This window comes from Lissotriton helveticus, chromosome 10, assembly GCF_964261635.1.
Source record: "Lissotriton helveticus chromosome 10, aLisHel1.1, whole genome shotgun sequence".
Classification (NCBI taxonomy): domain Eukaryota; kingdom Metazoa; phylum Chordata; class Amphibia; order Caudata; family Salamandridae; genus Lissotriton; species Lissotriton helveticus.
The window spans coordinates 738,810,624-738,882,712 of NC_136071.1; positions in this window are offsets into that span (position 1 = coordinate 738,810,624).

Genomic DNA, 72,089 nt, shown 5'->3' on the forward strand with positions numbered 1-72,089 from the left:
GGCCTGAAATTAGTCAAAAGAATATAGCATTATCCTAGAAGTCTGTTGTAGCCCCTACTCCTGCAAATTGGATGGCTAAGATCATCAACCGGTTAAAAGATGTGAACAAGGTAATTTGATCACATGTACTAGGTCAAGGAAGAGAGGTATGTTTGGGATGTGTTGCACCTAGAATAACCTAGACATTTTGAAATATTCCATAGTTGACTCTACATGGAACAGTACTAGATTAATGGACTCTGATGGAGGTTCTGCAGGGGTTACCCAAAGACAGAAATGTGAAAGGGGGAACACACAGTCTTGAGAACTATCTTTAAAGATATTTGCCTTCTGGTGAGAGGCTGATTCATGCAGATCCCTATAATTCTCCCTCCCCTACAGGTGCATATACGTTTCAGTTATGTTTCTCCTTTGACACTGTGGAAGACCACGGACCAATATTTGTGGTGTTAGTCCTTCAATTATCCATTGGTTTATAATTTTGAAAGGGCATCCAAACTATGAGTTCTTTAACACTAAATAGCCCTTCTGCTTTAGCACCCTTAAAATGATTACATTGGTTTGCCTTCTTCTCCATTTAACTTTACTCCAATCTTTTTCCAAGTGAGTACAAAAGTGCTCTTTTTACCCATCCTGAGTAAGAAAAATTAAGTACTTCCTTTTATTGTCTGGCTCTAGATTCTCTATGCAGAAATTACTCATCGTGTGACTGGATGTAGAAAATGCACTGCTTGTATTCCAGCCCATTAAACTGTTATTCTACTTAAACCTATGACATTCCAGGATTTTGACTTGCACTGTTTTCTAATCAATCTTCTGTGTCCACATCCCTTGATATTATTTATTTGTTTATTTATTTTGCATTAGCTCAGTCAATCACACTATCCACATCGCTGCTTGAGAGTTTCCCCTGCTGTGCTGGACAGCAACGAAAACGGGTGTGGTCAGGACGAGCTCAGCCCGTCATGTGCACCTGAGAGGTATATGCCATGACGAGCTGAGCTCATCATGAGCATGGAAGGGGTTATTGTCATTCCTCTTTGTAAATATAGTGCTGCACCATTATATACCATTTGTGGAAAGCAGATCTTCACTGCTCTGCACTGCGTAATGTGAGTAAATCTGAGCTTTACTGTTGTGCAAGTGACAACAAAACATGGAATCAGATTTTGTCAGGAGATTGGTATAAACTTTGGCTGAACTATCCACCTGTGTTGAGTAGAAAAACTGCCTGAATATAGTGGGTTTGAGTCACTTACAGATTTCACAAATCGCTCACTCAAGATATTCTGAGAATTACATCATTCTGAAACTACTGGGACCCCACTATAATTTCCAGCCCATTCGTTTCATTGCAGGTGCTCTCTACCCCAATGAGGAAAGTGAGGGGGCGTGAAGAATCAGGGTTTTAAGTAGGTTGGATCCTGTCGGTGCTCATCACTGCAGTTATAAAAAGCAGGTGATGAGACGGGTTTCTATTGGACTATCCATTTTTGCCCTCCCCCTCAGGGTGAAAAAAAATCTTAACTCGCCAGCAGTACCACTCTTCACTGCCTTTCATGTAGCTTCAGAGATGCATTATAGCTTTTTCACAGTCTCATCATTTTAGATCAGAAACATTTTTAATATTATACTAACAAAACCATTGTTATTTTTTTAATCTTATGCATCTAACAACCATTGACAAAGCCAATAGTCCTGGCTTGTATTAGGTGTAATGTCAGTTGTATAACATATATGGATGCAATGACAAAAAGAAGTAACATACTATCAATTGGGCAGCATACAATTCTAAGCACATATCTCTAGCTTACGTGTTTCAAGCCATGCCCTTAACTGCATAGACCACCCCCTTTGAGAGCCCCCACCCTGGATTCTCATCCCAGTTAAAGCACTGAGAAGAATAACAAACATGAATTGGGCAACAAATTTAAATAAAACTGATCTGCGACTTATGTTCCAATGAAGAAGCAAAGATGAGGGTGGTCGCAGATTCTAAGCACTGCTCTTTAACAAACTAACTGAAAAGAAATGGCCGCCTCACGAAACATTGAAGCCATTATCGGATGCGAAAAGCTTGTATCCCTCAGCAGGGATGTCATTAATTGCTTCCCACTAGACTGATAGATTGAAAGCCTAATGCACGTAGTTTTATGTGAATCAGACATGAAATCACCAAGTGAATCTTTAATTGTATTCATTTGTATGACAAATAAATGGGCCTTTCAGAGCTGTAGACAGCATGCTGCAGAGGTAGCTCACATCCTTTCCGCCGGAGCAGAGGCAGGCCTCCATCTCAGCAAAGACAAACACTCAATCACCCTAAGTGTTTTGAAAATAAAAAAAAGAGAGTGTTGTGTTTTGAATTTGAAAACTTTACTTGATATGAAGATGAAGACCAACTGTTTGTCTAGCATTGTGAATATGAATAAGGTTAACAGAAAGTTAAGCTTGGCTCAAGCTGTAGATACTTGTTCATGGCATTGGGGGCAATTCACAAATGTAGGTTTATCCCTGAAAATGCCTCCCTTTTCACCTGCGAAGTATTCACAAAAGGAATCCTTGCCAGCATTAATTGGTTTAGTGCTGCATGTTTGTCTTACACCAGTGTGGAGCAAAACTCAGTTGTAACTCACAGACAAGGTGTGAGAAGTGGGCAGAGCTAGGTGTGGTTAGCATCATAAGTTTTTTAACTTGCAAATTTGTGGGCCGTCATAAACCTCATTCTGACACTCAACCACCTTAGAAATGGTTGAAGTATTACTCCAGTAAGAGGCTGGAGCAACTACCCTTCGAGGATGGGAAAGATAATAGATCACCTCCAAACTTGAAGGAATTGTAGTGGAAGGGGCTACTTCTCAACGAAAAATGTTTGTTGCCAAGTAGAAAAATAAATGTAAATAAATGTGCATTTTCACTCTGGGTACAATTTGCCCAGCAGCTTAGTATGGAGTTTTTTGGAAAGTAAAAGATATCCCATTGGGTGTACCAGTGGCCCTGCTAAACTCAAATCCACCAGGTCGAAAATCCCTTAATTGCCTATTCATAACTATGGCTCCCAGTTTTATAGTATTTATTTTTTTAACATTTTTGTCTGTATTTATCCATATTTATTTGTTGCTCACCTAATTGATATTTATCCATGTTTATTTTGTGTTTTGCAAATATAGGGAGCCATAAAATGGTATATTTCCACATTTATTTAACTGATAATCATGCACTCATACTGTGCTGCCTGTCGCGTTTTAGCAAATTAAGCACCCAAATATAGCAAAACACTACACCTACAGGTAAATATGAGCATCATAATACAAATATATGTTACCATACACCTGTATTTAGGGAAATCTCAACCTATGTTTAACTTCCCATCCTGCCTATCTGCTCAGCTGTTGTCCTAGAAATTACAAAAATAGAATAGAGAGACACCCACAAGAACAATTTTCTGTATTTTTCCGCTTTTAAAAATACATATAGATTGGAAACACTTTCTTTTCTGTCTGTAATTATCTCTAAAAATCAGTAAAAACAGAAAACCAGGAGCCTTATTCATAACCAATGTGTGTATTGTAGTGCCCAAATGGACATCCCAAATTGGTGCGTTGTATTCAAGCACAATTATACTTTTCTTTCACTAATTAAGTGACTAAACACAGTTATCTGTAAAAGAAAATGTAAACAGGCTGTTCATTTATGATTGAAGACCATCAGAGATGTTACAAGATAACTAACCAATTTGCTAGCACCGTGTATGCTGTTGTGGTTGCTAACCAATGATCATTAAAATGATTAAGAAGAATATTTACATGTAAGGAATGATTTTGGCTCAGGTACAGTAATATTATTTGCATCGTTATGGAAAATTATAAACTTATACATATGCCCTACAAAAAATATGTCGCTGTATCAAATGTATGTATGGATGATTTTTTTTTTTTAAACAAATCAACCAATTATCTAAAAAAATCTATTGTTTCCTGATACAGACCTTTGCCCCCATGCTTAAGTCAAACCTATGTAGTATTAAACATGCGTTAATTGGGTGCCTGGGGCATATGCGATGTGAAGTTCTCACTAATTTCCTGCAAACGTGCACCTTGTATAGTGTTGCAAGCCTAATATTATAATTGTGAATTCCAAATATAGTAAAATTCTTACATTCTCAAGAGTACTTTTACGGATGAAGATTTACAACTTTTTTGTGAACTGGACCCTGTGTCTTCCTTCAATTAAAAAAACATTGCAGATATTGGGGGTTGTCAATGCGTTCATCAAAGTGCAAAGGCCTGCTATCCCATAATCCTCCTCTGTCTCTGCTTTAGGCCCTTACATTCTGTAATGCATAATTTTACCTCCAGCCATTGTGACACAGATGGGTCACATGCCTGTCCAGCATAAAGGTTACGTCAAATAATTTTTTTTAGTGACACACAGATGGAATCTAGGGCTGAGACCAAATGTCATACTGTGCGCTATAATCCCCTTGGATCATACAGGTTTTATTTGGCATAAATGCAATCTGGTGAGACAGATAACCTGGCTTATCGGTGTGTCGGAAAGCTGTGGGTGAAGATAATGGACAAGATACGAAAAACAATTCCTGCATCACAAAAAGGAAATTGGGAGTGTTTGCTTTCCCCCGTTAATATGTACATACATGCAAACCTTGAAAAAGTGAACGTTTGACACCAGAAGACAAGAACCCACTGTGATCAGCAGGTCTCCACGCAATCATCAGTAGAACTTGACATTATGGCCAATTTATTAGCCTGAAAGTGAACTCATTAGTTGCTTCTATGGTGAAACACTTATATTAAATCTGCATATGTGAAGAAGCAGCACAGAGGCAAATTTTCATCCCACTTGTGCCAAAATAAATCCTATAAATTATTGTTCAAGGAGTAGGTCACAAATGACTAAAAAAAGAAAACAGATTTTACGCACTCAGAATTACAGGCCAATCTCTTCTTCGGGCTTGTGGGTAATTGTGTTTACCTTGATGGCGTTGCCACTCTACGTGGCTCCTTCTTCCAAGATGTGATGATCAAAAGTCACATTCTGAGCCCGGTTGTCCATGCACCTTTGGAACCATTTAGATCCCTCTGAATGTGGCATTGCATACAGTTTTTCTGTGTGTGCTTTTGGCTTGCAGTGCTTAATTTGCATACAATGAAGTGCCAGGGCACAAGGCACTTCATAGGAGTCCACTCGAGATGGCACCACCACCACTGCTACCGAATGCCAGTACCAGCATTATCAGTTTTAAATAAACACTGCACTAATAAATTCATCAGGTAAATAGATACACAGCGCCCCCATGTGGTGTAATCCCATGATAGGTGTTAGTGTTTAGAAATAAGTGCTGGTGCTGAGCACCAGAAAACACCGGCACAAATTAAGCAATGCTTTTGCATAACTACAGCGGTATGAACAAGCGTATACTACTACAAGTACACTGTGCTGATGACTTTGCTGCTGCGTGTTCGCACAGCAGCTCAGTGCCTGCGTTTGGCAGTGATTTTAAGTATTGCAGAGGGACTGTGACTAAAATACCCTCCCGCCCCCCTTGTAGAAGACGGCCAGTACATGGCACAAGATAGCCATAACTCCTAGTGTGGCCAATAACATACGGAATGTGGAATTGTGCCGACAGCATGGAAAAATGGCAGGCAGGGAATTCTGTAGGTTTTCTTCACAGCACTATGCCAATGATTGTGCCTGTTTTGTTTCATTTAAGTTTTTGCTATATCCAGTGCTTAATTTGTAGGGAACGAAGTGGCAGAACCTAAAGCTTTTCTTCAGAGCACGCTGCCACTGAATACCAGGTGTTGCCTCATAGTAAGGCTGCCTAAAATGATACCTCTTTCTTACACAACCACTCTACATTTCATGTTTCTCTTTATCCCACTCTTTCAGATGCTTATTCATTCCTGTGTTTTTCATGTGACATTATCTTTCGCTTCCTACCTTTATCTCCCCTTTCTAAAATTCTCTCTCTTCCTCTGCAGAAAACAAGTGAGACTGGGTCCCCAAAAATGAATGCTGCTGCCTACCACCTGCAACAGCTGGTGCAAATTAAGTGTCAGTACACTAAACCCGTAAAGGAGCCATACGGTGTAAAGATAAAAAAAGACAGTTTTTGTTGCCCAGATCCGTGTTGGTACCAAACACCAGCAATAGGCATTCTAGTATGTTTCACCGGCTGATGATACCAAGTTAGGTTTTGAGACGTTCTGACGTCATTTCCAAATGACACCTTAAACGTTCGCCATTTACCTTGTTTCCCGAAAACTCAAAATGGCTGATTCTGTACATTCCACTGTTTCCTGTGGCTGGATGGAAGGGCACAGCTCTGGTGTGGGAAATCATGAAGCTGGCATTGGGTGGCATCATCTTGTGAAGTTTTTGGCTCGCGCTCTCTTCTCTGAAAAGGACACACTGCTCTTCATTTGACGCTCAACTCCTGGCTCAGCTGTTTGTGCAACAATGTGTGTCCAACAGATAGCGAAAGCCCAGTAGAACATTTGCATTCACTTTTTTGCCAAAACAAAAGGCTTCATTGACTCGAGATGCAAGTCCATAGACGAGTGACGTGCATGTGTATTTTGTGGCTGTAAGCTCAGCTGGGTAATCAATATTTTTCTCTGTAAATCTAGGTATTTTTATCTCACTAAACTGAATCAATTTCGATGTCATGGTAGGAGGAACAAAGTTGCAAGAAATCTCCGCAGTAGTGTGCAATATAAAGATTCGCTCACCTTGATCAGATCACTTTCCCGCAAGGCTTTGTGTTTGGGATAAATTCAAACTCACGACGTTGGAAGGAACTTGTTAATAAATATCCATTTGAAATATTTTCCAAAAAGTCACCAACGTCCGCATTCTGAGGGAGCGCAATTGCAAATCATTAGTTCTGTGCAAATTTTGCTCAGTCCCTTGTTTTCCGTGCACGCAATTTCCACGTAATAACTGGAAAAAAACTGTGTACTTAACCCCTTCCGCGCTGATGACAGAACCGCTCCGTCATCAGCCGCGGTAGAGCTGTGCTGATGACGGAGTGGTTCCGTCATGGCCCGCTCGATGCGCCTGCGCGGCGCGTTCTATTGAGCGGGCGGGGCCATGATGGAACCTCACCGTCATGAGCACAGCTCAACCGAGGCTAGAGACGGAGCGGTTCCGTCACCAGCATGGGCGCGGCGCACGGTCCCCCCGCCCCCTTAGCGCTGCGGCGGAATAGCCGCCGCAGCGAAGGTGTTAAAACAGTATGCAAAGTGGAATACTATGCAGCAATACCAGTAACAAAGATGGTTACTGCACGTTATTCCTCACCGCACAAAGGAAAATGTGTCATAAAGTGAAATAATACATGTAATAGCATTTTCAGTTGCTGGGTTTTTGCACCCATTTAAGTAAGTAACTCAGAATGAGGGACTAACAGTAATACCTGGTATTTTCATCATATAAATACTTTATGCGGTATTGGCCAACCATAAAAGTACAAGACGGATAAACAGTTGAATATGCAATCCACATAATAAAATAAAACAAGACCATAACATAACTTTACAATCTGGCTCATCACATATGAAAGCTTCAGCCCAATAAAAATAGAAGATAAAAAGAGCCACTATCTCATAACTAGTCTAAAAAGGAGGGCCGAACTAGCAAATAGGCGAGTCATATAAAGTCACAGACCATGTTAATCCATTCTATTAAAAGTTTGGGACCTCCTTTAAAGATACAAACTGTTTAAACAATGAGCTGATATAGATCCACTGTCTTAGAGGAAAACAAGAAGGGGGGGGCAACCGATCAGATATAGAACAGTCATGTCATATCACACAACATATGAGAAGTAAAAAACCATCACTGAGAAACGCAGTCGATGTAACAGTAAACGTCGTTTACAACGCGGTGTTTACACCGCACGACCTTTACCGCGCTGCCATTACAACGCAAGTTGTTACTACGACATGCGCTGGATGGCGCTGTTGGTTAAGGAATATTGTAATTTTATATACCAACACCTTCCCTACTGTTATGTGGCTGGTGTTGGAATATAAAATTATAATATTCCTCAATCCGCGCCCTCCAACGCAAGTCGTTGTAACGACTTGCGTTGTAATACCCGCGTTGTTAAGTACCGCGATCTAAAAGATCGCGTTGTACTGACATACATCCGGTGTAACCAATAGGGTTATATAAAAGAGGCCTTGCACTGGGTATTTTAGAATGCAGCAGCATGGTGAAACTATCGACTAATTGGAATTTTGGACTCTGCCACATTCCAACTGTGCGAAATCAAGACCTCTTGTTAAATATTAACAAAAGGCTGCTGATGGGCAGGCCTCCTTCCTGTAAGGAGGTAGAAAAAGACATTGTTAAGACTTTTACTGTTGGTTATTCCCCATTCCCCCACTAATCACTAAATATGATATGGGGGTATTGGCTGGTGGAAATTGTATTAGCACCATGGTAGTGGTGCATCTACCTACAGTCTTAAATGGCCGCATTCGCCAAATGATTTCACTCTAGAACAAGCTACAGAGCAGCAGCTCGTCAAGATCTGTTTCTTTTTGATTTCCTGTCCTTGGGACTTGTTTTCCAGTTTGCGATACTAATGCGGAACAGAAAGTGATTCAGCAAATGTTTTCCTTTCCCTCTTGATAAGTGCTGACAATGTGCCCTGAAACGCCGGGGCCAGAAGCTGTGATGCTTCCGTCTGCGCGCGGGCTGAATCCATCCTCACAGGATGAGGGCTGCGGGTGACAGAAAGATATCCCAGACTTCCTCTAACAAGCCCGCTAGTGACGAGCTGGGTGAACTGCAAGAACACAAGGGCAACCGGTTTTGAGGCGGTAGCTGCTTCGAGGTGGAAAGAGCAAGCTCTGAGACTGAGGTAGTCGCTAGTTAGGCAAACATTTGCTGCCCAGCAACTGTGATAGAAAGAGACAGTACAAACTTTGCAGACGTCTGCTATAGCTCGTTAAACCACATTATTACATACACTAGCAACCAAAGTCGCCAAAGTCCCTAATATGCATTTGTTTTTAAATTCTATTTTTTTGTCTTGTGTAGTACAACTTAACATTGGTGTCATGCATATTTCACGAGGCAGAGAATTCACTTTATAATACACAATATAATGGAGAGCGTTAATGTGCAGCAGAAAAGGCCACCATGTGCAACAAAAAGGCGTGAACTCCAGTTTACCATGATCCACTCCCCAGAAGGGCATAGTTAGCGCATTCCACTTCACTTTCTGTGCCTGCTCCGCCCAAGTAAGGGTAAACTTTTAACCGGTAGTGTAATGCAAAATGGTGGGACTCCACCCTTCAGGAACGTGATGTGGGGCCTCTAGTTTCCCATGTACCATAGATATTCACTTGGTCTTGGGTACATTGGAGGTTCCCTGAATGGTTAGGGCCTCCTTAAAGGGCTTGGAGCCCCCATGCACAGCTGGGGCTGGAGAGGCCTACCTCAGGACACAGGTTAAGTGTTTGGACAAATCTCTGGCCAATGCAGAGTGGGCTGAAACGCAGAAGACTGTCAAAAGTGGTTGTATGAAGTTACAACGCATACTTTTACAACGCATGCCTTTATAACGCATTTTTCACATCGCAACATCCTTTACAGTGCATTCCAGTACATCGCATGACACGACATCGCATTTTAAGAAACTACCTGTACAGCGCATTCCATTTCATCGCATACTACCTTTACAACGCATAACATTACATTGCATTTATGGTAAGTATTGGATAGTATAGGGGTAAAAATTACTATTCTAACTCCAGGGGGTGCAACAGTAGGGTAAGTGTTGGATAGTATACGGGTAATAATGACTATTCTATCTCCAGGGGGTGCAACAGTAGGGCAAGTGTTGGATAGTGTAAGGGTACTATGCGCTGTAATGTTATGCGTTGTAATGACTGCGTTATAATGATATGCGTTGTAATGGCATGCGTAGAAGTGACATGCGATGTAATGGTTGCGCTGTAATGGCATGCGATGTAAAGGATGTTGCGATGTAATGACTGCGTTGTAATGGTAGTGCGATGTAAAAATTGTGTTGTAAAGGTTGTTTCCCGGCAAAAGTTATTGTTCTGAGACTTCCACGGGTGGGTTGGGTACTCCGCAGCAGGGGTCTGTAAGCCACTCCTGCATGTTATGGTACGTTAAATTAGCTTATAATTAGGGCTCCCTGTTTTATGGTATTTATTTTTTTAACATTTCTGTCTGTATTTATCCATAATCATTTTTAGGCCTTTTTATCCGTATTTAGCCATGTTTATTTTGTGTTTTGCGTATAAATGAAGTTGTAAAACTGTACATTTATATATTTCTTTAACTGATAGACGTGCACTCAGACCTTGATGGCTGTTGTGTTTCAGCTATTTAAGCTGTTAAATATTACACAACAATACATCCACTGGTAAATACTAGCCTTATACCATAAACGTATGTTGACAATATGCCGCTATTTACAGAAATTTCACCCTATTTTTAATTTCCCAGGCTGTCTATCTGATCAGCTGCTGGCCTATAATTCATGAAAGACAGCACGGAGAGTCACTTAAAAGAAGCACAACTTTCTGTCTTTATCCACTTTTAAAAATTGAATACAGACAAAAAAACAAGTTTTCTTTGTGTGTGTATATATATATATATATATATCTGTAAAAATCTGTAAAAGCGGAAATCAGGCAGCCTTACTTATAATCACCGTTCCCTCTAGGGCGCGCGTGCCCGCGCGCACCTCCCCTTACATGACGCGCACCGACTCGCTAGGAGCGCGCACACAGGACGTCGCGTGACAGAGTCGCACCGCCGCCCGCTTTGAAGAAGCGAGCGGCGGGAACATGACGAGTGTAGGTAAGGAGGCGGGGGGCTGGTGGCTATGTGGGAGCGCCGGGCAGACTGTGGCCTTTTGTTTAAATATTGCTGTTAATCGGAGCCCCTTCACGGGCTCCGATTAACATCAATACCTAAACAAAAAGCCACAGTCTGCCCCGCGCTTTAATAACAAAAGCGTAGAGACAGTTTCCAAACACAACATGTGCTAAAGTACACGCTGTGTTTGGAAAGTGTCTACGCTTTTGTTATTAAAGCGCGGGGCAGACTGTGGCTTTTTGTTTAAGTATTGATGTTAATCGGAGCCCGTGAAGGGGCTCCGATTAACAGCAATATTTAAACAATAGGCCACAGTGGGCAGTCAGGAGGGTGGGGACGCAGGGGGCACATCGGCTGGGTAAACGAGCAGAACAGAAGGCAAGAGGGGCATAAAACAAGAAAAAAACGAGTGGGACAGAGGGCAGAAGGGCACAAAAACGAGTGGGACAGAGGGCAGAAGGGCACAAAAACGAGTGGGACAGATGGCAGAAGGGCACAAAACGAGTGGGACAAAGGGCAGAAGGGCACAAAAACGAGTGGGACAGAAGGCAGAAGGGCACAAAAACGAGTGGGACAGATGGCAGAAAGGCACAAAAACGAGTGGGACAGAGGGCAGAAAGGCACATAAACGAGTGGGACAGATGGTAGAAGGGCACAAAAACAAGTGGGACAGAGGGCAGAAGGGCACAAAAACGAGTGGGACAGAGGGCAGAAGAGCACAAAAACGAGTGGGACAGATGGCAGAAAGGCACAAAAACGAGTGGGACAGAGGGCAGAAGGGCACAAAACGAGTGGGACAGAGGGCAGAAGGGCACAAAAATGATTGGGAAGAAGGGCACAAAAATGAGTGGGACAGAGGGCAGAAAGGCAGAAAACGAGGGGAAAGCGAAGTGGAACAGAGGGCAGAAAGGCACAAAAAACAAGGGGAAAACGAAGTGGATAAGGCAGAAGGGCACAATAACGAGTGGGACAGAGGGCAGAAGGGCACAAAAACGAGTGGGACAGAGGGCAGACGGGCACAAAAAACTAATGGCACAGAGGCAAAATACAGAATACAGAAATATAGGGGCAGCTAAGAACAGAAGGCAGAACGGGCAGAGAGGCATGGGGCAGCGAGGGGAACAGAAGGGAAAACTGGGCAGGGACACGGGCAGCGAGGGGTACAGAAGGAAAGACCGGGCAGAGAGAGCACAGGGACAGTGAGGGGAACAGAGGGAAGAAAAAGGGGCACGGACCACGTACAGGCAGCGGGGAAGACAGACAACAGAAGTCAGAGACACAACAATGAAAATACAGGCAATACAATAAATTTGCAAACTGCCTTTAAGACCCTTATTTTGGCTCTGTATGTGCGAAAATGCACCATCTTTTCACTTTTTAAAGTAAACGTTTTGAGTGCCATTTGGCGCCGCAGACACGCACGGTTTGGTTCCTGGCGCACATAGCCATGGTTGCAGCGCACAGAGACCCTCCACTGCCGCACACAGAGGAAAAAAAGTAGAGGGAACATTGCTTATAATGTACATGAATCACCTCCAAAGGGGTATCTCAGCGCAGAAGAGACCAACAAGCGGGGTAGCCATAGTATTAGAATAGTTCGGTTTTGGGAAGTTTTCTGAAAAGAAGGTGATCAGTGCCCTTTCGTTTGTGAGTAGGAAATTTGGTCCAGTAGCAAGGGGACAGGTAAGGGAACGCTTGGTCCCCAGAACGAGTTTTCCTGATTCTTGCTACAGTAAGAAGTGGCATGTTCATCAATCTTAGAGGCCTGGCTGGCAGGTAAGGGATGAGTTACTCCACTAGGTTTCTGGGTCCCATGCCATTTAGCACTTTATGCACCATACAGCAGATTTTAAAAGTAATTTATCTACGCACGGGAAGCCCCTGGATGGAATCTTGCCTCTAGCCCAGACCTCTGCTGCATGGAGCAAATCCCTTTTGCTCACCACTATTTACGACTTATACCTTGGTACGTGGATTACTCCGCTCTGGCATCTACACCATCTACAAGCTGTTTTGAGCATTTTGAAAAGGCAATTTTAGAGCATCTTGCCAAGCTTCACACATCCGCTCTCAAGAGCAACTAACCGCTGGCAATATGATAACAGCTGTAAACTCCATTGTGTTTTCGTGACTCAAAGGAGAATCCTGCATTCAGCTTTCAGTATATTCTCTTTTGCAATGTCTCGCGAGATATTGTAATTCTTAACGGAAGCTTTCAAATAGGTGGCCTCTAAATGGCATGCATGCTGGCGCGCCGCCTGTTAGTATTGTGCTCCCATAGGTACAGAACGCAAAAAGGGCTATTCTGCCTCCTTCTAAAGAAACTGTCATCTTTAATGCATTCAAACATGGTACTTACACGAGGCCTCGAGCAACATAGCAGAGGTCTGAAAGAAACCCAAATGTAGTGCGTGTGATCAAAGCTTCTAGAAGGCCTTAATCCTGAGGGGGGAAAAAGGCGCGTTTTGATCCTTCACATCAGTCACGTGTATAACATTAAACAATATGAGTAGCAATCGCGAGATTTGTAATAATATTAAACCTAATGCTGGCTCTTGAGGGGAATTCATCCTAGATGTGAAATTGGAAAGAATCTATTAAAAAAAAAATCAGGTTGAAGGTAAATAAAAAAGTAGAAGGTAATTTCGTTTTTATTGATATTCATTTGCGGTGCATTTATTCACCATATTACAAATAGTTCAATATTCTCGGGAGAATATACTGAGCGTCTTCTTTGTTGAAATAATGGTCATTGCTAATGAAAATAGAAAGGCAGAGTGAGGCGTCCCTGGAAAGAGAGCCTGGATCAGAATAGGTTGGGAGCTAGAAATAATGGAAAGGCCTCTAGGACTTGTCTGTGAGATACGGAAAATACTCACATTAAACGATGAACCCAAGAGCACGCCCTAGTAATGACGGTATGAAGCATTCTATGAATAGACTTAACAATACAGCTCCAGATTCATAAGGAAATAAGAACATTCAGTAGTCAGAAACTGTGTTAGTAAAATCATTTTTTTAAGTATTGGCAAAAGTCCCCCCTTTTTAAGCAGGAGAACTTCCAAAGATGATACATTTGCATGCTTTTGCCTAATTGTGGGGGATCCCTTGCTGGTGGAAGTAACATGGAAAGTGTCTTTTTCACATAGACAAGTTCCTTTCCTATGTTGGCCAAAAATATAGGATTGAATTCTATGCTTTTCCACACCATTTGCTTAGTCACTCCATCATGATTACCATTAAAGATAGAAACACTTTTTGGGAGTGAAAGGCACTGTTGATAATTGTGAATACAGTGACGCAAAATCCATTGGACTGAAAGCCCACCCCATCAGCTGTCACAGGTTAATGCTGGCTGTGCTGGGGATCAGCCACGGCCCGTGCAGGTAAGAGAGGTGGGGCCGGCCGGGTGGAGGGTGATTTCGACAGACGATGACAAGGGAAAATTAAATAAATACTGAATTTTTCTTCATCATCGGCCATCGAAATCCACTCCCACCCGGCCTCACCCCTCTTACCTGCACGGGCCGTGGCTGTGGGGTATGCTGGCCTGTGGCCCACTGCTTTATAAAAATTCGTTTCGTCCTAGCAAAGGCATTTACAGCTGGAGGAGTTTCCATTTTTAGTTCTCTGATTGCTTGCCATGCCACCTAATGACCTGCTCTCTGCCTCATGATTTCACTTCTATAAAAGTGACATTGGGCTAAGTGAGCAGGTGTCAAGTCAGTATGAGTGCTGTTTAACAGCCCGGAAGTCATCAGCAGGGGATACCCTGCTAAAGAACACAGAGAATAATACTCAGTCATAAAAAACAGATATGTGAAAGAAGTATTTTGGACTTCAAGGTTAAAGACTACGAAATGAAAAAAAAAGATTGGTCTATCAGTCCTTCTATGTAATGCTTTCTGTGTGGAGGTGCTAGTATTGTTACCACTGGAGATGTCTATGTGTAACCTGCAGGGCCTTTGAATCCCACAAAATGGTTTTGTTGTGCATGGTATTGTTGTTTGTATTGTACTTTAATTTCCCTTGCAAAGCATGGAGAGCTTTCTGAATGGGTCAACTGCATTATTTATATAGAGCTTCAAATCTCTGGAGAAGTTGTGATGTGCCATTCCTTGTTCTGAGTTCATGGGTGCTGTTCGGCATTCATAGTTAAAAGGTGGTAGGTAGGCCTCGATAGGACATGTTGGGTGAGGTGTGTGTGATTTGAACATGGTGGCAGTGGTGGCTACCATGTATGGAGGACATTCCAACTCGGTGTGAAGTCCTCCTTCAGTCTTTTGGTACGCTTCAATGCGGGACACAGCAGCAAACTCCCCTTACCAATCCTCGCGCTGCATTCACCAGCATGAGAGTAGCGCCAGGATTGGTTGGAGCAGCCTCACTCAGCACTCCTAAGAGCACTGGAGGCCTTCTCTTTCTCAAACCTAGCTGTCTACGACAGCTGAGTTAGAGATGTTTAAAATGACCGCCTGCCAAAGAGCCATGTGCATTTTAAAGCACACAGCTCCATGCTGCAGCCACTCGGCATGGCAGCACTGGCCCCGCCTCACCCTGTTACTTAGTTCAGGATGTGTCAGTTCCTGAAAAATAAAATGGTAATAAATAAACATTATTACCGTTTTATTTTTCAGTTCTGTCCTGGGCTTTCTTTAGGGGGTGACGCTCCTCCTCAAAAGGTGGACGTGCAGAGCACCTAAAGTCACTGCACATAAGAGTATGAGAATAGACCTGAGTGTGCATGAAGGTACTTGCACATCTTAGAGTGGGCATAATTGAATGTAGAATTAGTCATTTATATGCATCAGTAGGGTCAACTATGGTCCACCCAGTAACATCAAAAGACCCAGCCACTGGATTCACTCTTAAACTTCCAAGGAGGTGATTAGTTGTGCATGATACTGTTATATTTGTACTATGCTACACCAACTTCTTTGTTCAAATCTGTCATTTATGGGTACAATGAAATTTCCCCAAATGAGGATACATCTATTATTAAGGGTATGACATAATTCCTATGAAATATAGGTTTGAAATCACTTCTGAAAGAAAATTCTTATCGGAACTATAAAACAAAGAGATTGATTTGTACCAGTTATGGTAATCTCTGGTATCACAACATGCACTAATTCACTACAAATACAGTTAAGACCTGCCTGTGCCTGTGGAAAGTGATGGACTGGGCTCTGCAGCTTTTGTTAATCCTGACCTGTGGTTCATCATCATTTGCAAGATCAGATGCCCCAGGGTTGCAGCTTTCTGTACTTGGCAGCATTAGTTCTGCCATACCCTCCCTCTGTATGTCCTGCACAAATTTAATGTATGGCCATGCCACAGAGATCATGGAGATCTTATCTTTAAGAGTGGAGCAACACCTCTGGGTGGCCCAGGAAATAGTGGTGATTCAAAGAAATGAGTCTGACAGACAGAAAATGGAAACAGGGAAAGTAGGATGGTGTACAGAATTGGAGTATTGGTTGAGGGGGTGAGAACCCACCTCAAGGGGAAACATCCTTTACAACGTAACTTTTACCACGCAGTGCTGTTACAACGCAGGTTTTACAACGAAAACCATTACAACGCATTACACTGGGGGGCGCTCTAGGATAAGGAATAAGTTTAATTTACTATCCAACACCTTCCCTAGTGTCCACGGGGACTGGAGTTGGAATAGTAAATTAAACTATTCACTATCCAGCACCCCTAAGTGTAAAGCGTTGTAAAGGTATGCGTAGTAAAACATGCGTTGTAACAGCATGCGTGGTAAAAGCATGCGTTGTAACGTCGTACATCCACCTCAAGTAATAATCACATGCCTTGTTAGGGCAAACCACAACAGTCAGTAAATAAACCTGTGCTTAACCCTCTGGAGGTTGGCACATAAGCTGTCAAGTTGAACTTAGAGGCAATGTGCTAAGTATTTAGGCAGTACTCAAGCAGCAATTAAGTGAAAGCATAACACAAGAAAAATCCCAAACCAATTTAGAAAGTACATTTAAATCAATAAAATGAAACTGCCGTTATCTGGTCTCAGTAGACCGTTTCAAAGTCAAAAGTTAAGGCCAACCGTGATGTAGTGTGGGTTGGATAAAGGGACCAGGATTGTCTCGTGTAGCTTGCTGTGTCACTGTAGTTCAAACAAGAGGCCAGCCAAATGATACTTGGAATCACTTCTGGGGTCCTGGGTTCAAGGCAAGCAGGCCAAGTCTTTCTTCAGGTTTCAGACAGAAGGGAGTCCATCTTCTGATCCTCACAGGACCATGAGTATTCTGAGGAGGGTATAGGGGATGCCACATGTATGGCCAATACAGCCCTGTGCATGTTGAAACTCCAGGATACTCCCTAGTTAATGGGATAAAAATTTCCACGGGTTTACCTTGTCACTGGGTTTGGAGCAAGGCCTGCTGGCAAGATAAAGGGAGTCAGGCCTAGGCGTGACCTACATCTGCTGATGAAAGGCTAGGCACCCTTTGAATATATGCACAGCTGCAAGCCATCCTGCTCAGGGAGGAAAATCCGTTCTCCACACCCAAGCCCTTTATCCACTCTCTGAGAACAATACACATCTCACCACAGGGCAGCAATTAACAGTCAGGTGGCACGAAACACCGGAACAAGAAAATGCCAACTTTCTAAAAGTGTCATTTTCACAATAGTAATATAAAGTCTTACTTGATCACTAAGTTGGATTTTAAATTAATATTAAAATGATTCCTTGGAACCCCTTTCTATCTGCTCTCAAACTGAAATCAAGCATTATAAGTTATTTTAATGTAAACCCGTTGTTTTCCTATGGGAGAGCTGGTCTTGCTACAAGGGAAAATGACTTTGGGAGGTTTTACTGCCATGGACATGTAAAACATTAAATAAACCTGCCCTGCTTCTTAAATGCCATGCACCTGTCATAATGGCATTAGGGTCTACCTCATGGGGTGATTTATAAGTATTAAAAAGGATTGTTTAGGCCTGGAAAAAGGTTTATTTTGCCAGGTTGAAATGACAGTTTCAAACTTCATACCCAGGCTGCAGGGTCAGGCTTGGGGACATGTTTTATAGTGCTACTTTAATTGGTGGTACAATGAGTGCTGCAGACCACCAGAAGCATTTAATTTGCAGGCTCTGGGTACATGTAACACTCTATGCGAGGGACGTACATGGACATTAAGGGGCCGATTAGGATGGCGGTTTTTCCGCATCCTCCGGGCCGGCGGAAGTGTCCGCCGGCCTGGAGGATGCGGAAAAACCGCAGCGGAGACTCCAAAGACCCACCGCCAAATTAGGATGGCTGGTGGGTCTGGAATTCCGTCCGCCGCTTTTCCGCCGCGGTCGGCTTCCGACCGCGGCGGAAAAGCTATAACATGGCAGGCGGTGTCTATGAGACACCGTCCGCCATATTATGATGTTGGTGTAAATATGCTTTTCCACGGCGGCTTTTCCGCCATGGAAAAGCATACGGACATTCACTTTGGGGGCCCGTTGCGGGCCCCCTGGGTGAATGGGGGGTGGGGGGTGCACATGGGGGGTACCTATGGTACCCCCCTGCATTTGCATACACAAAGCAGCAGGCACCGTGCGGTGCCTGCCGCTTTGTGCATGTAAATGCAACACATGCATTTTTAACATTGCGGCAGGTGCAGCTTGAAGCTGCACCCGCCGCAATGTTAAAAATAGAGGATGTGACCGCCACCCTGGCGGTCACATCCTAATTGCCATGGAGGGACCGCCGCTGCCCATGCGGACGGTCCCTCCTACTCAGGGGTGGCGGACGGACGCAAGTCCGTCCGCCTTCCTAATCGGCCCCTAAATGTGGCAATTAAAAGAAAGCAAAATTCGTGGGAATGCCACGCAGAAGATGATCATTTCCAACAAGAAAATAGCCAGAGAAGGAGCTAGATGAAGAACTAGGGGGGTGGCTATATGAGCTGCAGAAAAGATGTCTCTAAGCCATTGTAGGACTTGTCTCTCACAAGGGTAGCAAGCAAGGGAGTAGCTAGAAAGATAAGATACCCACCACTTGAAACATAGCTCTCATCACACCAAGAGTGCGAAGCAAGCAAACGCCGCCCTGCTTAAAAGAGCTTCTTCCAACTGTTCACTATCCAGTTATCCACCCATTCACCATCTATCCATCCTTTCAGTCACATCCATTCTTTCTCCCTTTCATTCTTCCTTTCACTTTTTTTCTTCTATCCTTTCATGCTTTCTTCCTTCCTGTCACCCTTCCTTCCTCCTCCCCCTTTTTTCCCCTCTCTGTCAACTCATTTTTTTCTCAATCCTTACTTTTTATTTCTTATATTTCTCTCTCATACTAATTGCTTTACTATGTGCTCCTCTATTTGTATTTACCCTATTTGAATTATTTCTCTTTCTGTTTTTCCTTCCTAGGCACTCCCGCCCTCAACCCTCTTTCATGATATTTACTCTGGTGCTATGTATAAGCATTTTATCTGTAGACCTGCTGGCAGAAGAAACCCACAAAAAACCCATTAAGGTTTAAGTGGGACCCAGTTCACCAGTCCCTGGGCCCAGTGGCAGCCATAGTTCCTCAAAGCATTTGTAAACAACAAATAACACTCAAAAAAATCCATTGGAGTCAGTACTTTTTCTTACAATAAGGAAAAATCCTTTATTACACATACGCTACTGAAGGCCACACCACAATTTAGAAATGTGTAGATTTAGGTAGATGGAAATACTTTTATTGATACCCTCAGAAGATTTCACACCACCAGGGAACTCTGAATCCTATAAACACAATACCCCCTTACTAGAATCAATATCAGTGGGTGTTATTATGAAAACGACAGGTCTACTGGCTTTGTTAGGGTGTCACCACATTCTAAAAACAAGAAAAGATCACACAAAACGTATGTAACATCATTGAAATCACTAGGGATGGTATTTCCTCTCAACAATATGTATTACAACATATAACATTTCACTAGCAATATGGCAAAAGTATCCTTTTGCAGCTGAATTCCTACTAATTATAACCCCTGCAATCTCACCCGTCTATGTCTCACCTAACATCATGAAGTGATAGTCACACAAGGCATTATGGGAGATGAGCAGTTTTATGTTCTGCATGGCATGAAGCGTGATGTGAAGGAAGGTGCATCTCCCTGGACTACTGCTCCCTTTTCTCACCTTCTGTTAGAGAGAAGTGGTCACAGCCCAGCTTGACATGTGACATGGCATGTCTCAGCTTATCAAACTATTCTTATCTGTGTCTTTTCCAGAAACCTTTATCGAGGTATGTTTTTGTTTTGCTGTCTGCAATGCAAGTGTCACATTTTGGTAACAAATAGTGTTCATGCATACGAAAGCATGACTGGCCCAGCATCTCCACTGTGCCATAGATAACAACCCTCTACCTTTTTTCACGCAGCATCTTGTGGCCATATGTGTTTTCCAAAATACGCCTATGTAAAGTGGACAACAAAATGTACCTTTATGGTTTTTTTTGCTGTGTGATTACCACAAAAAAACTGATATCTGTCATGTGTGAACTGGGTATACAGTTGGTAGGTTTAAAAGAGAAGTCTAGATAGGCCTCTGAAACTGCATGTTACCACAGTTCTGTGTAGATTAGTGTTATTAGTGTAACCCTGTTCTATTACTGCCATGTTGCAGTCCTTCTTCAATGTATGTAGCCTTTCCCGCATTTTGGTTTTAAAACTCTGGTTGTCCTAGCCTGCAGCTCAATTTAAGATGACCAATCACATCAAGGCATAGGCCAGTCTCAGGTTGCCATATAAGAGATATGGACACCTATCACAAATATATCCAGATTCACAAAAAGCCATCTACATAAGAACAGCACAACAAAATACTTTTGAGCTGCCAGTTAGCCCCATATGGTCAAGGTCGCTGGAACTATGCGGCAGAGGAGGGCCACATTTTGCAGCAGGGTTGAGTAAATTGTGCGGCAAGAAAAGTCAAATTATGTGGCATAATGCGCCATATTTTGCGATAGTATTACTTCATTATTTTGGCATTATTGCACGTGTTAACTCTGGACATTGTCTGCATCTCATTAGTACCAGTTTAACACCCAAATATAGCAATAAGCAACAGAAAAGTGACAGCCAGTCTTGTCTTTTTAGTTAAAAGCACTTTTCTTGATGGGATTTTCTGAAGTCATACTTGCAACGTTAAAAGGAAAACTACAAGTCTCACAGTGTAACGTGCAGGTGACTATAACTCCATAACAAATTAAAGTTGTGACACATAACATGGGGCCACTTGGCAGGTATGACAATAGTGTCAAAGGTTGCGAGGTGGAACTTTTGTTTCATGAACAAATCACCTGCTACCTTGGACTTGTCTCACACTGTGAGCTTTATGAAGACGACCTTCCTAACTATCACTTCTTTGAACAAATGCCAAGTTTTGGCCAAATATTGAAGACACTGCAGTATCCTAATAGGCGAAACCGAAGGGCCACACTGCATTTACTTTCCACATCTATCAGTAAAACGGCGCATGAAGAATCTATTAGCTGGATTGATTTTTGTGAGAGCTGATACCCTTATCTACAGTGCCCTGATGAAAACCACATTAGAGTAAACAAATGGCCTAAAAAGTTATTCCTCGAGCACCATGAAATCTATTAACCAGTCAATCTCCTGTCAATACTCTGGAAACATCAAGCCATTGTAAGCTGTTCTGTTGCAGCTGATATTTCTCACAGCTTCTGATCAGCAAGAACCTTCATTGACTGAAGGTCATTTTATTCCCTGGCTCTGTGTTCAAAAGGATTCCCTTTTTTTAAGCATGTGTTAAAAACAGGACTCAGCATTCTTCTACAAGAGTCAGGTGGTATCTATTTGCAAGAATGTACACTTGCAATAAATATTTTAAAGACAAATTGCATATGAATTGAAACGTGTTCAGGATTACTACGCATAGCTTGAAAGGTATTTGATGATGAGGAATTCTGACTCGGAACATCTTTCTAGTTTGTTTACTCTTACAAATTGTTTCATACCTGATTTAGAACACTTCATAATTTTGTATATGGTGCAGACTTCGTCAACACCGTATTAAGTCTTTCTAAGGTGAGGCAATTCTATTTATTTATCATAATATAATCAATACCCTTTGCAGCATTTCTAGTAAAGTTTATGAATCTGACTTTTGGGTTAAGCATGTGTGTGTGCGTGTTTGTGTGTATGTGTGCATGTGTCAATAACTTGCTATGCTTGTGTGTCTGTGCAAATGTATGTGTTTGTGTTAGGCAGAAGGGGTGTGGCATTTGCATCCTGATGGCCCATCACAAGGCTGATGGGCCTTCCAGAGGTAAATTGGGAGGGAGGACTGTGCCTGTCCCCACAAAAAGAGCTGCATATCCCCATTGTAGTCAATAGGGAGCCAGGTCAGGCTTCTTTGATGCCTCCCCCACTTCAAAGGCACATTTGGGTATAAGTACTGGACCAGTGACACCTAAAAATCAGAACGTTGCTAGAACAAAGTACATTCTGCCCGGAAAAACAAGAGCTGCTGTGCTGTAGGAGGGACTGCCACTTTCCTACCTGCATTGCAATGTTGGCCTGCGGCCTGCTGATCGCTGTGCTGTAGGGGGGACTGCCATTTTGCTACTTGCTCTGCTGTGTTGGCGTGCTGCATGTTGCCTGGGAGTGAGTGGGACTCAACCTGCTTTCTGCATCCTTGAGCTCAAGATTCTCCAAGGGCTTGCTGGCTTGCCTTCTGTTTTCTGAACTCTGGGGGACACAAACACTTCTTGCAACTCTGCCGGTGCGGTTGGACACTGCAATCTTTGAGTCATACCCTTGCCTGAGGTACCCCCTCCAGACCTGGGCCTCAAGTGGGTTCTGCAGTTGTTTTCTTCAAAAAGTGATGCATTGGCCCTTTGCGCTGATCGCAAATGACACAGTGTCCCCCGATGCACTGCAGATTCAATGATGACATGAGCCCCAAATGCAAGGTTCAACGACGACGCAGCACTGATCCTTCAACACGGTCTGCGAGGCTCGATGACGACACATTGACCTGACTGTGTAGAAAAGCCTGACGCATCATGTTCTTGACAGCGACGCTTTGCTCCATACAAGGTTCTTTTTCAGCGAACTCTGTGTGGCTTCTGTAGCTGGCCTGCCCTCATTCGCGGTCGGCCTGAATTTTGGATGTTCACTGGTCCCTCATGACCTCAAGTAACCTTTTGACAGCTACTGACTGCTAAGCACGGCTTTGCATTTAATCTTTAAAAATTCATATTTCAAATGATACTTTTTAGATTTTTTTCTTTTTAGTCTTGTGTTACTGTGAAATGTATTATCTATTCTAAACTGGGCTTGTCCCACATATACGTCACCAATTCCTGTAAGCATGAAGGTGTGGGTTAAGATAGTTGTTGACAAATTTCAGGAAATGGCTACCAGTGGCATGAAAGGTGAGCAGGATCCAGGATTTCCCCCCTCAGGAATATTAGATCATGCACAAATGTTCGCTTTATCCTTCTGAGTCCAACTTCCCTCTGAAGGATACTATCAACCAGATTGCAACATTATAAGTGTCAGACCCGTTCGGAGGGGTCACAGGGCAGACACAGAGGTGTGAGGTTACTTTTCAAGCAACGATTAAGGAAACAGGCAGGAAAATGTACACTGGCAAATGACACACTGTAGTCCAGAGTTGGTTTCCTTTGAACACCAGCAACGCCCAGCCACAGCAGGGGCGAATTTAAAGCAGGTAATCCTGCTAATTAGTGTGGATTTGAGGTACCTGTTAACACTTGCTTGATTTCTGATCTAAGTGATTTTATTAGTCCAGGAGATGAATGTGTTACTGCTAAGTATTCCTTGGGTGCCTGTCTCCAAAGCAAAGGCCTGCTTATTAGTCGCTTCCTGTTCCTTCCTGATTAATACATCACTCTCATACGAGGTAGGCTAATAACCAAGATAAGACTGGAGCCAGGCTCGCAGGTTTCTTTGTAAAGCTTGGAAAAGTGGCTGCTGAGAACAGAGTCAGTGGCTTAACATGTAAGGGGAATCGTAGCTCTGTCAAGCTCCCTGCTAGCTTGCAAATTTGATTACTGCAGAGTACAAAGCTATTAAAAATATGACCTTTCTCATAATGTGCAATATATCTTAGGAGCAACAAAATAATAACTTTGTTGAGCTCTTTTGAAGATAGAGTGCCTGCTCAGCTGGAAACAAAATGACGTCTTTTTTACTGAAATAGTAGTGTGACTGAATGTCCATCATGTTCTCAGATTATGCTGAGATATGAATTCAAAGGTGTCGCAATTTCTGCTTTTGACGGCTCCAGTTGCAGTGATCATTAATGCAATGTCATACTGTACACAATAGAGGCATTTGGAGCGAGCAGGATGTAATAGGCCTGGGTGAAATTGTATTCAGTTCCTTTGCAAAAATTACACAAAAATGACCAAACATTATGCAGAATTCTGTAAACTTCCAGTCTGGCATTCTCTGCTTTTTTTTTACCCCGGAACGCATGTTGCCAATTTCCATGGGAGCATGCATTTCATGCTAAATAAAAAAAAAAGATTTGAACATGGACCGAGCAATAGAACGTTCTGTTCGCTCACGTAGTTCATGTGCTCCTGTGGTAACATTTTTACTCAAATTAAATTTCAGTTACGAGATGTAAAGTAATCTTGAACAGTTCATGACACAAGCATAATCCAAAATGTCAGAAAGTATGCAAGATTACGCCAATTTACATGACATTTTGACCACTCCTACCTCAAAGTCATGGTTGCTACTCATTTTACTAGTCGTGGCTGGCATCTTTGGGGAGTGGTAGGGCAAATGGGTGGCGGGTAAAAATTAAAAAAAATCACTTATCTTAAACACGGCCTCCTCCTCGCTGTGCATTATCTTACTCCTGCTGGTGCCAACTGGCTTAACCAATCTTGGAGCTGCTCTCACCAGTATGAGAGCAGCACCAGGATTGGAGGGAGCGGCCTCTCTCGCTGCACCCAAGGATACTGGAGCCCTGCAGTTGATCCAACCCAGCTTTCTTAAGACAGCTAGGTTAGAGCTTTCTAAGTGCGCATGTCTGGCTGGCCATCGCAAGATGGCCGATCAAAAGGCCATGCGCACTTTGAAAAGTGCCCAAGCAGCCTACCCTCCTCCCTGCGGCCATCCCTTTGCATGCCCCGCCCCATCCTGACTCTAGCTTTAGGTTGGGGGATGAAAAATAAAAAGATAATAAAGTAACTTTATTACCATTTTACTTTTCATCTCTTGGGCTTTTGGTGGAAATTTCAGTGGCGGAGCGACGCTCCTCCGCTCTCACGTCTTTAATGGAATTAACTAAATCATGGGCACCGTCATTGTGCAGTGGACAGCATAGTAACTATAAAAGAACTTATTTTTTACACTGCAATGTTTAGCCAAACATGATATTAAAATATTATCACTTTTTTTATTTAATAATATTTAGGACATCACATCCTGTTATGAAGCCTGCACAGGATTCAGCAATTGAATTACGATTACAATCTTAACGCATTAAGCATGGGAAGCTCAAAAGACCAGTTCAAATAATTATCAACACATATGTATGTATGATAACAAACATGAATTCATATACTTAGGAATACAAGGTAGCAAGCTGCAAAGAAGTGTAGACAGGAGACATATTTTGAAAATTGCTGTGCAAATGGTACTCAGGTTTATGAGGGGACACAAAATGTCCCAGGCCCATTTATGATGTCGCTCAGCCCCACAGGAGCGCGTTCAAATATTGCTCAGCATATAAGCACTGATAACGAGTTGTATCCCCTTGGGAGATACCACCCTATCTAAGATCACAAGTTAGGCCTCTCGCAGTTTTTGTACAGAAGTTCCAACTGCTGGAAGCAGGAGGAATTATTGTGCAGAAACAAGTTTGGATTTATCCAATACATGTGTTTAAGATCCTGGTAATGATGGACTTAGCATGTTATTTCCCTTTAGGCGCCTCAAAGTTGTAAATCCATGGTGCCGGAGTGGAGTTACTATCCAGAATAAGTGCTTCTGGTAACTATTTTCCACTACGATGGAGATCTTGTAATTGGCCTTTAGAAGTAGGAAGCAAGTTCTCCTTTGAAAGTCAAGTTGGAGTGGCATTTACAGAATCCTTTTCAGCAGCTTCAGCTTCAGCTACACAGATGGCAGATGTGCACACACATTTGAGAGAAAGTGCAGTTTAGAACTGTACTTGCCAATATGGGGGCCTATACGCCCCTCAATGGTCATGGACGTCAAGCCACCAAAATGCCATGGTATAGGAAGTGCCATCATTCAAATGGTGAGCCACTGATGACATCACAGGAAGTGACATCACATGACCTCATGATAATGTTAGAGAGAGTGTTGTCACGTGACCTTTTACATAAGTCATTACGGCAGTGATACGGCAAACTCAAAATACCAGCAATAAGCAAAAGTGTGAACAATAAATTTAGATTAATAAAATATTTCAAAAAGTTTCTGAAGCTGTTTCAAATCTCTTTTTGTATCACCAACATATGATAATTCACATACTGCCATGATATGCTTTGAGTTCAGACATTATATGCCAGGAGTGCTGCCTTGATACATCAGGTTTGTAGCAGTCGGGATCGGAATCAGGACCAACTTTATTCTGTCTAAATAAAAAGACCTTACGAGTACAATAAAAAATTACTTTAAAATGCAATTACGGTAATATCCAATAGTGTGTTTTACAATACATAATAAAGACAGTTCATTTAGAGCACTATCATGCCTTGACATACCCCTATATTTGACATCCAAATACTGATGTTACATATTTGAGTTGAATGCGACAGAAAAGGGAGGAGGGCAAAAATCTTAGCTAAAGGTCCACTATGTGCTCCTGCCAACCTGATTGTCAAATCCAAAGTACTACGGGGCACAGCAATAAGCCAGCTCACCGCAGGTGTTGACTCCAAGAAAACTACAATAAAAAGCCCATTAATATACAACTGATATTCAACAGTATCCTTTACAATAATTATAAAAATAGTTTATAAAGAGCACCATCATGCATTGCCTGACCATAACGTCCAAATAGCGAGATTTCATATTTGAATTGAAATCAAGAGAAAAGTAGCAGTCATCTACCCAGGTACTGCCTGCATAGACACATTCCAACATGCATATGCACAGGCTACCAAAACACAGCTCAATATGACCAGGCCACGACAAGGGCCAAGCACACCATTTCAGTGCCCAGCCACAGCCTCTTTTTTTTGCACACAGCATTAAATGATAGGCCATGTCAGTGGTCATAGAGGTTCACTGCTTTGTGTTTTTGAATGTGTGTTTTCGCTTGCAGTGCACACCTTCAATTTGTGAAAGCAAGAGATTGCAGGTTCTGTTCTTTAATGTGAACATTGTGCTTCCAGTCAGTTGAAAAGGAAGATAGGTAAAGGTCAAGTGGAACAGGCCTGTTTACATCTTCTTCTGAATCATAATTGCCTATTATAATTGTTGTGTGACACGGATCCTGGTTGTGCATAAAAGAAAAATAAAGACATGTTATCTTAGAATCAAGGTTAGGCTAATGTTTGAAGTAAGGTGATGCATTCCTGATTGGCTGGTTACAGTGAGCTCTTCATTCTCCTGTTGGGAGTTTACAATTGAAGAGAAGATGAGCGGATCTAGGGCATTATCAGCCTGCTCCCCCTGGCAATCTTTGTTAATTTCCCAAAACCTGTTTATATGTGATAATCCCATTTATGTAGAGGCATGAACAGGGAAGCCAGCAGACACAGATATGTTAGTAATAACAAACAGGTGTATTAGAAAATGACATTTCTTTCCTTATTCTCTTCCCTTTAATCGGCTTGAGCTTTTTTCTTTTTATTCCTAGGTTCTTTTTTTCCCCATATTTTGGAAAATTGTCCTCTGATTTATATATTATGGTTCTGAATTTTACAGTATTTTATTAATATTTTTTCGACAGCATGTTATTACATGTGTTGTTTTTATTTTAGTCTCCTTAGTTATGTTTTATTTACTAGGGGCATTATCAGCCTGCTCCTCCTGGCAATCTTTGTTAATTTCCCAAAACCTGTTTATATGTGATAATCCCATTTATGTAGAGGCATGAATAGGGAAGCCAGCAGACACAGATATGTTAGTAATAACAAACAGGTGTATTAGAAAATGAAATTTCTTTCCTTATTCTCTTCCCTTTAATCGGCTTGAGCTTTTTTCTTTTTATTCCTAGGTTCTTTTTTTCCCCATATTTTTGAAAATTGTCCTCTGATTTATATATTATGGTTCTGAATTTTACAGTATTTTATTAATATTTTTTCGACAGCATGTTATTACATGTGTTGTTTTTATTTTAGTCTCCTTAGTTATGTTTTATTTACTGTAATAGTTATACTTAATAAAATAGAAAATTATTAATCAAAAGAAAGAAAAACTGCATTTATAATAAAGTAACAAATATAGCAAGATTTTGGAATAGTTCTCAATGTCCACTTCGGTTATAATTTCTTTGCTTGTTTCGCAGGTGAATTTCACACAGATTGAACGATAGGCACGCAATTTACTATTTGAGAATTTAAAGTTTTCCTTGGTTTAAAAATGATACTCTTTCTTCAACGAGCACCGGAATTACAGCTACATTCAGCCTCACGCATGCCTCTATTGCCAACCCCTGCCCACCTGGATACGCATCCATAATCAGTGTGTTTTGACCAGAAGACACCCACAGAACCTTCTTCAGCACTGCTACAGCGAATGGAATGTGGTATATACCTGGAAGACTGATATAAAGTTGTGTAACTTTGTGTAAAAAAAAGAAGTCAATTTGAAAAGACATTTATGAGTATCGGAAGGAGTGTTTCTGTAGTTCTACTTCCCATACTCGCAGATACAAGTTGCCGCCAAAACGTCTAAAATGGGAATAAAATGGAAATATTCACATACAGTTAATACAAATAAGATGAATTGGGAGTTGGGCATTATAGGACTGATTCACAAAGGCATATAAGAGTACATAAAGTAGTACCCTTGTAGTACCATCTCACATATACAATTCTATGAGAATCCGCCACGTGCTCTAGAAGCAATACATCCCTGTCAAATAAAACAACTTAACATATAAATATACATACCTTTCAAAAATTGTTTAGGTATGAGCCATCATCAACAAAATCCTAAAATAATGCACCTCCTATGTTTATAATTACTTTTAAGTGATACAGGCTAGTAGATCATACACAAAAGTAGTAGAGATACTTGGATGGAATTGACTGTCTCCTCAATGCTTCAAAGGGATGTCTGTACACATACTCTTGTGTGCACTAGTTGTAGAAACAATATCTCCATGTACCTACCAAAAACGGATATTAGAACTCTAAACTATGGTCAGTGTGGTTTGTACGGGTTAGGATTTGGGCAATTTCTACAAGAAACCATGAGAGCTAAGGTCAAAATACCAACTTCAGTTCTCAGAAGAGGTAATAAAAAGGATGTGCAGGAAAAGCAAAAAGGGTTGCATGAAGGTGGTATACCTGCGTAATGTTTATGTAAGCCTTCATAGCTTAATAGTGACTGTATGATCCTTAAGGAATTTGTGGAGGACATGTTGCATCTTATCCATTATGCACAAAAATTGTCACAGAATTGTGTAACAGTAGCTTACTTCCCAGTTAACACACTTTGTACTCCAGCGACTTAGTTCTCAAGAAAATACACATAAATAGAAGACAGCAATACAATTGCACTATTAAGGTTACAAAATCTCCTCTCACTAGCTGGCATTCAATATGTTTTTGTCCTAATTTACCATTGACACAGTTGGCACCCAGCATCAACATATCTATAAGCATGACCTATATTTTTTAACATATATGTTAACATATTTGTTTTCATTTTCTGAACTTTGACAGAAAACAAATCAGTGATTATAATATTTACACTTGCGGGATCTCAATACAGAGTAAGACCAGGCAATGATTCCAGGTAGTCCTACTTCAATAACAGTAATACACACAACAGCAGAAATAAACATTGTGCCCCACATGCGAAACAGCTCAGCAGATTGATCAACCTGAGGATAATACATCACGGTGGGAGCTCCGATTCTTCCGCCAGGAGTATGTCTGTCATCGTACGCCAACCCTGAATATCACCAGAGGCCCCTAAATGTGTCCTACTGTACACACACACATGCTCGATCTTTGTCCTGATAGAAATGTATTCATGTATGCATTGATTTATTTATGCATTTTATTTGTTTGAGTGTTTTGTGAAGCACCAGCGTGTTGTCTCCCTGCCACTAGGCATGTTCAGGTTTTTGGATAGGAAACATAGCATTGTGCTAAAGTGTTAAATAAATAACAGTTGTTGCCTACAATAAGCAGACAAACAACAAATGTTTCTCACTGAACTTGCCAGTCTACCCAAGGTACAATTTCAGACCAGGCTTTTTGTTAAACTAGGACATTTGTAAACTGTATCATTTCAGCAAACACAAGTGAAGCAGAGCATAAAATTATTTGAAGCTAATCTAGTCAAATAAGTCACATTTAAGTAGATTAAACATGGCAACGTTGGAACAAAACACCGAACATTTGCAAAATGTCAGTCAAAAGGACCTCAGTTGAAGATTTAAAACAAATGCACCTCATGCATGATACCCTTCTTCAGAATTGTGATGTAATATAACTTTGCAATTTAGTTATGTTTGGTTTGGTGATCGGTGGAGGAGCCCCTACTGTGTTACTAGCTTTATTTATTTTAAAACATCCGTTTGGTTATGGTCATATATATGCCATTCGATCCATCCAATATGTTTTATTGGTTCATCTCTGGTTCTTTTTATGCAATTATCATGTACCTTTGCGAGCTCCAGTGTTTTGTATTTATTTGGTTAAATGGCATTTGAGGCACAGCATCTATGTCTTAAATTTTTTATTTAAGTCTAATTTTTGATTTTGTTGGATGGCATCAGTGGTTCACTGCTCATAACACTTCAGATCAGCACGAAAACATATCAAAAGCTTCCTTGCCTTACTTTAGTTTTTCCCTACAGCATGCATTCGCTGTCAGTAAAAGCTATTGTAAAAAAAAAAAAAAATCAAATCTCGCTTAGAGCCGGCCTCATACTTACTGTTGCTTACTTAATGACTCCCCCATTGCTCTCATTTCCTTGCTTCTCCTTGGTCAGGGCCTCCTGCTGCTTCCACTTTATCCCTGCTGGCCAGCCGTCCATGGAGCTTTGATGACACATACTTTCCAGTTGCTGTGGCCAGTGTCCTTCCACTGGCCGCCACTTGCAGAGGTAGTTTAACCTAGTATTCCTTAGGAATGCCTGTCTTTACCCCTCTCCATCCATCCCATCCCCGTTCCCGTCCTTGTTTTTTGTCCTGCCTGATTTAATACATATTGCACAGCATCATGAGAATGAGCAGCATAAAAAGAGACTATAACAGAGAAAGGGAGAGACAGACAGAACGTGTTGGAAAAAAGAATGAGTTAGAAAAAAGGCATGAGAAGAGAGAGTAAGAGACAGACAGGTAGAATGAGGAAAAAGAATGAGTAAGTAAGAAGTAAGAAAGAGAAAGAAAAAGAGAGTTTGAAAAAAGCGAGAATAAGAAAAGAGGAGAAGAGGGTAAGAAAGAGGGGAACGCCATAGAAATATAGACAGGGAGAGAGAGAGAGGGCGAGAGAGAGAAAGAAACATAGCAAGAAAGAATGAAAGCAGACAAAGAGGGAGTGTAGGAACTTCCATCTGCATAGTATGTATATATAGTCATTTTTGATGTGTTGAATCGATGATGGTGATTAAAGCTTTCTAAATAGGCCCAGTCTACTAATGCTGTATTGTTTTGTTCTATAATCAGAGTCCCTACCAATGCTGCATTCAAATTTTTGTCCTCCAAGCCACTGGTCACTTGTGGAATATATATTATGAAGGACTAGCCATTGTATAGCAGCAACATAAGTTAAGGCAATTCTACATGTTCCAACTGAGTAAATTACGAATTATAGAGGAGGGTATTTCGCTACAGATTTTAAAGTGAATATTATATCACTTAGAATGGTGAACCCATCTTCATATGGTTAATAATATATTTTGGGGGGATCTCAGTAATGGTGGCAGCCATTAATATCCAAATCAGATCTCCTCCTGAAAGGCTTAGATCTGCAATCAAATGTGTTAGCTATTTTAGTGGTGATACTTATGATGCATGGAATATGTTATGGCTGAGCTATCTAAAGTTACCTGATGATTGTAGGAAAGTGCCTCTTTTTTACATGGTCACCCCTAATTTTTGCCTGGTAGTTGATACAATTTTGACTGGAGTGCATAGGGTTCTTCATAACCAGGTCCCCAGTGCCAGTGCTCTTTCCCTAAAACAAGGTAACTGTTCAAGTGTACCCCAATTGGCAAGACCTTCAGCACCTCTGTAAGTCACTAGGCATGGGTACTAAAGTGGGCCCCTAAGGGCTGCAGCATGTATTGCGCCGCCCTAAGGGACCACCATCAAACTCATGCAGATTGCCATTGTAGGCTGCACAAAATGGTGCAGATAAATGTGAAAACACTACATGGCATACATCTTATGTGGCATGCCCATATACACTGCATACAACACATGTAAGTCACCCTTAAAGCTAGCCTTAGATCCCTATGACCGGATGTATTATATGCATGTGAGGACATATTGCATGAGTAGATATGCCCTGTGCTGTCTAGTTCAATTCCTAGATTTTACAAGCGAACAGGGAAGCAATATTAGGTATATGTACTGGGCCCTGGTCATTACGAGTTCCCCAGCCAGTCTCTAAAAACATGATGGCTTCACTGAAACCTGTGGTTTTGGAAGTGAACACCTTGTCTTAATAAATCATACTGATGCCAGTAGTGATTTTTTAAGATGTACACCAAGAGGACACCTTAGAGGTGCCCCCTGAAAACTTACCAACCTCTTAGTGTGCTGGCTTACTGATATCATTTAGTCTGCCACCACAGATGAGTTTATAACCTCCTGGATGTGAGAACGTGCATTCTCAGAGGTAAGAAACAATGTCTACTCTGGCAGGAAGCGTTTACAACGCCTCCAGCAGGATGGCTAGTGAATATGCATACCAAGGCCAGAGACTTCAGAACCTCTGCCAACTTTGAAATGTGACTCCAACTTTCCCAACACCTGGAAGATGCCACTCTCTGTCTTGAGGCCCATTTGGCACCAGATCCGGAGGTGTATTAGCTTTGCAAGGAGGCATGGTGAACTACCTGGCCCGCCACAGCCCTAAAATGGGCTGCCTGGTGTGCCCCACAAAAGAATTCACCCAATTTGATTTTGTGGAATTAGAAATTCTGGTACAAGATTATACCCCCTCCCCACAGCAAGTAGTTATATAGGGTGTGTAGTGACCCCATAGGTAAGTAGCCCATTGGCTACTACCCTTCACTCCTCTAAAAGCCATTAATTTGAGTATTTAGGTGGCCCCAGACAACAGGAATTGAGATATATCTGACAAGAAAAGAAGAAGGACCAAGAAGAGCCAAAGAAGCGAGAATTGTGGGTTCTTGGTGGACCTTGGCGCCAAACCTTACATGCTTGCCTGCTTGTGTACCGCAAATCATGCTCAATCTGTTTGGCTGTTCACAGCATCCACCAACACAGAAGCTGCCCAGGAGGAGGTCACCATGTTCCAGGAGGTCAGATCCATCTCCCCACCAAGTGAGGAGATGCCAGGACCAACCACAGCTACCCAGCCGCAATACCTGGTGTACTAAACCCCTTTTCAGCAACCAAAGCTTGTTTGAGTTCAATTCAGTCTCCAATACCTCAAGCACCGACCAGCTGATGACGGACATCAGCATTGCAGAGGACAGCACTGAGAGTGGCCCAGCTGTCCTGTTTTACCCCCTTTGCAGGTCTAACCGAGAACTATGAGTGCATTTGATGCACGGGCCCAGCTGACCAATACCCTCTGCACCTGAGCTCCTCTGCCAGGGTCCATGAAAACTGAATGTGCTCCCCTGCTCCCTCAACCGTCACAAACAGAGCCCTCCCATTAGGAGCTCCCAAACTTGTCCCCTCTGAAGCCTTTTTCTAGGTGCCCCCCCCCCCTCCTTTCCTAGGGTGTAGTGCTCAAGTCTGCCAACCCATCCAGCACATCTGCAACGGTTACTCTAGGGCAGGTAAACTCAAACTGCTGGTGGTTCTTTGGACCTTGGCCCCTATCACTTTAAGTCCTAAAAGGGACCCCCCCGAGATCTGTTTGCAAATGCCTGTTTAGAGTATATTTTCCATTCTCCATATGAAATCATTACTGCGTAAAAAAATGCATTTGAGTGACACTTTTACTTACCTGCAATAATTGATATACTGAGCAGTACTTACTCAATTATGGAGTTGTTGGTGTTAAAATAATTATAAAAATATGTGTTGTTTTTCTGAAATTGGTCTCGAGTTTGAGGTTTTGCCTCATTTATTGACTCTATGTGTTCAACAAATGCTTAACACTACCCTCTGATAAGCCTAAACTGCTCGCCCACGCTACCACAAAAGAGAGCATTTACAATTATAAATGTAAGCCCTTTAAGCAAATAAGGGTTGTCTGGACTTTCTACATAGTGTAGTATGTCTTTTTGGTGCATTAAATAATAAACCAGATTCCTTCAATAATATATGGACTTGTGATTGGAGAATGCCCACTTACTTCTTAAGAACACTTCTTAAGGCAACAGCCATGTCACGAGTTTCAAATAGAACAGATATAATATCCAGGGAGGAAGTAAAGTCCTTACCGTACATGAGCCATTAAACAGCTCTGCTACCACTTTGCTTTTTCTTGTTTGAAAAATATTCTGACGTAGTGGTAGATAACTTAAATAGACAAGAAAATCATCTTCTTCCCACTGTATTAACTTGTGTGTCAGCTAAATAGGGTGTTTGATTCAAAAGTTAAAAGTACATGTTTGAGTATATTTACTCTTTTTTGGTATTCACAAAACTGTATTCTAATAGTAAGTTTATGACTGCGGAGACTCTGGGATAAGGGCGGAGATCTCCGCACATAAAAAGATAGGCATGTCTAAAGTTAATGTTAATGTAAAGAGACTTCTAGAGTGCACAACTACTCAATATAGTGTCCCAGCACCATACGGTCTAGTCAGAAAGAAGAAGGGTAGAGAACCACATTTGCATAAAGAGTCATGCTCTAAAGAGAAAGGTGAAGACAGCTACTGCGTAAAGAGCCATGTCATATGTTCTTATGTGCAGAGTTCTCTGCCCGACTGCACAGTCACCAAAGTCATTAACTTACTTTTAAAATGCAGTTTTATTATTATCAAAAAGTGTAAACTTACACAAACAAGTAAGGTTACCTTTGTGAATCAGGCAACAGTGTCTACGTCCCAGCCAGACCTTTGGAGAGCTAAACATTTGTAGTTATTTTGACATTTTCGATAACTGTCATCACAATGCATTTTGTGATATTTGTTCAATGGAACAATTTATCTTTTAGAAAAAAATATGAACCTCATAACTGATATTTTTCTTAGTATTAACTCTTTACTTAAGTCTAATGTGGAGCTTTAAGTCATTTATTTCTTAACCTGTATTGGTGTGTGCTTATTTCGGCCCACAAAATGCCATGCATATTGTCACTAGGGACTGACTTGTTGCACAGGCCAGGTTACCAAAGGTAAGACAAGGTTTACCTTTTGTAACCAGCTTACCCATGAAATTCTGATGACTGAGATTCTACAAAAGAACTTTTATAAAAAGAAAAGAATAAGCACTTTCACTAATAAAAATAGGCATACATCCTTCTCAGATAAAGACATTACAAACTGAACTAGTAAAATCTGCTCACAGATTACCCTAGAGAAGTCACAAAAAGTTGGGTCTGTGAATAACATAAGAAAATGCAGGTGGTTACAGAACATGACGGATCAGAAAATGATTAATGAAATGCTTGAATTAGTTCTAGATGATGGTAATTATTTTTGACAGTATTGAATTACATTGTTTTAGCACACTGCAGTCATGGACCAACCATAAGCAAATCAGTCCATTCCCAGGGATACGCCTAGATATGGATCCTGCGCATGCTGTTATAGAGGAGCCAAGCAGCATCTCATTTAGGGAGCCAAAACAGTCTGGGCTACTTGTTTTCCCATCTAGAAGGGGCCTGGCAGGTCAAGATGCACTTTTCCTCTTGGAGCCCGACCAAATTTGACTTGCGCATGACTATTCTCTGTCTGGAGTGGCATGGTTGGCAAAAGAAGACGCACTGAATTGCAACCCTGAGCACTTTACAATGGCTGAGACTTTTGCAAGAATTCCACCCATCACTATTGGTGTTTTAGTAAGGCATATGGACTCGTAGCTGTGGTCAGCTCTATTGACAGATGCAGTTTGAAGATGTAAACTTCTTTTAGTCATGGTTAGATCAGGTAAGATAACATTGCAAGAACAGTAAGTCAAGAGGTATCACACAAAATGATTCTGTGCAGGCAGGGACTTGCATGTGTATATATTTTACAGCAACAGGAATACTTTTTAAAGGAGTTTTCAAACATAAACTGACCCTTGCCCTATATAGACTCATCTTTTAACACAGTGAACCCCTCAACAGCATTACATAACAGAAACCCATGATACTGTTACAATCCTATGTAAATTTATTTAATAAAATAGGAACACCAGTTTGCACTCAGGAACCAGAACATTGAGGGGCAGATGTGCAAAGCTTTTTTTCATTCACAAATGGCCAGATTAGCAAAAGGAAATTTTCTTACTGTACAAAGGCTCAATTTGCGATTTGGTAACCTGTTACCAAATTGCAATTTGCGTTTGCAATTCGGTATTAGTAAGGGCTATGTTTAGAACGTTCCATCCTAATAGCATCTCGCAATGGTATGTGTGAATGTTTTGTGATTGAAATGCGGTCGCAAAACATTTGCATTTTACTGCCTACTTCAAGTAGGTGGCAACCCATTCACAAATGGGAAGGGGTCCCCACGGCACCCATTATTACCCTTTGTGAAGTTTGTAAAAACATTTTTTAAGAGCGGGCGGTGAGTAGTCCTACGGCCCACTGTCTACTCTTGAAAAATTGAACAAAAACTTTTGATTTTTCTTTTTGAAATGCATTCTATTTTCCTTTAAGGGAACTGGGTAGCATTTTTAAACAAGCATTTACAATGCAATGGTTTCGCCTTTGGAAAAGTTAGACCTATTGGCATTGTAAATGACAACATTTGTATTTATGTGTTGGTTTTGAAAACAGATAAATAAATGGCATTGTCATTCACATTGCCATTAGCTTAATCTCTGCAGTCACTCTGCACTCCCTAGCACTGCAGGCAATATTTGTGGTGCTATCAGGGAAATCAACATTAAAAACATACCCGCTAGATCATAAAATAGGCAACAAAACATTCCAGACACTGACCTGTCATGACTAGCACTTCTTGCACTGCCAGATTGCCCTAAACCAGTCCAAATCTGAACCAATCTTTTGTTCTCTAAGCAGCTTAGTCACCACCAGCTCACCTTCTCTCATTACTCAATCCCTCCGTTGCTGGCTTGGGGGCATGCTATTATATCATTTATATCAGATCATTGGAATTATGTGGCAGGGGAGCATCACTATATGCAGCTGATTTGACTACATTTTACAGTAAGAGAGGCCAAATTATGCGACAAATTGCAGTACATTGTTTTATAGTATTACTTCATTATTTTGACATTTTAACACATAGTAATACTGTTTAGGAAAAGATTATGTGGCAAATGCGGTAAATCCATAGTTCTGGGTAAACAGCTATGGTGGGAGAATCGCGTAATTCCAGTGGACCGCTTTATGTCCCAGGCTCCTGTCATGTTCTAATGCAACGTCGTGCGACATATGTGGTAGTCCAAGAAACAGTGAAGAGGTAACAAAAGCACTCTGACTGAAGGTCCTTAACTTTCTTCTTCCAGGTACTAACTACACTACACACGGCCCCTCTCATGCCAATTATCTAGTGATTTCACTCATGAATCAGGGTTCAGGGAGCAGCAGTGGGAGTGCCTATTTGTAAAGGCAAATAAATAACAGCTGCAAAACAACAACTGAAATGTATTGCAGAAACAGGCTCTGTCTGTATTCGTCCATGAGCCACATAGATCTCACGCAAGCCTTCGCCAAGGGAATTCGGCCGAGAATCAAGACCCGGGCAGAGGCACTCTTGAGAGATTTAACTGTGGAGAACGGCCCTCCCTATATGGAGACACTTTTCTTTAGGAACATGTCGGAAACATTCATCTGACTGGCAAACATGTACGCATGCTTCCTTCTCAGCTCGCCGATAACATCTCAGGGCTCCCGAGGCAAACATACTGTAATACATATTCCACAGAACAGCTGTGCCTAAAAAAACTCGAGGTCAATGAATGATTAGGTCTGCAAAATGCACGAGCAACTTCGCCCAAACGAATTAATATTTCAAATGTGGGTACTGGTTCTGGGAGCCCTACCGCTACTGTTATATTGTTACAATTAGTATATTGATGTGCTCCCTATAAATCAATAAACCCAAGCTCTTGATCAATAGCGTTGCTTACTAAAATACCTGCAGGTATCAAATTTACAAATATTGCTATCTTACATTGATTAGCTAAAACCCTCAAAATAAACAGTTTGTCAATAGCAGATAAGTAACACCACTGTGGAATAAATACATGCATCGGAAAAGCATGCATTATCATTTCACAATACCATTAACAAATGTACATCCATAACACTCCTGCATTTATATGTTTGTCCCAAACAGCCTGACTATTTGAGTCATTTAGAGGTGGGCAGAATAGAGCATTCGCCAAACAATGGAACATGCACTGTTTTGCCAATCTCGCAATTCCCCTTCCCCATTCAGACCTGAAGGAACCACAGGATTTCAATGTCAGGGTATAAAAAAGGCCCTCATTTTTGTAATCAGTTGACAGTGTGTACGTGACCACATAGTGTGCACCTACCTTCCCACCACCCCCGTCAAATGCGGGATTTCTTGCTCTTTGTTTACCTTGGAAATGTACTTTCACAAATCTAAAATGTTCAGGGAGAGACCTGGCTCCAAATGCCTAGGGAAAACCCAAACTTGTGAGTATGTGGCTGTTCACTTCGACTTCCAATCCTTCCTCTTCTCCATGGGATCAGCATTAAAACCCTCTTGTCTCTGCTCAGTTCGAAATGATTACAATGAGTCCTACCTTGTGTGTAGTGGCTACATTACCTCATCTGGCACTGGACGGAAGCTCTATACACATCACTTACACTACAGTGTCTCTGGCCTTGGGCTTCCTTCTCCCCACCATAAGATGGGCCCTCGCATTCTGAATGTTCTGAAGGCTTGATATCTGATCAGCTGGCAAGCCATACCACCAGATACAAGTCAATTGTATTATTCACTCATCAATGTATTAGGATCTCATGGTGCTCTCATAACGCTTATAGTCTCCTCTCTGCAGTCATTCAACAGGCCAGTGGGAATTCTTCGAAGTATATTGTCTTCTCTTTTTTTTGGCCAGTTGAACTACTTGCCTTGAGAGTGGTCATAGCAGTCCTCACGGGAAGAACTCAGTTGTTATTGGTAAATTTCCTTTAGCAAATTCAAGTAGAGTTACTACTCATTCTTAATCCCCTTTTACTGCACTGTGAAGTAGTTTATCAAAGCAACTTATCTCTAAACCAAGACTACAATGTTTGGGTCTTTAGTTTACAACGGCAGCAGAACTGGGCATCGCCTCGGATTCCATCTCTTTCTCTTCCAGCTCTTCCCAAATCCAACTTACCCTGGTCCTTGCAGAATGAATCAGAAATCCATGCCGTATGGGCTCACCTGCTCTGTTATCTCATTGTGGTGCCCGCAACTTCTTCTTTGAGGACAAACCCCATTCATCTTCCTCAACAATATTATCCTCAGTTCTACAAGCCAATGAGCAAGTTACATCACTTGCTCCTTGATCTCCTGTGCACACAGTGTCTCACAAGTGCAGTTCTAGGGGGAGGCGGTAGGGGAGGCAAAGCGGTTGCCGCAGTCTTTTGAGGTTACACGGTTCCATTCTCCCAGTAGCCAGGACTAGGGTGACCAACCGTCCGTAAATTTCATGCACCGCCGGTAATTTAGACCTCACGCCCGTTGTCCGTGAAGTTCCTTTTTACGGGTGCCTTTTGACCGTTATTTTGGCCCTTGCAGGGAGCAGAGCTGTTCCCCTGCGAAAGGCCCCAGCTCCCTGGTGGGGCTGCCTCGCTCTCCTCCTCTGAGCGCAAGAGCAGCCCCACCCCGCCCAGGGCTTATTGCCACATACAGAATGACAATAGACCAGTTTGAGATGTGAAAGCATGTGGGGGCCTCCTCCTGCCGCGGTCTAGGGCAGGGCATTCTGTTAGGGTTAGTTGGTAGAAATGTACAAAACAAATGTACAAAAACGCCCATGCTGCTATGTGCCAGTTCATGAAAAGAAGCCGATAAAATAAGTTAAAAAGAAGAGGTTGTAGTTCTTGCACAGTCTCATCATTTCAGAGCTGAAGCATTTTTAATATTATATACAACAAAGCCATGGTTGCTGCTTTTTACATTTATTTCATGCAACTAACATCCATTGACAAAGCCAATAGTCATGGATTGTTGTAGGTCTAATTTTACTGGATGCAATGATAGAAACAACAACATACCAGTCGGGGGGCACAATGTGCTCAGCACATATTGTTAGCTTAGGTATTTTAAGTCACAACCCTTAATTACATCAGACATGCCCCTTGGAGAGACCACCAGTTTTTCCATCCTGCTTAAAGCCCAGGAAAAAAAACACCATGTCACAGTCACCTCACGTCCTGGCATTGTGCATCACGCAAGACCCATGACTTCCAAGGTTTTCACATTGCCTATGTGTCAGGGCATAGTGAACCCTCCCACACCTCACCCCAACCTTGCTTTAGGAACTACAGCAAGGGTGAAGTTCTTTATGGGCCTCTTTTGTCTGCAACTCAGTAAACAAAGGCTCAGCTCATAATTAATGTGAAAATGTGGGTGAGTAAGTAAGTGAAGGGATGGGCAAATGGATGAATGGATGAGTGAAAGGGTGAATGGATGGATACTGAGAGAAAGGATGGATGTATGAGTGAGTGGAAGGATAGATGAGGGTAAATAGATGGATTCATGGGTGGAAGGGTAGATAGGTAGGTAAAAGAGTGTATGGATGAGTGAAAGGATGGATGGATGAGTGAAAGGGTGGATGATGGGTAACTGAATGGGTGGATGAATGGAAGAAATGAGGGCTGGATTGATGAATTGATAAGTGATATGGTGAATGAATGGATTGATGGATGAGGGAAAGGGTGGATGTAAGGATGGATGAGTGAGTGAAAGGGAGGGTAGATAGAAAAAAGGATGCATAGTTGAAAGGGTGGATGGATGAGACAAAGGATGATGGATGAGTGAAAAGATGGATGAGTGATAGGGTCAATGGATGGATGAGTGGATGAGTAAATGGATGGGTGGGTGGATTTATTTAATTTATTTATTATACTTATAAAGCGCACTATCACCTCGAGAGGCATCCTGGCGCTGGAGAACCCAAGGGAAAGGTGTGATTAGTTACAGACTACAGATTAAGCCCGGGTGGAAAAGAGCAAGGTTTTTAACTGTCTTCTAAAAGTGAGAAGGCAGTTGATCTTCCTCAAATCAATAGGCAGCGAGTTGCAGAGCTTGGCCGCAGCCACACTAAACAACCTGCCACCTGCTCTAGATCTTCTAAATCTCGGTACAGTCACCATCCTAGCCGAAGCGGAGCGTAGATTGCGGATCGGCACATGCCATGAAAATTTCCTTTGAAAGCAGGCCGGGCCTAACCCATGTAGGGCTTTAAAGGTCAGACAAAGTGATTTAAACATCACCCGTTGTCTCAGTGGGAGCCAGTGCAACTGAGCCAGGGCCCCAGAGGAGGAGGACCTTGTTGGCCAATCTAAGGCGAGTTTTGCAGCTGCTGACTGGAGTCTCTGAAGTCTGTCCAGGAGATAGCTGGGAGACTCCAGCAGCAGGGCGTTGCAGTAGTCTATCCTACTTAGCATGGTGCAATGAACCACCTCTATCCTTGCCAGGGACGGTAGCAGGGGTAAGATTTTTTTCAAGAGGAGAAGGATGGCCATACAACTGGCTACCACCTTAGAAACCTGAGCCTCCAAGGAGAGGTCACTATTGAACATCACACCCAGATTCCGGACTACCTTCACAGGCTGGATCTGGGGCGAGAAATCCTTTGGCCAAAAAGTGCTAGGTAGAGAAGAATGTATCCTAGGCCTAGGGCAATAAAGCACTTCAGTCTTCCCTGTATTGAATTGCATGGAATTGGCCTTCAGCCATTCCGCAGTAGCTCTCATACAGTTGTGGAATTCCTCCCAGGAGGGAGAATCATTCCCCTCCCAGGACAGGATCAGCTGCGTGTCATCCGCATAATTAACAGTTTTGATCTTAAACTGCTTAATGATCGCTATTAAAGGCTTCATATAAACATTAAAGAGTATTGGACTGACAGCTGATCCTTGAGGGACACCATGCGAGATGATAGAGAAGGCAGATTGAAAGGGAGCGAGTGACACAGCCTGTTCCCTATCCTAGAGGAAGGACTCAAACCATCCAAGGGCTTTCCCTGCAACTCCCACCTCTCTCAGCCTGTCCAGCAAAATATCATGGTTCACCGTATCAAAGGCGGCAGACAGGTCAAGCAGGATCAGAACCCCCACCTGTCCCCTGTCTGCCTGCCAGCGTAGTTCATCCAGTACGGTCACAAGGGCCGTCTCGGTGCCGTGAGCTGGACGGAAGCCAAATTGGACGTCCTCCAAGAGCTTGTGATGTTCAAGATGCCTAGAAAGGGTGCCAGCCACCACCCACTCTACAATTTTTGTGGGATATGGTAGGAGCGAGATTGGCCTAAAATTCTTTAGGCAATCCGGGTCAAGGGAGGACTTTTTCAATAGGGGGGTAACCACCGCTTGTTTCCACTGAGGTGGAACCGCTCCCGTAGCAAGCGACTGGTTGCACACCCGCCACAGCCACATGGGTGAAGGGTGGGCGGCTAAGTGAAACAGGAATGGGGAGAGAAAGGAAGGATGCATGGCTGTATGAGTGAAAGCATGGATACATGATTGGCAGAATGGATGGGCAAATGGGTGCATGGATAAGTGAAAAGAAGACTGTAAAGACGGATGAGTAAAAGAATGCATACATGAGTGAAAGGGTGGGTGGAGAGCTGGAAGAAAGGCTGGATGAGTGAAAAGGTGAATGGGTGGATGCATGAGTGACGGTGGATGACTGAGTAAGTGAAAGGATGGCTGGATGGGTGAAAGGGTCACTGGTTGGATGGATAAGTGAATTGATGGATGAGTGTAAGAGTGGATGGATGAGTCAAATGATGGCTTGTGTAAAAAGGGTAAATGGTTGGATGGATTAGTGAATGGATGGATGGGTGGAAGAGTGGATGGATTAGTAAAAGGATGGGCTGGGTGAAAGGGTGGATGGATGATGGATGATGAGTAAAAGGGTGGATGAGGGAAGGATGAGTGAAATGATGGATGGAAGGATAGAAGATGGATAGGTTTGCAAATGGTTGAAAAGGTTTGGCTATGCATGGACACACGGATGGGAGGAAAGAATGAATGGTGAAAGACTGAATGATAGATGAAAGAATTAATAGATGACAGAATGTAAATTTGAAATGGTGGATATCAGGTGTTTGATGGAAGGGTGAATGGCTAGATCCTTGGACAAGAGAGCTCTTCTGGGGAGTGTTGTGATGACTGTCTTTGCCTTCTTGGTGCCATAAGAGGTATAGTTCAAAGTGGGAGGTATTTACATTTTCTGGCTACTCCCTTGCCTATGCGTTACTATTCTGTATTTGCTGAGTGCTTAGTTGAGGGATCTATACATGATGCATACGAGATTTTGAGTGACACCAAACTGCTACTTGAATGTTACATTAGTAATTGTAAATGTTTGCATGTTTTGTTTTAGGTGTAGGGTTTTAGGAGAGCCTCATTGTGCCATGAGCTATGCTTGAGAAGTATATTGTGTTTGTAGTAATAGGCAAGGTATCAAAAATAAACTATGTAATAGTGTATCAACAGTCCTTCTTTAACCCCATGGATGCTCAGCATATTCCCCTGCTATGCTGAGAATCTGTAAAGTGCATGTTACATGACGAGCTGGGCTCGTCATGAGCGTGCGAGGAGGCTACTTCATGACGAGCCCAGCTCGTCATGAGCGTGGAAGGGGTTAAGAAAGCTACAGGGAAAAGCACCTTTGTGACTTCCGGCAGCTAGTGCAACTCTCTGCGAAGCCCCCATAAGCAAAGTCAGATTACATAATTTTAAGTTCCACTTGCTGAAACACCCATAATGCGTTTCCTGTAGAGGGTTCATCACAGCAATCCTTCCTTTAGTTCACCTATGCGTGCCGCTTTACATCTCGCAATGGCACTCAGATATGAGATGCTAGTAACAAAGTCTATTCGAGCAGATCTTCCTGACCACTTCTCTCACCAAACATGCCTGCTCAGGAACATGATTTGTAAATGAAATATTAGACTGGACAACCCAGTGTAGTAACCATATAAATAAATTATCATAATATGAAATACCACAAAAAGACCTGCACAGTTGCTCACAGCTGCATGCATACCAAAAAAACGAGAAATGCACAATTGTCTCAACCCAATATAAACTTATTTTGACTAGTACTTAAGTGGTTGTCTATATATTTACTTTTATACTATCGCGCAACTTCCTCTGATGTGTCTGTAAAACGTACCTTTTGTCCTGAAGTTTTGTGCTGAATTTCGACATTCTGTCCTGAATTTTTGTCCTTCATTTTTACCCTTTGCCCTTAATTTTTACACTTACTGTCCTGAATTTGCACCTATGCCAGTTGGTCATCCTAGCCAGGACCTGTGATAGCATATCGAGGCAATGGTCTCACGGTACCCCCGGTGTTAATCATCTTGAAGTGGATAATGGTTTTCGAAACACTGTATTAACATAACCACTTCCATAGTTTACTTTTTGAACAGATGAGCGATGTCTCTTTAAATTGTAGTATATTTAGAAACGTGGCAACAGTGCAAGATGAACTGCACACGTGTTGATAAGTAAACTTAACAACACTCTGTGTAGGCACCAGGGTCAAGGATCATGATGGGACCGCCCTGCAGAATGTGGCGAGAGGGCCTGGGACTCCCACATTTCACATTCGTAGCCTTGGGTTAAAATGAGGCCACGTGAAGGGTGTGGGCCCCCTGCGCCGCCATGGGCTTCAGGGCCTGCATTATGTTCCTGAGTGTAGAGTGTAGACTGTCTGCATTACTGCGTTTTCTTCAGCCACATTTCCAGGGCTCGAGTCGGGGTACCACGCGGGTGGACGGCGTCCCCCACTTATTTTACCAGGGACGAGGAGCTCGGCACCTTGCGTGACTTCACTTCCTGTTGTGACATCACTTCCGGTGACAGGGTCCACCCACTTCTTTTTTTGGTCTTGTGCTCTGCACATTTTTCTCTCTGCGGTATAGTTCCTGCATCATGTCGTACTGTGCGGATTAGAAGCATTCCAGGACTGCTTTCGATGATACAGCCAACAGTGCTTAAAATGGACCAGTACTGCCCGGTACGGAGTACCAGCACTTTTTTATTTTGAGAGTACCGGCACTTCTCAAGAGAAATGCTATACTTTTAATTGGAGAGTACTGGCACTTCTCGGAAACTAGCAGGTACTCTGGTACAGAGTACCTGCACTTATATTTTTTAATTTCAAGCACTGACCCACAGTGAATGACAACATCCCAGAGTGATGCCAATTATCAAACGGTGCAAGTCTCCGGGAATGCCCTTTCGCTGGCTGAGGCTGTGACGCATCTCTCAATGCAGCTTATTGCGAAGGATCAAGAGGAGATCTCGTCGACCCTTGACGACAACTCAGTGTAAACCCTAAGCTTAATGGCCAGTGCGCGTGATTAATTGCCTTGAGTTGACATTAGACTGCGCCAGCGTCAGCCACTTGCTGCTCAGCACTTGCTGCGCTCTTAATTACTGTTGCGTAGTTGTAAGGGGCGCTTTCCAAACACGCCTCAGCGCCGTAAGCGCATTGCCACGCAGACGGCCTTAATGTCACGCTAACCCACGCAGCAAACCGAACGCCGGCACGTTTTTCAGAACGGTTTGACGTGAGTGATGTTCTAAGTACATCTCGCCAGACTAGAGCATCGCGGCCAGGAAGGTGATCCCTTCAGCTATAGACGTCCGTGTTAGCAGACGTTCACAACTCGGCGAAATCCATTTCATCCGCCCACATAGAGCTGCGCCGTGTGCTCTGCAGCATGTGCAAGATAGCAAGATTAAAGGGTCTTCTTTGAACGCCTGGGCTCTTTCCTTGCGATGTTTTAATTAAATCTCTTTTTATTATATCCCACATGAGTTGTAAAAAATAAATATTACTTTTATTTAAAGAAAATCATTAAAATTACACTACGTTGGGTTCTAGGCTAAGGAGAGATTTGAGACCGGTCTCTCATTCTTCCTTATAATTAGCAAGTACTTCAGAGAAAAGCATTTGGCATGCAAAAAGCAGCTGTCTGTGGAGTCCATCATTCATTTTCTAGTTTCCAAATGTTTCTGCTTTAGTTTTTTTTAATCATTCTGTGGTGATCGTTAATAATGATAACAGTTTGTGCTGGTAATAAGCTCCTGTCCAACTTCTAACTCGTTTTTTTCAGGGGACTTTCATGAAATGTTGATATTTTGTTACATAAATATATTCATTTTAATGTTGCAATGCTATGTAGAAGGGAGAAAATGATTTGAGGGAAATCCAGTTCTCTCAAATGATTTGAGGGAGCAATGGAAGATCTAGCTGAAGGCAAAAGTTGCATTCTTGCCAAGTGGCATATGTGGCACTTTCACTCAGGTCTGCATTTTTGGCCAGCATCACTTTGTGTACTGGTAATATCAGTGCTGCTTGCAAAAGTGCCGCTGGCCAAAAAAAAAATAGTCGACTAAAGGTCTGGTGCATGGTTTCATGCGTAAATTTCAACTTCTTAATAGCAAGCTTAGTGTTATCGACTCCTCTAATGCTGATTAATTAAATACACTTTAAAATGAATCTGATGAAACATCGAAAAGATCATTTGGTCTGCTAGCCTTGATAGTGCAGTTAAAGGCATGCTGCCACAGCAAAGGGGCAGGAACCCTGTGCTCCCCCTCTGGTGCATCTGTATTACTAGCCATCTCGTAGACAGCCCTGCCCCCTCCTACTGGACAACAGTTGGAAGTGATTGGGACTCCTGGCTTTGCCAGCTATAGCCAGTCTGTTGGTAACTCGACATGACCATCCTTTGCTAACTGTGCTAATGTCTGCTACTTGGCTACAGGGGGTGGGACTTAAATAGCGATGGTCTGAGAAGGAGGGAAAGTAGCTGGGTGGTTCTGTAATAGTCTTATCTTCCCAGTGACAATCCAGGCCACTTCCTCCTCTCTGTGTCCTAGCTGTCAGCCGTTATGAAAGTGCAGTGGGCTGTCGATGGGGTAGGAGGGTTGGGTCCTCCTGGGCCAGCTGACCGTCCCATCCCATCCCCTCTTCCTCAAACCCCATTTCAATCTCATTGGGCCTTTGGAAAATGGGGACAGGGCTAGAATGTTGTTTTTGAGCCTATGAAAAGTAGCCAGGCACAAAGACTGGTAACAGTGAGCGTGGGACTGAAAAGAAGAAGATCCTTAAAAATGTGCTAACACCGTGGTGCAGGAAGATTGATATTAGGTAAACTCGCCTTTGAGGGAAAAATGCTGGGCAACAACATACTATGTAAACAACAGATTCTGAGGAGCATGAGCACAACCTGCACTGCCTTTGACCCAGCAAGTGAAAGCAAACTGCTATGCCGGGGGGGGGGGGGGCATCCCAAGACAAAGGGAACCGATCCTGTGTGTTGGGGGTCCCCAGGGCCTATATTGGCTCCAGGAAGGCTGCGCAACCCCCCTCCTTTTGTTTGCACAGAACTGGCCGAAGGAGGGGGTGATCCAAGGGCCGCACAGCCCCCCCCACTTTCCATTTGGACATGTCCTGGGGAGGTGGTGGTCCGCAGGGACAGATACGGCCTGGGAGGGGGGCCACATAGCCTCCCTCCCTTTTTTCAGTACTTTTGTGCCCGGGGAGGTGGCGGTCCCTGGGGCAATTCGGAGGTAGTATGGGGTCTGCGTGGCCCCCTTATTTTTATAAATCATACGTTCCGGGGGAGGTGGTTGTCTCTGAGGTCTTTAAAGGATTTAGAATTGGGGCCTTGCTGCCCACTCCAGTTATGGAAATGAATTCTGGGTGGGTGGTGGTTCCCAGGCGTAAAACTACCCTTGCAGAAATATATATATATATATGCGCAGTGGGAGAATTGGCAGAATATGATCAAAAACCTCAGACATTCCCTGAAAAAAACAAAGGTTAAAGTGTCTTTATAAGTAGGAATGGTAATAAGATCTTCCCTTATGCTAAGAAAACATTATAAATGAATTCACTGATAAAAACAAAGTTTCAAGTGGCGCTAGTGTAAGTGTTGAAATGAGATGAAAACTAACATTGGGAAAAACCACTCAAATTCACCATCTATAACTTACTACACTAACTATAAGTTGTGCCCCATCATGCACTGCTTTGGGGGCCCATATATTATATTGCACATGACATTTTAAATGCCATAATTGATGACATCACTGATTACATCACTGATAACACCATAGTTGTATACATCATAGAGTTACTGAGTGTATACATGTTGGTCCAAAGCATGGAAATAGCATAATCCCAGAAGATAATAGTTGAAAGGTATATGTTGCACCATTTATAGATCACTAAAGTTTGGTGTGCAAATATTGCTCTATGTTAAACAAGATGAAGGCTAAATGCACCCGATATGGATTGCAGAAGTACGTTTGAAAGTAGGTTTAGGCTTAAAGCCAAAGCTCGTTCCAGAAACTCTGCGAGAAAGGCCAAAGCATTTGTTGACAACAGATTATTTACCAGTGAATATCTGGGCAGGTAACCATGTTAAATAGTTGCAATACACTGGTATAGGCAAATTCTATGTAGCAAGGATGTTTAGAATGTGTGGATGTTTATTTCTAGAAATTCACTGAAAATATTTGAGTCTTTGAGGATTGTTCAATATTGTAGAATTTAGGGGTGCCACACTTGAAGATGGTTTCTTTCACTCTGGTGTTGTAAGCAAGGCTCTAAAGTAGTTTGCCATTGTGTGCATCTCAGCAATATGTGTAGGCTATTTCACTATGGTGGGTTGGCCATAGGGCCTGACAGAAGGTGTTTTTTCAGTAGCAAATGTACACCTGTAAACCTCTTGACTAAATATTGTGAAAAATGTAAGTGGGTGATCCCATTTAGATCAAAATAAATTAGTCCACTGGTGTAGCATGTTGAATTCCTTCAAGTCTACAAATGCTAGAGGATGGTGTCACAAAGATGGTATGGTATCATCATGGATGTTGTTTAAGATATCATTAGTGATGTCATCAAATATGGCAGTTAATATGCCATGAGTAGATGGTGAAATTCACTGGCATTTTGTTTTTTACATGTCACTTAAAAATTGTTTTTTTCAGTGAATATATATATACATATATAATCAAATATTTGCACTTTCTTTGCCAAGTACAATAATCCTTATGCGCTGCAGCTGTGTTCCTGTCTGTCCCCATCTTCCAGTATCTAACAGCGATAATAAGATGCCATGTTTACCTCTACATAAAAGAAACGCTGAGATTACACGTCCATTAGCATCCAATTGATGCAGAGGGACACGCGTAGGCGAAAGCATAGGAGAAAACTGTGCCTCGGGCCCCGGCAAATGATGAATTCATTTTCTCACTATTAAACGTCTACATATGCTCTATCTACAAGCCTGAGGGGAAAGGCTGAGTTAAATTTGTCCACCAGCCTGCAGAGGAGATCAGTAGAAAATATTAAGTTATAAATTACCTCATGTTCATTCAGTGGTATTCTCGTCGGAAGGCAGCGGAAAGGTTGCATGTTAAGTCATGCTAATTTCACCCAAATCACTTTACTCAGACCGAGCAATAGCAGGTTTGCTTCTCTGCAGTGGGTGGCGGGGCTGCGCTGTAGCCCTATAGTAAATCCTTTTGTGTTGGGGAATGTATCACTTTAAGTAGCACGTGGATGAATTCTAGATTGCTGTTCCTGTTTCTTTGTTGGGAGTGGAAGAATAAATATAGCTGTGTTGGATGAAATGGCCCAGAAAATATCTATCTTGCACAGTGCTGGTTAAAGTTTGCGAGGGTAGTAGGCAGCCGCGGCCGGCAGTGGGAGTACCTGCAGGGCGGTGACGTGGGGAGGGGCAGGGTGGGGGGTAGTAATGTATGGATTACGGAGCTTCCCAGGTAAGTAAACATTTAAATAAATAAAATGAATTTCGTTGAGTGCACTGCATCCCCAAATGCGATGCAGTGCGCCAAACGAAATTCAATGTATTTATTTAAATGTTTACTTACCTGTAAAACTCCGTAATCCATACATTATTACCCCCCACCCTGACCCTCCCCCGCCCAACGTCACTGCCCTGCAGGTACTCCCACTGCCGGCAGCGGCTGGTAGTAGGACCTACGAACTGGTGCTAAACTTTAGACAGAACTAATGCCGTTTTTGACCTGGACAGGATGGTTACATGTTAAACAAACATTGGCAAAGCCAATAGGTCTCACATATGAGAGTTATTGGCAATGTTTTGTAGCCATGCTGTACAGCAGTGTGGATGTTTTGTATTGTGGCTAAAACTAATTTTAAAAAGTACTATGTTCCTACAAGGGTTAAAGCGGTTTAAAAAAAAATAAAAAGCGCACTAAATGCATCATAGTCCTTTTTAATTATTATTATTTTGAATGTTTAGGCATGCTACAAAGCAGCCACACTGCTAGTCAGCATGGCTACGAATATTTGCCAAAGTGGGCAATGCCTATGCTGTACACATGAACAAAAAGCAATGGCAGATCCAATAGTCTCAAAAGCGAGACCTTTTGGCAATGTCAATACTTGTCAGGTTTCGGTAACTCCTGTGATTCTGTGCAAATCAGTAAATCTTCCCATGTGTAAAAAAGAAAAAAATATGACATTTGGTAAAAAAAAATCCTATCACATAAATAAGCAAATCTGCCCATGCCCATGTCTAAGTGACAATACATTCGAAAGCAGGGAACATCTGTTGTCACAATGAAAGCAGATACCATCTCCTGTCACAATAAATATCCATTTCAAAGGAGAAAAGGGGCTTCTTTGAAGTGTGTGTGGAATAGTAAAATATAGCTTCAACTGGCAAGAAGTTCAACAAGGATGACAGGGAAGAAGAAAAAATACAAGTAGTTCCTCAATCACAGCACGATCAGAGAAAGGACAGCAATCAAGCTGAAACAATCAATACATGGTCCATGCCTCAGCCGAAAGACAAGGAGGTGAAGCTAGCACATGCTGTGCAAATTAGAAGGCAGCAAATAAAAGTGACAGTGAAGCGAACAAATGTTAATCACTGGGCAGGCTGCAAGCCCGTTGTTGTTTACTATATTTCTCCTAAACGAGAGCACATGCTGCGCATGTACCTCCCAGGTGAGACCTAAAAATGCACTAACGATGGTTGTATGTATGTAATTTAGCTCATGATAAGGCTATTTTTTCACAGCTGGCCCCTTTTTATTTTGTGGGCTAATAGACTGCCCAACTCATTAGTAGGTCAAAGGCCTACTAAGTCACCTCAGAAAACAAAAATGCAGTTCATTTTGATTTTAAGGTTCCTTGTGACTACATCTTTTATAAGTAGTGTATTTATTTGACATTGACAGAAATACATTGTGTTTATCTGCAGTAATGTGACTTCTCCTAAACAGATGTAAATCTTACAGCAGTGAAAGTGAATTAGGCTCTTTAAAAATGCTTAAACTCATCTAAACTTCACCTCAAACAAATCTACCATTAACAACTACATCACTAAATAACTGGAACATTCCAACAAACTTTTATTTAGAATTTGGTTGCTGCTACACACTTATATATGATCTGCTTCAATAATTCAAATAATAAAACCACAATTTAAAAAATATATATGCCTAAACACCATTGCTTAACTTGAGCCAGGGTTTGCAGGTTGGGGTAACCGGCACTTATGGAGCCACTACTTATTTTACCTCATCAGACTTTCCCCGAGAGCAAGAAAGAGAAAAACACTCAAGGGGATGAAGGAACAATAGAAAGACTGAAAAACAATGACAAAAAGAGAAAGCAGTGATGAAAAGGAACTTGAAAGGGAAGAGATAATGAGCATGAAAGTGTCTGATAGTGGAAGAGGTATGAGGTGGAATCAAACTACACAGTCTTGGTATTCAGCACCCCGACCTTCGATAGCACTGGTAAATAGTCACTAAACAAAAGTTTGGCCACAGCACTTGCTATAGTATAGCCTTATAGCCTGCCGTAGCGGGCTATACCGGCTATTAAAGGCCCGCTACCACGGTAAAGGCCCGAGCCGAAGACGAAGGACTTTAACTAGGTAGAAGAACTTTAATAGCTGGTATAGCCCCGCTACAAAGGGCTGTAAGGCTATTAGAACATTCTGTCACTAGAGGGCAGAATGTTCTAACAAATAAAGCAAAGGCCTCTCGAAGCGCGAGGGGATTTAAATCCCCTCGAGCCCCGAGAGGCCTTTGTAAGACATTGGAATGTCGCTCTGCGGACCTTTACCGGCCAGAAGAAGCCGGCAACACTCCATTGTCTTCAATGGAGCTCCCAACATTCCAATGTTCGAATACATATAAAGCACTGCCTAACACAACACTACTCTGGATGCTCTATTAAAATACTGCAGGTTTTTATCAAATAGCTCTTCCCCATCTCTTCATCAGCAGGTAACTTTAAATTGGCGGGCTTCCATAAAATAGTACTAAAACTAGACAATAAAATTATGCACTTTCACTCTGGGCTTCCTGGTATTGCTTGCACAATATAATTGATAAACTTAGAATTAAACACTCAGTAAATGCTTTGATTGCAGTATAAACGAGTGACTCCACGTGAACACATGGCGCGAAATGTTGTGATTTGGTGGTAACATGTTCAGCCATCCCTGCCTTTTAAGGCACAATGTAAATGCAAGCACTACAATGCAGAGTGTTATGAGCTATAACGCCAAGACTGGCGAAGAATCTCCCACCAGACAACGTTAGATCTCTGTTACTACTGCACATCTCAAAAATGATGCAGCGCTAAGATTGTTCAAATAAATGATACTATCTGTGGCTAATGCTTGTTGATCTCTATACAATATACACCACTCAAATTTCTGAGCTGGTATGTTTAGCACATGGACCAACCATTGCCTGTTGTCAAGGGCTGAGATAGGGACATTGAAATAAAATGAAATTAATTTATAAAAGCACACGTTTACCGAAGGAGTCAGGGACCTAAAACAAAACTCAACCGGATCACAGGGTCAGACGATCACCCTAGACTTTTACAGTGATCACCCATGACTTTTAAAGTGAAAGGTAAGGTGTTCAGGGCTTTTGTAAAGATTATCTGGTTTTTCGTAGGATGACGGGGAAGGGTATTCCATAGTTTAGCAGTGGCAACCGAAAAGGATCCGCCTCCCCATCTTGCGGGATGAAACAGCTGATGCAAACACAGTTACCTCAGCAAGTACGACATAGGCCACTGGAAGCTCCCGCAGCCCTTTGGTAAGTTAACTGATGTACATCGGCTACAAGCAGGTCCACCTCAGCACTTCGGTAAGTCAATTGATGTACCTCTTCATATCAGCACATGGGTAAAGTTGTACAGCTGTTCCCTGCACAGCTGGTTAATTTATCCCAACAATCTTCACCAGTGTTGTAAATAAGTTAAAGACTCTGTCGTTGAAGCAGATGAACAGAATTTATTAAGCACAATGTCACAACCTCATAGCCACGGCTACTGACTGAATATCAATGAGAGTTGAACAGCCATAACCACTGGAATGCACTAACTGTCACAGAGGGGAGGGGGACACCAGGTAAGGGGAAGGGACCAAGAGGTATAACAAGGTATATACAAATCAGCAATCAGTTGAGTATAATTCACACAATTTATTGTAATAATAATTGCAGCTTCAATATTTATGAATAAGTATATTCACAAAAGATCTGCCTCCCCATTTAGCTTTCCAAAATTTGGGGACCACCACCAAGTTATGAGTAGCTGAGCGGAGAGACCTAGTCGGCACATACCAGTGGAACATTGCAACATTGGAACATTGAAAATGTTTATTTGTATGTATGTGGAGTGCAGTACAAGTGTATATATCATGGACCTAGACAAAAAAGCAGAGTGCAGTACATGGTCATAGGCGACCAAGAGAAAGAGAAAAGTTTTATTCCATTAGTAGGTCTACTGTATTGTCTAGTGAAATTGGACTTGATTCTATTGTATTGATTGATCTCAAGTGCCCAAATACATTAGTTGGTAGAACAGAAACCCCACAATTGCAAACGTGTTATGACAGTGACATGAATTCACATACTCAACCCATAAATAACTTCTGGGGCAGCAATCAGACAAAATTCTGGTCCCAAAGGTATTCCAACTCTTCCCTCTGATCCCTTCATTATGGAGGTTTAGAGTAAACAAAGGAGAGATTATCGCTCAACTATTGGTAAAAGATGTTCCATTTGTTTTATCTCAATATAATATCAGTCTTCCCAAAATGGAGTTGTACATCAGCTAATACCCCATCTATTTCGCACCTCACCCATTAGACATGACCACACCTACTAACAAGAACATGAGTGGGATGGAGCCATCACCTGCCTGCAGCCACCTTCCCCCTCCGGGAAGGCTCCCGCGACGCTCAACATGTCTTGGGATGATCAGCCAATCAGACCGGATCTCCTTACATGGAGCATTATGCTCCAGGATGACTACTTCCTCCACAAATTAAAAAAATGGAAAATTGATGCACTTTCCCTGTATCCATTTTAACCTGATCATATTTTTAAGCTTTCATTGTTATGTTGCTACTGTTGTTTTTGTCTTCTAACGCACAAAAGCCCTTACTTTGCAATGTTCTAGAAACTTCTAATCCATCTTCCTTCCTCTGTCTTTTTCCTTCTAGTTCAATTCTGTGTCTACTTGGCTTTCCATCATCTCTATTCTGGATTACATCTCATTTTTTCAGAAATTGTATTCAAGTAGCAGAAACCTTTATTGGTGGTGAATGATGACATTTAAATCGTATAATTTAATACTGATTGTTTTTTCTTCTCATTTCATTATTAGCCATTTTAGGTGCAGATTCCATACTGACTAAATCTATTTACATAATATGCAAATTATTTCACAGAAATCACCTTTTAGTCATGTATCCACTTTGCGTGTGTGATATTTTCACACAGTGGGTGTTTCTCAGGTTCATTTTTTTACATTTGTTATTCACAGCAAAGTCTGAGCTCTTTCCTGAGCGCGGCATTAGACTCCCACCGTCCTCCAATCTCTGGTGTTCACTTGGCAGTTTAGTGCTTTGGCTGACATTCCAGAACACATCAAACCTTTACATCAATCCCAGTATCTTGTCCTGCTGTGAGTCTGTGCAGCCCCCTACATCATCTGTTGTGATTCTTCCTCCTGCACCACCATCTGCCTCTCAGCTGGTTACTCACTCCACCAGCAGATCTTCAAGCTAGTTACAGTACATAGGAACTGGCTGGCAACCTGCCAGACCAATAATTTCTGTATGTCAGCGGCTCGCTTCCTCAATCAGTACACGCATTCCAAGGCCCTTCAGTTCATATTGGATCATTTTGCGCAGATCATATTATTATGAGCATCAGCCTCCTATAGATGGTTGTAATGTTTAAGTTTATTGGTATGTGGAAGTGTTTGTCCACTGCAGTGTCTAGTTCTTTCTTTCTTTCTTTCTTTCTTTCTTTCTTTCTTTCTTTCTTTCTTTCTTTCTTTCTTTCTTTCTTTCTTTCTTTCTTTCTTTCTTTCTTTCTTTCTTTCTCTCTTTCTTCCTTTCTTCCTTCCCCCTTCTCTTCCCCTTTCCTTCCTTTTTACTTTCCTCCTTTTTCCTTCGTTCACATCTTCCTTTTTGACATGCTTTCCTTCCATCCTCTCTTCCTCATTCTCTCTCCTCCCCCTCTCCCAACCTTCAAATGAGTATTTCCCATTTCCTCGCTCATATTCTTTCAGATATTTAATAATTTTATTTCTAGTCTTCCTGCACCTCTTTCTTTCTATGTTCATTGCCTTCATTTCCTCCCACCATTCCTTAATCTGATTCTATGTCTGAGTGCCCCAATGGGTTCAATGTAGGCATCTCTGTGTGTAACTAAAAGGCCAGATGCTCATACACTGGTCGATGCAGTCAGCTGAAAATGTTTCCAAGATCCCTGCTAAATGCCTCTTTGGGTAATTTGCTTCTTAAAGTGCACTGCAGAAGTGTAGTAATTATTAACTTCCCCATACCTAAACATCTATTCCTTCCTTTTTCGTCTTTGTGTTTGTTTCTCATCACCTAGGAAAGGAAAATCACCAAAAAGACGAAGAAACATATCCTACTTTTGACCTCCCTTGAGGAACCACTCTCTGTTAGAGATGAAAGACATTTTGCACTTACTACCTGGATTTTAGGAAATCTCACGTAAACAACTTTTCTTGTGTGATGGTATTTGATGGGTTTGTCTGTCTATCAAGCCTTTTTTCTAGAGCTTTCAATAACGTTCTCATGTAGAAAAATATAACATTATGCTTATGGTCATGTTGTAGGGTAGATGTAAACACGTAAACACCTGAAATAATTCACTTAATCGTTCACTCACTCGTTCACTTATTTTGCTATTTACCAATTCAGTTACTCACTCACTCTATCACTCATCAGCTCAGTCATAGACTTGCAACTGTGTTCACTTGTGAATTCACTCACTCATTTACTTGTTGACACACTTGCCTATAAAGTAATTTGTTCTCTCTATCTATCCCTCTCTAGCTGATTCACTCACTGGTTTGTTCACATGCCACCTCACTCACACAGCCTCTCACTCGCTCACTCCAATATTTTGATCTTACTGTTCTCCTTTACCTCAATCTATTTCATCTTCTTAATTGTGTTTTAGTGCGTGCTTTAACAACTTCACTCCCTCTTGCTAATGTTTCTCACTCCCACACATGCAGCTAACACATAGACTAACAGAATGATTGCTAACCCTGAAAGCATGCAACAACATTTTAATCAAGCTAACTGTTGTTGGGGAGTTTAAAGCTGTGAGTAACATCCTGCTGCTCTTTTAATGGCCTTCTAATGCACCATTAATGTTCTGTTGTTTTGGAATAAATGACAGCACAGCTATTCCATAATAACAGATATTCAGAGTTAGCTCTTCTGGATCAAGTAGTAGTCACACTGGGCACCATAATCTTATATCGACAAGTCAGAGGAAATTCCCTTTTGTCTGCTTAGCTGCAGCATCGCCTTGTATGTTTAATGGGTAAATGTGCTCAAACATCCTACAAATCTGCTTGTTTTGACATGTTTTGTATATTCTATAGGAAATTGATGTAAAAAGGAAACAGTTATTGCTGACACTGCAGGCACCCCTGTTTCCATAGTGCCAAACAATGTCCACAGCATTTGTGCTGAATGAATCTAGAGTCTAGAATCCAATAAGTGCTGGCTACTAATGTGTAGCAGTTATTGGGATAATTACAACCGTGGCACTCTTTGACTAGAGTACCCTTGAACAGCTGTACATCCTACCCTCAACTGGCAAATGTAGGTGCTCCCTGCGGTAATAGACTCTACACCTGTGACCAGGTTTCTTGGCTTTGTGCTGTGGAGCATTTGGTCTTGCTTTAGGCGGGAATTCTGAAATCAACTATATAGTGCTGTCAGTTATTGTACTACCCAAATGAGTACTCATGGAAAGCCCATAGCTTACTGCCCCTCCCCAGAGAATGCCTCACAAAAACCAGGCTGCTGTTTAAGGCAAAGTAATAAAGGCTCACAAGAACACTTTGGTGTTTAAGGCAAAGTGATAAAGGCTCATGAGAACACTTCTGTGGAAAGGAGGGCATCACTTTTTTATTGGGCTGGAGATCTGGTTCCAGAATATAGTTGTCTGAATGTATTATGTTTTAAGAAATTGTAAAGCGCTCGAATACTAATGATGTGTCTTGCCGCTAGCTGAGTGGCAACCAGAATAAAAGCAACACAAGAAAAAAACGGTTAGGAAGAAGTAAAAAGCCAGGTTTGTAGCCCTGAAAGCTAAGATTAAGGAATGATTTAATGGAAAGTGGGAGAGCATTCCATGCCTTAGAGGCCCCTAGAAGGAAACCACATCCACCCCATTTAACTCGTCTAAAACAAGGAACAAGCAAACGTTTGGAAGAGGCAGAATGAAGAGACCTGGCTGGGAGGTGAATATCATCTGCCATGAATACTGTGTCCTAAATTGTGTCTTCAAAAGTATCACGCCTTTAGAGTTATTAATAGAAATCCTACATGGAATATGACAATACTTTTGTAACTGATATGTATGTCAAACAAAACTGTCTGTATAAAACATACTACATACATACATACAATGGCTTGTCATGCAGTTCATCACCCTCACCTCAAACATTATGACCGATAGACTACAAATGTTTTACCCAATTGTGGGCCTTTGAGAACATATTTTGAGTAGAACGATCCCGTGATAATTTACAACAGAAAATATGTTGTAGCTTTTTAGTGAGTCGTTTCTACTTTATTAACTCCACCACAATGCAAATATTTCAAAGCAGACCTCATGCTCTTGAGAAGGTTTAGAAGAGAAATTGGTTGAATTATAAGAGGCTTTTGAAATGCCTGATGAGGACCTGTAACTTATGAAAGAGGTTTACACCAAACCCACCGACCACAATCTTTGCTATGTTATGACAGTCAACATCAATGATCATTATGAACAAATCTACACTTTCATCAGTTTTTATAGTTAAAACATAACTGTTCTACACAAATCAGATTTGCTAGTACGTACAAGACTAAAATCCAACCTAGACAATCCCCAGCAACTTACCTTTTGAGGGTTACTGTGTATCACAGAATACAACCCATGTGGTAATTTCAGGATGTGGCCACAACCAAACAACCTAGATTTGAAACTTATTGCACAATGGCTACAGCTAACACACACATTGTAATAGCCACAATTTTCTTTCTTTGATCACTTGTCCATTTACATTGCAATATGTTGGTATGACCAAATAGAAAGCGAAGTTTTAAATCATTGAACACTGACGTACCACTAGATGCAAATAGGCTTCTACCGAACTGACAGTATACTATCTGGATTTAGCCCACATGCAAGGTTAACTAGAATAGAAGAATACCATGGAAAAACTCTGAGACACCATCTCTCAAAGAGAAGCTCTTTTGATGCTTTACCCAAAATTGGTCTTTAAATTGCAAACAAATCTAAGGTGCTTCAACAATGAAATATATGGCTGACACACATTACCAGAAGTAATACTACTCACAATGAGTTTACCCAATCACCATGAACATCCAGTAGCATTCCAAACATAGACGTGTGACTATCTCTATATGGTACAAAATATAGGTGCCTCAGATTTCTGAAGACATCTTTGGTTTCACTTTCAGGTGTTATAGCTGTTTTCCTAAACATTATTGGGGATTGAACCCCTTTTTTCAGCTCTTAACACTGCACTATATGTGTTCATCAATGCTCTTCAAAAGTAGACAAATTAACATGATGCAGGTATCCACCCAAAAAATTCTACTCCATTCCAGCTATCCCAGCCAGGATGACTGATGTTCACTTGCACTGATTGTCTCCAATATAGAACTTGTTTTTCCGTTGATTGAACACACTACACGGGCAAGTCTCTGTACCATAAATGCATACTCTAAGTCTTTGACACTACATATGAGAATTCTCCATAAGGGCCACTTCACTTTTTTATTGTAAACATTATTTTGAGATCGCTGTGTCATTCGTTATCCAGCATCACAACCTGCCTGTGCCCTTCATTAATACTATTCTAGACTGCAGACTGTGTGTCTTGGGCATGAAGTGGACCTACAGACTACACCGTACTTACAGAAGGTGGAGGTACTTTTCTATGCTGCACCTAAAGCAAAATTACTATTTGCTTATTAGAAACCCTTTTGACATTAAGCCTCTTCATCTCTGTTTCCTTCATTATTCTGTTTTAAGTAACATACACTTGTACCCCTGGGCATGAACTAGCTGAAACTAGGCAGGGTTAGTGTCTCTGGCTAAGAGTTGTTTTAACTTTCAGTTCTCTCTTATGAAGGTTCACGTGCGTGAAGTTTGGTGTTTTTGTGGGAAAAATGTATTCCAACCTTCACTATCTTGAGTTTTTATGCATGGACCCATTTCCTACCACAGTACTCTACAATCAAAGGGCCTGAATTTCCCTCTTGTCACTTGATACTATTGCCCAATAATTATTTTCTATGCTGTATCTTAAGAATTTAGTCCTCAATTTGTTTTATATTTCATGCTACTTCATACGCTTTACAGGTAGATATTTTACAACTACTTGTTTCCATTTTTGTACACTGAACTTACTTCTTGGACCCAGGTCATCAAAAACTCTTTTGAACCCTTTGCGGGGATTAATGAAAGGCTGAAACATATTGATCACAATTTAGGGTAACACTGACTCCCCTGTTGTCCTAATTTACCTTTGTGTGACTCCCAAAGAATACTGACCAGATGTGCCACAAAGTATTTAATTGCCTCACCATTTCTGTGATCCCTTCTTTACCCCTTAGTATCAGGGTGTAGGAAATTAAATTTACATACCAACAGGCACCTTTATTAGGACCTCCACATTTAATAATAGTAAATCCCTCTCCATACCCCACTTAAAGATCTCCCTTGACATTAAGCTGAGCCCACAAACATTACACAGCACTACACATGGGTGAAGAACCATTGATGAAGCATGCCACTCAACAGTGTGTGAGGGCCAAGCGTCCTTTAAAATAAATTAACTTACTTGACACTTCTTCAAAACCTAACTCTTGGCATTGGTAATCAGTTTTTAAGTTTCCAAGTACACCATCCTAGACTAATGTCAGTTTATGTGAGTTTGCCTATGGTGAGGATTATTCTAGCTAATGCTTTCCCTTCTGCTCCTTTTGTGGTATATATAGACTTGTTGCACTTATTGGTGGCCGCAAACCTGTAGTAAAAACATTAATTGATACATTGACAATGAAAAAAGGACTTCAAAGACTTGGGAGATAAAACTCATGAATCTGCCAGATGTGGAATTGTGTTGCAGGAGTAAAATTAGCAATGTGCCACCCTTGAATTAAAGAATTTAGGGACTACAAAGTAAAATGTTTTTTGTATTGGCTAGTAAGTGAAGTAGAGTATAATTCCCCCAGTTCTGACCAGAACATATTCCAATATCCATGACACCTCATGTTTCCTGTAAGCAAATAACCTTCCATTATTGAAGAAATGTTATCATGTCATTATGGCTCGAATTTCTCGCAAAGGCAGCCGACTTCCATGGAATTAATGCCAGACAATTATCATCCTCCAGTTCATTTGACACAGTTTATTTAGTTACATAACAATGGCTGCTACCATTTACTGGGGAGCGGAGTCAAGCTCAATGCCAAATACATTCTTACTATTGTACATGTGTATACTCGGATTGTCTTCCTTCAGGAATAATTTCACATAGTGGTCAACACAATGTACATCACCATCTTGCTTCACTCATACTTTGTCGTAATCAGATTAGACCCTCGTGGAGCCCAACAGGGATTCAACTAAGACCAGATGTAACGTGTTACAAGTAATGCTTTTTTTAGTCTGAGTGAAATTGTTTGGCTCAATTCCACTGTTCTTCTGCTCTCTTGGTACTTCATCTTACATCAACATGCCTCCAATCTAACCCCCAGAATTGTATAACTAAAGGTGTGACTTGCCTTGCGGCAATACAGATTGGACATCATAGTTTTCACAGTGGCCATCTTAACTCTAGATTGCTTTGATATTGTGGCAAACAGCTCACCGACATAGCTTTGAATGTGTATGCTTAAAAATCAGTAGTTCAAGCTGCATGGTGGTTAATGGTGTAGCAGGTCTTGTTTTATTGTTGCTTTGCAATGGGAACTGGGATCATGACAATCAGCAGGGGAGCACAACCCAGACCAGATATAGGAGGCAGAGCCGCCGTGCTATGCAGGATAAGTAAAAAGTATTGATTGCATGTCTGTGTCTATGTGTTTGTGTGTCTGTTCTGCTGCATGTACAGCTGTGTTTGTGTGTGTCTGTGCGAGTGCATGTGTTTGTTCGAGTGTGTGATGGGGTGAGATTGTGTACCTGATGTCTTTGATGTCCTGCTCTGCTATGCAGACCTGTCCCTGGTAGCCATTCATTGCTGATGGTCCTTCCAGTCCTCATATGGGGAAACGTATGGAGTAATTAGAAAACTCTACATACAGGTGGCAATTGTTGGAATATGGTGGACATTGTTGGCCTGTTGGTGACTTCTAGCACAGTGCTGGCTTAATCATGGTCATTCTTAGTGTATTGTGGTGATAGACAGAGTGATTTACCTACACTTGATAATGCTGGACATGACATAATTATTGTATTTTTACCTGATAGTTGGCATGCTTGGCCTCATGGTTCTATTAGTATAACACTGATTTTGGCATAATGCATGGACTTGTACCGTATGTGGGGACTTCCTGGCATATGATTGTGATCGATGGGCATGCAAGGCATAATTTGTGCATGCGTGAAAGCAGTACTTGTGAGTATTGGATGAAAATGAGAAGCTGATATTTGCTTACAACAAATATATATTTTTTGCAAGCCTAAAAACAGGAGTTCTGGACACGAATTATGTTTTTGACAAGAAAATGAACAATTTTGATTCGTTGCACTGTGTTAATTTTGTAAAATGAAAACCTTGCAATTAATAACTAAATGTGTACATTTTCATGCATTTAAGAAGTCAATGTGTGGTACAACATTATTGCATTTGCCACTACATCCACACATAACGCCGATATTTGAGTAATAATTCAAGTTAAGTTTGGGATTTTTTTTGTTGTTCCCTTAATGTCAGAGAAGAGGAAAATTCATGTTATTTTGTAGTATGTGTGGAAGCATTTCATATATTGTTAAAGCCTTTCATGACTATTAAAAAGGCTGTCTGAAATGTGATCATATATGATTGGTGTAACTTGTCCAGTATCTGAACCTATACGGTATTTTAAAAAATGCATTTGGTATTAGAGCCTTTGCATGTTGTCTAACTCTGCTGTCTGTTCCCTAAGACTGTGAGATTGGTGTATTTATCTGTTTTTACAAATTATGAATTCTTACCATATTTTCAATCCTAACATAGGAAAGAAATCTACTTAGAAGAGACAGGGCCTGTTTCAGCCAGAGCTGTCTGGACATTTTCAGGAAAATTGTGCAGACTAATTCACCATTTTGTGATCACTGTTATACATTTTGCTTGCAATGGATAAGACATACTTGGCACAAAATTAACGTTTAAGAATATTGCATGAGTGCACTTTTAGAACCTACAGCTTTTTAGCATGTGTATGTATGGCTGGGAATATCCGATCCCGAACGTCCACACAAAAGACAAACTAGCACACAGTCATACATACAAATGCATAAACCTTACAGAGACAGAAAATACAGAGGCCACAGTCATATACCCAGGCAGGCACTTGCACACGGATACACACAGGCGAGTGAACTTTACTCACCACCACATAGACAGGCACATTTCAGGGTTTTATGATAATAGGTATTAAATGGTCTGCCTCTGACAGAGCATATCATTCAGAGACAGAGATAAGGTTATCAGAGGGGCACCATAATTTTCCTTCAAAGCTTTTTCCGCACTGAAGCTGTCCATTACTAAATCGTTCTATTTTGAAGTTTAACTCATCATCGTTTGTTCCTAAAGCACTACATTAAAATTCAGTAGAACAGACTTTATATTTATTAATAAATGAAAGGTTGAATTTTAAATGGAACCTATCTGGGAAAGAAAAAAAACTACTGCACTAAAGATTCCCAGAGCTTGTGGCAAAAAAGTAAAAAAATCAGCGTTGTTCGATTCAATGTCTGAAAACCATTCCTACCGGTGTGGTATTCTGCAAAGTCTCAAAAAGGCAATGGGTGCCCAAAATGTGGTGAGCAGTGGAGATCGGGTAATGGGCACTTTGTCAAGTTGTCCAAATATGTTAAAGGAAATGTAGTCATGGTGTACCTCCATTTCTCAAAAACTGTGTTTGGTTTTTCTTTATAGTTTGAGGTTAATCCACCGCCAACATTTCTAAGGCTTACGTCCTTTTTCAGGCATCTGTTTCTTTAAGCTGGTGGCTTGTACCATTCAGGTGCCTATGGGTCCTTAATGGAGCCCTGTAGAATGATTTTGATGCTGTTAGGAGAACACTGCAGCAGAAAGTTTTAGGTGAGTAAACTGGTCTTTGGGGTTTATCCTCATTTGCAACTGTTCCTTTCAATATCTTTTATGTGGAGCCTGTTTAACACGGGGAGAAAAGATGGCAATGCAATGAAACTGCACTAAAGAAATAGGGAAATGGCATTTTAACTTTAAGATTTGGTTTAGGCGGGGGCGTGGCTAACCGAGCAGCGAGATGGCCGCTCTGTGAGCGAGCTCCGCCGGCTGCACGCTGATAAATCCTTAAATCATCCTTCACAGCGTTACCGAGGGGCCAGGGGCACGATCGACTAAATCCTTGACGATCATAGTGGGCTGAGCGGCGAGATCTGGCGGCCGCGATTTGCGCCGGCCCGAGAGCCCGCGCCCGCCTACTGCTGTGGACCCTGCGGCGGCGGTGTCTTCTCACCGGACCCTGGGGATTTCTGGGCCATCGCCGGTCGGCGGCGGATAGACTGCACTGACACCCTCATCGCGAGGCCGGGTGCCGCCAACAACTGCTGCATTGTGACATTCGGAGGAGCGGAGCGCCCATTGACCTGAGGTAACGGCTCGGGGCTAGGGTAGCCGCGCGTAGCCGCCATTTTGTGGTGCAGCCGGGTCGCTGTGTGAGGAGCTGCCGACCCGCGGCACAACGAAGACTAACCTGTGTGCACCCCTTGCTTGGCGGACCCCTGAGCCCCTGCAGATCGCCGTTTGGAGGGAGAGAGGCGATCGTATCCTGATTGCGAGCGCTCCAGCTCCGGGCACCGAGGCAAGCCGGGGTGCTCAGCCTGATCCTGCCGGGGCCAGACCCCCGCTCTGCCCCATCATTGCAGATCGCTTGGGGGCTTGCCTGACCGTGCTTAGGGGCTATTATTCCCCCAGTTCTCCTGCGCAGCAACACGGGCTGTGCCTGCCAGACCTGCAGGGCCGCCTCCACAGGGCACTGGTGAGTGCACCAAACCACGTCCTGCACACCACGTCCCTCGCGTGTCCACGATGGGGGGCACGAAGGATGCGAAGCAGCCCAAACTGACATTCGACCAGAAGCAGAAGGCCAAGCAACAAACGACGGACACAGGAGCCGCGTCGTCCCCTCCCAAAAGCCCTGCAGCTGAGATCGATTTTGGCGCTTTAATGCTGGAGGTCAGATCTAGCTTGAAGAGTATCGACGCTAAGCTGGATGCAATGTCCACGCAGCTAGAGGCAGTCAAGTCCAAAGTGGACATGCATGAGACGAGGTTGGACTGCCTTGAGAACAGAAATACAGAATGTTCCGAGTTCCAGCAGCAGACTAAGCAACACATTACCAACATTGAGCGCGAACTGGAATCCATGCGTGCCAAGGCGGACGACTTAGAAGCGCGCTCCAGGAGATCCAACATCAGAATTACTGGTATTCCGGAGACGGACAACACCGGGAAAATGGAGATCTTTGTTACAGATCTCTTACACGAGCTATTTGACCCGGACCTGTCCCAGGTATTTACAGTGGAGAGGGCGCACAGGACACTGGGCAAGACACCGCCACCGGGCGCCACTCCTCGCCCTATACTAGCCAAACTGCTCAATTTTCAGGACAGAGACCGCATCTTACAGCTGGCCCGAGAAAAGGGTAAGATCCTACATAAGGGAAATCACATCTCGTTCTACCCTGATTTCACCCCCCTCGTCCAGGCGGCCAGGAAGGAGTTCATGCCTGCGAAGAAACTCCTGATGCAAGCCGAGGTCAAATACTCCTTGTTATACCCGGCCAAGCTGAAAGTCTTTCATGAACACAATACACACTTCTTCACTGACGCTAAATCGGCCTTGAAGTTTGCCAAACATATCTGTGTCCCTGGCGCCAGACGCAAATCGCCGAGGTTGGAGGAAGATGCGGCCCACATGAGCGACAATGATTGAGGGGATGGGAGACATGAGGTCCGTGTTACCCCTTTCCTCTGCAGCTGACATTTGTTGAATTGGTCGGCTCTCATGTGACACGGAACGGAGGACGCTGCTGGAAATGACAGGACTGGCCTGCCCACGCTGGGGGGAACTTGGTTGTCAACTGTATCCCAGGTCTGTGGTGATTTTATCTGTACGCAAATCCATTAGTGCTTGGTCCGTGATGCCGGGCACCCCTCAGGTGTCGCGGATATCCTTAAGTGTGCAGCCACCCTGTGCACTCAGGGGTGTTAGCTAGGAGCACCTCGCCCCCATGGGGTATCTCCTGTTATTTTTGTTCTTAGTTCACTTAAGTGCGATTCGGAGCACGAATGGGATTTTAGCGCAACCTGATTGGGGGGTTGGCGTGGGAGGAGGGTGGGGGGGGCTGTTGAAAGTTTGGTTACCAGTTCTGGAATGGTGCAAAGCGATCTATTTTATCACTTCTATGCTGCGCGGGGGAGCGTTATGTGTGCGACGGGCTGGTCTTGATTGTGCGATGGGGGTGGACAGGGTGGGAGCCTGATTGCCCCGGCTACACCATCGGTATGGGGGGTGTTAAACTATGGACTTGGAACATTCGGGGCCTTGGGTGCTATAAGAAAGCTAAATTGATGCATACTATGTTGGCCAGGCACAATGTGGACATATGTTTTTTGCAGGAATCTCACATTAACTCGACCCCCTCGCCCAGGCTGAAACATCACAGGTGGTCGCATATATATTCTGCTATATACTCTAACTATGCCAGGGGGGTGGCTATCCTAGTACGGAAAGGGTTGGATTGGAGGGAGCACAATTGTATACTGGATAAAGAGGGCCGTTATGTTCTTGTGCATGGTTCATTTCAACGGAGGCCGCTGGTTCTGGCTGCTGTATATGGCCCAAATGTGGACGATCCAGATTTCTTTCGTAATGTCTGGGCGCAAATTGTATTGCTGGATTGTAGCCTGATTGTGGTGGGGGGGGATTTTAATGTAGTGTTGGATGATGATTTGGACCGGAGAGGTGCGAGTAGACCTATGCATGCTAAAGCGAGACAGGCGTTGCTTGATGTGATGGAGGAGGGGAAACTGACTGATGTGTGGAGACTTCGTCACCCTGGGGAAAGAACGGGGACCTGTATCACATGTCACCATGATGCTTGGTCCCGCCTAGACTTTTGGCTGTTATCTCCTGAGGTAGCGACATGGGTGGGGGAGGTGGATATTCAGGCCAGGTCACTTTCGGACCACGCCCCCTGCATGCTAGAACTGCGGGTTCCCAATGTCGCCCCTAGGGCATTCTCATGGCGACTGCCACCTCACGCCCTTTCAGATCAGGTGTTCACGGAAGAAATCAGAGAAGACATTGTCAAGTATTTCGTGGACAACGAGGGTTCAGCCTCCTCGGAGGCCATAGTGTGGGACGCCTTCAAGGCGGTAATACGGGGCCAATGTATAGCTCGGCAGACAGGGGTACTACATACCATACGTCGGACACTGACCCAGCTCGAACGTGAGCTTAAGGACCTAGACCTGGCCTTCTGTCGCGACCCAACGTTGGCGCTTGCAGGCAGTTTTAAGGCCAAACTACTGGACTTCAACGAGGGGGCGCAGAGGGAGGTGAGGTTCCTAGGGAAGCAGGCCGAGGCCCGCAGATATGGGGAAGGAGATAGACCAAGCAGGACGTTAGCCAGATTGATTGCTCCCCAGGCGCAAACACACTATATACACACTATACACAATAGTGAGGGGTCCCTGGTCACGGGCCAAGAGGCGGTGCTGAAGGCCTTTACTGATTTTTATGCTTCCCTTTACACGTCCAAACACTCTGCTGCTCCTGCTTCCCTGGACAGTTTTCTTGACTCTATCGCCCTTGTCTGGTTCAACGACAACCATAGGCAGTACATGGACCTGCAAGTCTCGGTCCAAGATATAGCTCAGGTTATCAAGAGCATGCCAGCTAACAAAGCTCCTGGCCCTGATGGCCTGACCACAATGTTTTACAAGACGTATGCTGAAGAACTGGCCCCGAAACTGCACTCAGTATTCGTTGAGGCGCTGGAGCTGAATTCCCTCCCAGACTCAATGCATGAGGCATTAATCGTCACCCTATTAAAACCCGACAAAGACGAACTGTTCCTAGACTCCTATCGTCCCCTTTCTCTCATTAATGTGGACGCTAAGATCTTTGCCAAGATCATTGCAGACAAGCTACAGCCGATGCTGCCAGTCATCGCTCTCCCGGACCAATCGGGGTTTATCCCTGGCCGTGCCACCTCGCACAACCTCAGAACACTTTTCTCTATCCTGCATTATCTCCACCCTTCCGTCCAGGCCGCGGTTGTGTTCCTAGACGCGACTAAGGCATTCGATTCTTTAGAATGGCCGTACCTGTTTCGTGTCCTGGGCAGGATGGGCTTCAGTCATAACTTCATCACTCTCATCAAACTGCTATATGATAAGCCCAGAGCTCGGGTGCGAGTGAATGGTCTGGTGTCCAAGCCCTTTCCCATCTCCAGAGGGACTAGACAGGGATGCCCATTGTCACCCCTCCTCTTTGCTATTGCAATGGAGCCGCTGGCGGCCAGGATACGCCAACACCACACGGCGAGAGGGATTGGCTTCAGCTCTCGCAGTTTGCTGATCTCTCTCTATGCAGACGACGTCACTCTGTATGTCAGCAACCCTACGGAAAATATGAATCCACTGCTCCGGGAATTCGTACGCTTCGAGGGCCTGGCGGGCGTGTCTATCAATTGGTCCAAGTCGGTTGCATTCCCTCTAACTGACGAGACGGTTCAGCCTCCCTCGGACTACCCCCTGCGTTGGGAGACTGACGCGGTCAAATACTTGGGTGTCTGGATCAGTCGTGATACGCAGGAATTGTGGTCCCTTAACTTCGGCAGAGCGGTTGACTGGCTGGAGCGAAGGGTAGAGGTCTGGAACAAGCTTCCCCTGTCCCTGGTTGCGAGGATAGCACTGGCGAAAATGGTGGTTCTCCCGAAATTCTTATATCTGTTCGTCAATATTCCGCTGCCCATGACTGCAAGCTTCCATGCGCGCGTCCGCTCCTTGCTCTTGTCATTGGTGTGGGCTGGGGGGCAGGCGAGGACCTCTTGGGCCCTGCTCACGCTCCCGTTGCGACAGGGGGGCCTCGGAGCACCTGACCTAAAACTATACTCGCTGTGTGCACAGGCTCAGTTTTTGCATTTCTGGGTTTTCCCCACCCCTTACCAGCCGCATGTGGCGGTGGAATTGGCCGCGGTTGCCCCGTTGCCGCTTCGGGTGGCGCTGTATGGTAAGGTTTCTCGCCCCTCGAGGGAGGTCGACACCGTAGAAATGATTCGCTGGGCCTGGAGGGAGTTGCGGCACAGGGCGGGTCTTCCCCTGCTCTATGCGCCGGCTATTCCATTGCGGAGCAATCCGATGCTGCCCTGCCTGTGTGCTAGGGGCGACACCATTACGCTCCAGGGGAGACGAGTTACCACTTTCGCAGACATCTACCCCGATGGGACATTTGGTGGATTGGGTGTCCGTGAGGACGGCCGGCCTACCTCGTTCTCGGACGCGCTTCTGTATCACTCTCTCCGGGAGTCTTGTAAGAAGATGTGGCCCCAATTCCCCGAGGAACCTCCACAACTCGATGCCCTTCAAAACTTGCTATCACGACCCTCCCCCGCGAAACTGGTCTCTAGACTATACAATTGCATGCAAGAGCAGGCCCCGCTTACCGTGCCTACGGCCAAGCAAGCTTGGGCAGCTGACCTGGATGGAACCCTGACGGATGACATGTGGGAATACTGCTGCAAGCAGCTCACGGCGCTGTCCCCGAATTATAGGCTGCGACTGGTCCATTTTAAGTTCCTGCACCGGTACTATCGCACGCCGGTACTGCTACATCGCATGGGCATCCGCACTGATGCATCGTGCTGGAAGTGTGGTGGGGCTGATGCGTCTTTCCTCCATGTGGCGTGGAGCTGCCCTAAGCTAGATGAGTACTGGTCGAGTATTTTTGAAGCTATCAATCACATATTACACAGGTCAGATGAACCCACTCCGCTTTTGGGGCTCCTGGGATACATTAAGAACACTGAACCCTGTGACAGGAAACTGCATGCGATGCTGCTACTTTACGCTAAACGTCAGGTGGCGATACACTGGGGCCGTGGAGACTTGCCTACGTTTGCCGCGTGGGTTCGAGACGTTACATATGGTCAGACGCAACTCACGACTTACTGGGAAACGATGCCCACCGCATCTAGGCCCAGTGACATCTGGGCACCCTTCCTTCAGTGGACTAGAGAGCGGGCGGGCTCTGACGCCTCTGTGGACTCCCCTGGGGCGGGTGTTTCAGATGACATGGGGTGAGAACCTTGACCCCTGTGTGCATTTTCTTGGACGGATGGATACATGCTTGGTGGTCGTGCCTGGGGGCTATGGAATGTTCTACTACTGTCGGGCTTCGTGCCTGCTGCGTTTCAGGTAGATTTGACATGTTGCCCCCCTACCTGGCCAGGTGCCTCACTGCTTTGTCCCGCCACTTCCCCTCCCCCCCCCCTCTGCCCCAGCCCCATGGGTGTTGCCTTGCAGTCCTCCTGCCGCTACCACTGCCACTTGTTGCCGTCCATCTGTGGCTGACTGGTCCTTGCACACGCGGCCCCGCGTATGTGTGATGTGATGTATGTTTGTTGAAATAGCTCTGCACCGAAGTTTGTTGTTTCCCTCCGATTGTTGTGGGGGGTTGGGCGAAAAGGTGCACGTGGACGTGATTTCTATGCACTACTGTTTTACTGAGCTGCGGCCCTTGTGCTCGCCGGGATGGCGGGACAAGGTTGAGAGCCTGGGGTTTGTTTGCCAGTCCACGGCACCCAAAAATGTAAGACTATCCACTTTGCATTGGTTATACCTTTGGACTCCTTGCCCAGATCGGGGATATGTATCTCCCTAGGTGGCATGCCATCAGCCTTGTTTTACGACTCCTCGTATGCTACTCCCTCTTGGGAGATATCTGTTGATATCGCGGCCTGCCTCCGGGTTGTTGGCGTGACGCAGTGTAACCTTTCCTTTTGTACAATAAATGTCTTATACCAAAAAAAAAAAAAAAAAGAAGATTTGGTTTAGGCAACCGAAGGAGCTTTTAAAAGCTACCTTTCATCATCACATAAATGTGTGTGCGGTTCAGGAGCACTAGATGGTTTCGACCAAAAATCACTCCAAATGGTATGGCTTCTCGAAAGAGACAAGACAGTGTCCAAAAGCTAGGGTAATGAGTGGCAAACATTCTATGTATAAGTAGAATTTCAGTTTTAGAGCTAACGAGTCCTGTGACATTATCCTCTAAAATGACATAGTTGCAGTGCTTAATTTAAGCTGGTGTTTGCAGGTGGAGCCCAAAAGGGCTCATACTTGGGTACCGAGACTTATTGCTCACATCAGACTATAACCCAGAGCAAGAGAAAGAAAGGCATAAGAGGGGAACATGAAGGATGAGATGGAAAAACAGTGGTGAAACGTGAAAGCAGGGGTGAAAAAGAACCTGAAAGAGTGCGATAAAAGGCCACAGAATGTATAGTGGTGGATGAAAAAGGCATGAGGTGGATCAAGGTTAGACAACCCTGGTATTCAGCCACTTCAACAATTGGCAGTGCCAGTGGAGAGCTTCTGAAAAAACGCTGGGCCCCAGCACTTATGCTATTACAAATTAAGCACTGTATTGTTGGGTTGTCTCAG